Genomic DNA, 72089 nt, shown 5'->3' with positions numbered 1-72089 from the left:
GTGGCGGAGCCGGCGTAGGCTGGTATCCATGGTACACATCGGGTAACTATAGAAACTGTTTTCCTTAGTTACCCGATGTGTAACATGGTTACTAGCTTACCCCGGCTCCCGGCACACGTCAGCACTGTCGCTTACCTTTTCTCCACTTTGTCGGATCCGTCTCGCTCCCGTGCACTGTGTACACTACAGTTGCCGCGCGACAAGCTCCGATCACGTGTTGTCATGTGACCAGGAAGTTTTGATGCAGCCACTGTCCTGTACACAGTGTACGGCTGCCTTCAGACGACCATGTCACACATAGCACGCATGCATGTATATACACACACACACACATAGCAGACACACATGGATATACCGAGCGCATACACACATAGCGCACATGCATGTATACACACACACATACTCTGCTGTACACTCACCCAGCAATGCGGTCCCCGGAATTGAAGTCCCCAGCCCTGTCCCTGCTTCCAGCTCCTCAGGGCACTGCACTGAATATTCAGTGAGTATAATGAGTGGCGATAAGGAGCGGGAGGCAGCAGAGCCGGAGGCAGCATCTCTGGAGAGAAGTAAATATAGAAAATATTTTTATTAAAAAGACCCATATTTTCTCTGGTATGTTTTACACTGATGTCGCACGGATCACATCAGTGTGCGATCCATGTGACATCCGTGCTGCCGAAGATGCCTGCGTGTGTGCGTGTGGGGTCATGAAGTCACACGGTCCGTGTGCAAACACGGACGTGTGAGGCACATCATAGAATAACATGGGTACGTGTGACATCCGTGTTACAAAATGCATGTCACACGTACCTAAAACACGGACGTCTGAAACCAGCCTACGGCAGCGCGCCAGATCCGACAAAGTGGAGAAAAGCTGGATGTGTGAAACCACTAGCTTACCCAGGCTCCCGGCACACGTGTGCTGGAGCCGGCGTAGGCTGGTAACCATGGTACACATTGGGTAACTATAGAAACCGCTTTGCATAGTTACCTGATGTGTACCATAGTTACTAGCTTACCCCAGATCCCTGCCCATTCAGATCGTTGGTCTCCCACTGTCAAATACGCCTATGCGTGCTGCACAGCAGGAGACCAACGAGCAAAAAATAAACCAGCACTGTCGCTTTGCATAGTTACCCAATGTGTACCATGGTTATCAGCTTACCGACGTACGCTGGTAACAAATGGTACACAATCCTGTAACTATGGAAAGCGATTTCATTAGTTACCCAATGTGTACCATGGTTACCACCCTACCCCCGGCTCCCGGCACACGTGTGCTTGAGCCGGCGTACGCTGGTAACCATGGTACACATCGGGTAACTAAGCAAAGCGCTTTGAATAGTTACCCGATTGTGTAACATGGTTACCAGTGTACGCCGGCTCCATGCCCATTCAGATCGATGGTCTCCCACTGTCAAACACGCCGATGCATGCTGCACAGCGGGAGACCAACGAGCAACAAATGAACCATTATTCAAGACTTGCTGATTATATTATTATTCAATCTGCTAACCTACATACACATTCTAGACTACCCGATACGTTAGAATCGGGCCACCTTCTAGTCTAATATATAAAGCTAAGTGTATGTATGTGTGTATGTATGTGTGTATGTCCGCTAAAGGAATTTGCACCGTCGCATTTACAATCATGAAATTTTGCACAGACACCCCATGTGACCCAGGGAACATCATAGACTTTGTTTTGATGGGAAAATTTAACCTTGCGCTTTACAGTTACTCTCAAAAATCTTGCCTCCATTAAAAAGAATAGAGGTGGGAGCTATAGGTTATTAAAGGGAACCTGTCAGCAGAAATTTCGACTTAAACCTAACAGATTCCCCCTCTGCAGCTCCTGGGCTGCATTCTAGCAAGGTCCCTGTTAGTATTGTGGCCCCTTTCTGACCCAAAAAAAGAGTTTATATCGAGGTACCTTTTTGGCTTCTGATTCTCTAAATGTGTCACGGGGGCGGGCTGCCTGATGGCCGTTATTCTGCCCCCTGTTCCTGTATGCCGCCCCCATCGCCGATTTCTATACTTCTGGACGCCGCCCACTGCTCCAGCCATCCCCGCGCATGCCCAGTGCTCATCTCTCGTGGATGAGCACTGTGCCCAGTGTCACCGGTGGTGACGTGCGCGCAGGGTTTAGATTATGGGCGGTGCTGTGATGTTAATTACCAAGCAACCGCCCATAATCGCGGGACCGCGCATTCCCCCTCGGCCTGCTTCTTTCTGCGCAAGCGCGCTGCAGCTGAACTCCTCCTGATCGGTGTAGTCACTGCTCCGCGCTCCTCCCATCTATTTCCTGCCTCAGGGCAAGATGGGAAGGAGGTGACGTGAGTTCAGCTGCAGCGCGCTTGCGCAGAAAGCAGGCCGAGGGGGAATGCGCGGTCCCGCGATTATGGGCGGTTGCTTGGTAATTAACATCACAGCACCGCCCATAATCTAAACCCTGCGCGCACGTCACCACCGGTGACACTGGGCACAGTGCTCATCCACGAGAGATGAGCACTGGGCATGCGCGGGGATGGATGGAGCAGTGGGCGGCGTCCAGAAGTATAGAAATCGGCGATGGGGGCGGCATACAGGAAAAGGGGGCAGAATAACGGCCATCAGGCAGCCCGCCCCCGTGACACATTTAGAGAATCAGAAGCCAAAAAGGTACCTCGATATAAACTCTTTTTTTGGGTCAGAAAGGGGCCACAATACTAACAGGGACCTTGCTAGAATGCAGCCCAGGAGCTGCAGAGGGGGAATCTGTTAGGTTTAAGTCGAAATTTCTGCTGACAGGTTCCCTTTAATAGGAGCTGTCAGTGGTTGCTATAGGAACAAAATAAACTGTTAGTAAAAGAAGCTTATGTGTGAGGTAATAAGATGTCGGTGGGGAGACGGATAGAGAGAGACAGACAGAGACACAGACAGAGACAGACGGGCAAAGAGACAGACGGGCAAAGAGACAAACGGGGAAATAGACAGCCGGGGAAAGAGACAGACGTGGAAAGAGACAGACCTGGAAAGAGACAGACCTGGAAAGAGACAGACAAAGACAGACGGGGAAAGAGACAGACGTGGAAATAGAGAGACAGACAGACACACACATAGAGACAGACACAGAGATAGAGAGAGACAGACAGACACAGAGATGGTGACAGACTAATACAAATACAGACAGAGAGATAGAAACAGACAGAAAGAGACATAGACACAGACAGACAAAGAAAGGCACAACAGATAGACAGACAGACAGCGACACACAGAGACTGGAAGAGAGACAGAGACAGTTAATATCCCGGGCATTGCCCGGGTACTACAGCTAGTCTAATATATAAAGCTGAGTGTATGTATGTGTGTATGTGTATGTCCGCTAAAGGAATCCGCACTGTCGCATTTACAATCATGAAATTTTGCACAGATGCCTCATGTGACTCACTGAACGTCATAGACTATGTTTTGACAAGAAAATTTAACACCGCGCTTTACAATTACTCTCCAAAATACATGCCTCCATTAAAGTGAATGGAGCTGCGAGCTACAGGCTATTAATTGGAGCTGTGATTGGTTGCTATAGGAACAAATGACAGTCATAGTGTAAGAAGCTTATGTGTGAGGTAATATGATGTCAGTGGAAAGACGGATAGAGACAGACACAGACTGAGATACAGACAGACAGACAGACAGACAGGCACAGACAGAAAGAGGCACACAGGAAAAGAGACAGAGACAAACAGAGACAGATAGGGAAAAGAAAGGCAGACAGACAGATAGAAAGAGACAGACATAAAGACACATGGGGAAAGAGACAGACAGAGATAGACAGAAAAAGAGACAGAGAAAGACAGACAAGGGAAGAGACAGACAAAGACAGACGAGGAAAGAGACAGATGGGGAGAGAGACAGATGGTGAAAGAGACAGACATGGAAAGAGACAGCTATAGAAAGAGACAGATGTGGAAAAAGTCTGACGTGGAAAGAGTCAGACGTGGATAGAGTCAGATGTGGAAAGAGTCATACGTGGAAAGAGACAGACACAGAGACAGAGAGAGGCAGACACAGGGATAGAGACAGACAGACACAGAGATAGAGAGATACAGACAGGCACAGAGATAGAGAGAGATAAACAGAGACACAGAGATAGAGAGACAGGGAGACTGGTACAGAGCAGATAGAGAAATAGACACAGACAGATACACAGAGACAGACAGGGAAAGAGACAGACAGACAGAGACTGGGAGAAAGACAGAGAGACAGTTACTACACCCAGGTAAAACGCCCGGGTACTACAGCTAATATATATATATATATATATATATATATAGTACAGACCAAAGGTTTGGACAAACCTTCTCATCTCTAGAACAACGGTTAAGAGGAGACTTTGTGCAGCAGGCCTTCATGGTAAAATATCTGCTAGGAAACCCCTGCTAAGGACAGACAACAAGCAGAAGAGACTTGTTTGGGCTAAAGAACACTAGGGATGGACATTAGACCAGTGGAAATCTGTGCTTCATTCTGATGAGTCCAAATTTGAGATCTTTGGATCCAACCACCGTGTCTTTGTAGAAAAGATGAACGGATGGACTCTACATGGCTCGTTCCCACTGTGAAGCATGGAGGAGGAGGTGTAATGGTCTGGGGGTGCTTTGTTGGTGACACTGTTGGAGATTTATTTAAAATTGAAGGCATACAGAACCAGCATGCCTACCACAGCATCTTGCAGCGGCGTGCTATTCCATCCGGTTTGCGTTTAGTTGGACCATCATTTATTTTTCAACAGGACAATGACCCCAAACACACCTCCAGGCTGTGTAAGGGCTATTTGACTAAGAAGGAGAGTGATGGGGTGCTACGCCAGATGACCTGGTCTCCACTGTCACCAGACTTCAACTCAATCAAGATGGTTTGGGGTGAGCTGGACCGCAAAGTGAAGGCAAAAGGGCCAACAAGTGCTAAGCATCTCTGGGAACTCCTTCAAGACTGTTGGTAAACCATTTCCGGTGACTACCTCTTGAAGCTCATCAAGAGAATGCCAAGAGTGTGCAAAGCAGTAATAAAAGCAAAAGGTGGCTACTTTGAAGAACCTAGAATATAAGACATATTTTCAGTTGTTTCACACTTTTTTAAGTATTTCATTCCACATGTTTGAATTCATAGTTTTGATGCATTCAATGTGAATCTACAGTTTTCAGAGTCCTGAAAATAAAGAAAACTCTTTGAATGAGAAGGTGTGTCCAAACTTTTGGTCTGCATTGTATATCTATATATATATATATATATATATATATATATATATATATTTATATATAATGTATACGTTGTTGGACAATCAGTTTTAATTTATGTCATATTGATATTTTGATTCTCAAAAGATGTAGGTCGGCAATAAAAGGGAATGGAATGTAATCTGACACACACATAAATAAAGTGCTTCAGTGCATAAAGGGTCAGAAAAAATCCCCATATAGTAAACTTAACCTACACATTTGATTAAATTGCTAAGTATATGTGGAAGGAGGAAAAGTTTCCAAATATAAATTGATCTACATGCACTATTTATAATAAATGATGCCTGGTAGTCAATGGGATAAAGAGATCCCCTATGCCATTATAAGGTAGATGATATCATATATATACCTTTAAAAAGACAAATGCCAATAATGAATGGGTCCTCAGAGCGAAAAAAGTTTCCCCCAGCCCACCAACATGTGTTTCGCCTAGGGAGCAGTGCGTCCCACCCACGGCTTCATCAGAGAGGGAAGTATCCCTTTCTTCATTCATGTCTGTTTTAAATAGACCGCCTCGGTCTATTTCTGCTTACGTCATCCCCCTCAAGGACGCATACACAGTCCAGGACCAACACGCCACGGGTGAATCAGCCGTCAGGCAGAACGCAACGCAGGCGCAGGAGCAGGGACGCGTCATCCGGCACCGGCGCCTACGTCGCTGCCATGGAGACGGCCAAGCCACCGGCGGCGAGGCAGAAACCGAACCGCGCATGCGTGCAGGGGATAATTCAAAAAAGACATAGGTAAATATGAACATATAGAAATGTGCCATGATCGACATATGTGAAAGAAAAAGACAAGGAAACACAAAGCTTATATTGAAAGGATTTGGAGAGTGTATTCCAAAATATGGATATAGGAATAAAGTAACGTTTTCTCAATCAATATATTCCAAATTCCAATGATGAATCATAGGAGCTTGAACAGTTCTAGAGGGAAACACTTTCATATCAGAGGAATTTATTATAGAACTAAAATCTAAATATAACAAGATAAAAAATGCCAATAATCAATAATCAAGACAGAAAACGTAGGTATACAAATGGTTACAATGTAATGGAGAAAGAGATACATAAAAAAGGGGGAGAAATAGCACTCTTACGCAGATCAACTAGGTTCCCCCCCCCTTGTTCCTCTGCCCGGCAATAGATATTTTCACCAGACTGGCCATTAATGACTTCTGGAAAATTTCAACAAGAAGGAAGCAGGACAATCTTACCTATAAACAACAACAAGCTCTGGTGGAATTGCAATCATACAAGGAAATTGTCATCAAGGCGGCGGACAAGAGGGGGGGCAACATAGTGATCTGGGCTACCGAGAAATATGAGAGGGAAGCCTTGAGTCAGTTAAGAGATAGAGAAACCTATAGTAAGCTATCATTTAGTCCTTTACCCACTTTCCTGAAGGAACTCACAAAGACACTGGAGATGGTGCTTGAGGAGGGCATTATTAATAAAAAAATCTCTGTGGAACCTCTTCCATGTTTTGATTGTTATAGCTGATGTTGAAAGCCTGTACACCAGCATTGGACACGAGGATGTTCTGGCAGCGGTCTGCTTTTTTCTTGAGATGGACAGTTGGTGTGGCAGAATGGGGGAATTAATCCTTGAGTTGCTCCACTTTACCCTTAGTCACAATTTTTTCTTTTTAAAGATCAGTATTATCTTCAGAGGCAGGGCACTGCGATGGGCACGGCCTGTGCACCCTTGTATGCCAACCTCTTCCTGGGCTACTGGGAGAGTTTGGTCTTTAGTGACGGGGGCGCTGGGGCTATATATGGATGATGTTTTGCTTTTTTGGAAGGGCACTGTGGAACAGCACAGGATTTTTATGGGCCAATTGAATTGTAATGAATTTAACATAAAACTTACATACAAGCATAGCAGCAGTAGCGTTGATTTTTTGGATATTATGTCATGCTGGGTGTGGGGAGAGACACCCAGTAAGTGGACTCCTGGGAATAAGGGAGGCTGAAACACAAAGAGGGGGGGAAACCAGGGGCTCCTGCGCTGACCCTGACACTGGGCAGACCTGCGCTTGCCCTGAAACCACAGGTACCTATAAGGGTTAGGAGGTGTGGCCCGCCAACGTGCCCCTATCTCCTAGCCAGACCCTAGGACTAAGTCCCATCACCCACCAATCCACGGAGGGAGCAGCAAACACAAAAATAAACAGCAAAAGGGGAAAAAGGAAAAACAACAACAACTTATCTTGAGAGGGAATCTTCAGAATATACAGCAACAGTACTCTGAAGCCACATGCACTCCTGAGCAAGCAACTTCTCCAAATGAAGAGTATAATCCACACTGGAGGAGTGAGAGGCCCCACGTTATAAAGGCCCTTAATTACCAGCTTGAGGAAAGGCTCCTCCAACCTGGCAAGGAAACAGAAAAAACTAATTCAAGCTCTTAAAGGGACAGCGTCCATTAACGTCTGGACGATCGCCGGGCCCTTCTGCCTCTGGTCCCAGCAGCACCTGAAGGTCCAGACACATCCGTGACATAGTAAGATCGAGGTAGGCCATGACCACCTCATAGAGATGGATGTATACCGTAAAAACACCTCTGTCAACGCTCTGCTGCAATCTTCATCTGCCCATACTCCCTCAACCCTTCATGCCATACCGACTGGACAATTCTTTAGAATGAGGCAGATTTGCTCGTCGGACCATGTCTTTGATGCCCAGGCCTCTGACCTTAGGCGTCGTTTTCAGGATCATGGGTATAGCAATAAGGTCATCAAAAAGGGCTAAGTGAGAGCTAAGAGGACACCTAGATCTCGCCTTCTCTCCTATGCTCCTAAGAAGGAATCTTCTGAGCCCAAAATCAGATTTATCGGGACGTACAATCATGAGTGGGGCACCATGAGGGACATTTTGGCCAATCATTGGCCCATTCTTCGATCTGATCCCGTATTGTCGGGCCTCTTGACTGATGCACCACTCATGACAGCATGACGTTCCCGAAATCTGAAAGACATTCTGGTGAATAGCCATTACATTCCTCCCGTCCAGAACCCTTTTGGTACTAAAGGCCCACTTTCGGGCTGTTACAAATGTAGCCACTGTCTGGCTTGTAAAAATCTGATTCATGCTAAGACATTTACCTCCTCGGATTGCCTGAGATCCTTTGATATCAGGCGGTACATCACATGTGGTACGACACATGTGGTGTACTATGCCACATGCCCATGCTCTCTGGTCTATGTGGGGCTCACCTCCTGTGAGCTTCGCGTTAGGATCAGGGAGCATATGCGTGATATTGAGGCAGCCAAGACATTGGAGGACGTTACACTTTTGAAAACTATACCCCGACATTTTAAGGCCCATCACGCCTGTGATTCATCTCTATTGGCAGCTCGGGGGATTGATGTAATTAATGGAGGGTCTAGAGTGGGCAATTTGAAGAAGACACTGGGTCAATGGGAGGCGAGATGGATCGGTGTTTTGGATACTCTGGTCCCTAAGGGACTGAATGAGACCATCAGCTTCACACCTTTTCTATAAATTAATTTGCCTTGCTTGTCATCAGCTCTGATTCATATTTTTAATTTGTTTTAAATTGTATTGCCTATTTCTCCACCTTTTTTATGTATCTCTTTCTTCATTACATTGTAATAATTTGTATACCTACGTTTTCTGTCTTGACTATTGATTATTGGCAGTTTTTACCTTGTTATATTTAGTTTTGAGTTCTACAATAAATTCCTCTGATATGAAAGTGTTTCCCTCTGGACCTGTTCAAGCTCCTATGATTCATCATTGGAATATGGAATATATCGATTGAGAAAACGTTACTTTATTCCTATATCCATATTTTGGAATACAACTCTCCAAATCCTTTCAATATAAGCTTTGTGTGTCCTTGTATTTTTCTTTCACATATGTCGATTATGGCACATTTCTGTATGTTCATATTTACCTATGTCTTTTTTGAGTTATCCCCTGCACGCATGCGCGGTTCGGTTTCTGCCTCGCTGCCGGTGGCTTGGCCGTTTCCATGGCAGCAGCGTGGCCGTGGGAGCCGGATGACGCGTCCCTGCTCCTGCGCCTGCGCCGCGTTCTGCCTGATGGCTGATTCACCCGCGGCGTGTTGGTCCTGGACTGCGTATGCGTCTTTGAAGGGGATGACGTAAGCGGAAATAGATTGAGGTGGTCTATTTAAAACAGACATGAATGGAGAGAGGGATACTTCCCTCCCTGATGAAGCTGTGAGTGGGACGCACCGCTCCCCAGGCGAAACATGTGTTGGTGGGCTGGGGGGAAACTTTTTTTCGATTTGAGGACCCGGTGTTCCGATACTCATTATTGGCATTTGTCTTTGAAAGGTATATACTGTATATATGACATCATCTACCTTATAATGGCATAGGGGATCTCTTTATCCCATTGACTACCAGGCATGATTTATTATAAATAGTGCATGTAGATCAATTGATATTTGGAAACTTTTCCTCCTTCCACATATACGTAACACTGTAATCAAATGTGTATGTTGATTTTACTATATGGGGATTTTTTCTGACCCTTTATGCACTGAAGCGCTTTATATATGTGTGGGTCAGTTTACATTCTATTCCCTTTTATTGCCCCCTACATCTTTTGAGAATCAAAATATCAATATGACATAATTTAAAACTGATTGTCCAACAGTGTATAGGTATATCTATATATATAATTGCCTTATTCTGTCTATCTGTCTGTCTGTCATGCTCCGAAATTGTGTCCTTACGGTGACACAAAGCTGATTGGCCGCTGGGCTCACCATGGCCCCGCCCCCCCACACGGATTGGCCTCTCGCCCCGGCTCTCTGCAGGCCCCGCCCCCCTCACGCAATGTACGCTCGCTCTGGCCCAACTGACACGGAGCCCCGATTCCCAGGTGAGTACACACACACACATCAGATCACACTCACTCTCACACTCACTCTCACACACACCTCACACATCACAACATGCTGGGATATCTCTTGCTTCTACACCGGCTCCGTCAGGATCCCAGCAGTGCCAGACATAACCTTGCGATGCTGGGATCTTCACGGAGGCCGTGAAAGCTGGTAACCATTATACACATCGGGTAACTAAGGTCCCTTAGTTACCCGATGTGTATCATAGTTAACAGTGTACACCGGCTCACACTCACTCTCATACACACCTCACACACACATCACATCGCATCCACACATCAAGGTCCTGCAGCGCCGGAAAATACAGACACATAACAGCACACACACATAACAGCACACACATACACACACACAAATCAGATCACACTCACTCACACACACACATCACATCGCATCCACATACTCACAACATCCTGGGATATCGCTTGCTTCTCGGCCTCGATACTGTGCTGTTGTGATCTTCCAGGACCTGCCGGAGGATCACATGGCCAGAAGCATGTGATATCCCCGGATGTTGTGAGTATAAGCGCGTATGTGCGATATCGTCAGTGTCTGTGTGTGTGAGTGGATGCGATCGGGTGTGTGTGAGTGGATGCGATCGGGTGTGTGTGAGTGGATGCGATCGGGTGTGTGTGAGTGGATGCGATCGGGTGTGTGTGAGTGGATGCGATCGGGTGTGTGAGTGTCGGCAGAGGAGCACGGCGTGCTGGAGGAGGCTGGGAGCAGAGAGGCTGATCATGGGGAAGGCTGGGAGGAGAGAGGCTGATGGTGGGGGAGGCTGGGAGGGGGAGGCTGGGACGAGGGAGGCTGATGCTGGTGGAGGCTGATGCTTGGGGAGGCTGGGAGCGGAAGGCTGATGCTGAGGGAGGCTGGGAGAGGGAGGCTGGGAGGAAGGAGGCTGGGAGGAGAGAGGCTGATCCTGGGGAAGGCTGGGAAGGGGAGGCTGATGCTGGGGGAGGCTGGAAGGAGAGAGGCTGGAAGGAGAGAGGCTGATGCTGGTGGAGGCTGATGCATGGGGAGGCTGATGCTGGGGGAGGCTGGAAGGAGAGAGGCTAATGCTGGTGGAGGCTGATGCTTGGGGAGGTTGATGCTGGGGGAGACTGGGAGGGGAAGGCTGATGCTGAGGGAGGCTGGGAGGAAGGAGGCTGGGAGGAGAGAGGCTGATCCTGGGGAAGGCTGGGAACGGGAGGCTGATGCTGAGGGAGGCTGGAAGGAGAGAGGCTGATGCTGGGGGAGGCTGGAAGGAGAGAGGCTGATGCTGGTGGAGGCTGATGCTTGGGGAGGCTGATGCTGGGGGAGACTGGGAGCGGAAGGCTGATGCTGAGGGAGGCTGGGAGAGGGAGGCTGGGAGGAAGGAGGCTGGGAGGAGAGAGGCTGATCCTGGGGAAGGCTGGGAAGTGGAGGCTGATGCTGGGGGAGGCTGGAAGGAGAGAGGCTGGAAGGAGAGAGGCTGATGCTGGTGGAGGCTGATGCATGGGGAGGCTGATGCTGGGGGAGACTGGGAGCAGAAGGCTGATGCTGAGGGAGGCTGGGAGGAAGGAGGCTGGGAGGAAGGAGGCTGGGAGGAGAGAGGCTGATCCTGGGGAAGGCTGGGAAGGGGAGGCTGATGCTGAGGGAAGCTGGAAGGAGAGAGGCTGATGCTGGGGGAGGCTGGAAGGAGAGAGGCTGAGGCTGGGAGGAGAGAGGCTGATGCTGGGGAAGGCTGATGCTGAGGGAGGCTGGGAGGGGAAAGCTGATGCTGGGGAAGGCTGGGAGGACGGAGGCTGGGAGGAGAGAGGCTGATCCCGGGGAAGGCTGGGAGAGGGAGGCTGATGCTGGAGGAGGCTGGAAGGAGAGAGGCTGATGCTGGCGGAGGCTGATGCTGGGGAGGCTGGGAGAGGGAGGCTGATGCTGAGGGAGGCTGGGAGGAGGGAGGCTGGGAGAGGTAGGCTGAGAGAAGAGAGGCTGATGCACACACACACACACACACACACACACACACACACACACACGCGCGCGTGCACTGCACAACACACCACACACACACACACACTGGGAACCACAAACAACTGCCCTACACAGACACCCACACACACAGACAACGCTGCACACACACAACACCCAACACACAAACACCGCGGCACACACAAATATACGCACATACCGCACAACACACACATTGCTCAAAACATACCTCCCCCCAAAACACACCACACACACACAAACCGCGCAACACACACACAACGCTACAGACACACAGCGCTCCACAAACAACGCAACACACGCAACACACATACAACACCGCTCTCACCCCCCGTCACACCCAGACAACACCCAGAACATGTACAGCGCCTACACAAACACTTGGTAACTACAGACAACAACATCTCTCTCTATATATATATATATAACAAAAATCATACATGAACTACACAATACGTAAATTCTAGAATACCCGATGCGTAGAATCGGGCCACCTTCTAGTATATATATGTGTGTGTGTGTGTGTGTGTGTGTGTCTGTGTGTGTGTGCATCAGCCTCTCTTCTCTCAGCCTACCTCTCCCAGCCTCCCTCCTCCCAGCCTCCCTCAGCATCAGCCTCCCTCTCCCAGCCTCCCCAGCATCAGCCACCGCCAGCATCAGCCTCTCTCCTTCCAGCCTCCTCCAGCATCAGCCTCCCTCTCCCAGCCTTCCCCAGGATCAGCCTCTCTCCTCCCAGCCTCCGTCCTCCCAGCCTTCCCCAGCATCAGCTTTCCCCTCCCAGCCTCCCTCAGCATCAGCCTTCCCCAGCATCAGCCTCTCTCCTCCCAGCCTCAGCCTCTCTCCTTCCAGCCTCCCCCAGCATCAGCCTCTCTCCTTCCAGCTTCCCTCAGCATCAGCCTCCCCTTCCCAGCCTTCCCCAGGATCAGCCTCTCTCCTCCCAGCCTCCTTCCTCCCAGCCTCCTTCCTCCCAGCCTCCCTCAGCATCAGCCTTCTGCTCCCAGTCTCCCCCAGCATCAGCCTCCCCATGCATCAGCCTCCACCAGCATCAGCCTCTCTCCTTCCAGCCTCTCTCCTTCCAGCCTCCCCCAGCATCAGCCTCCCCTTCCCAGCCTTCCCCAGGATCAGCCTCTCTCCTCCCAGCCTCCTTCCTCCCAGCCTCCCTCTCCCAGCCTCCCTCAGCATCAGCCTTCCGCTACCAGTCTCCCCCAGCATCAGCCTCCCCAAGCATCAGCCTCCACCAGCATCAGCCTCTCTCCTTCCAGCCTCCCCCAGCATCAGCCTCTCTGCTTCCAGCCTCCCTCAGCATCAGCCTCCCGTTCCCAGCCTTCCCCAGGATCAGCCTCTCTCCTCCCAGCCTCCTTCCTCCCAGCCTCCCTCAGCATCAGCCTTCCCCTCCCAGTCTCCCCCAGCATCAACCTCCCCAAGCATCAGCCTCCACCAGCATTAGCCTCTCTCCTTCCAGCCTCCCCCAGCATCAGCCTCCCCATGTATCAGCCTCCACCAGCATCAGCCTCTCTCCTTCCAGCCTCCCCCAGCATCAGCCTCCCCTTCCCAGCCTTCCCCAGGATCAGCCTCTCTCCTCCCAGCCTCCTTCCTCCCAGCCTCCCTCTCCCAGCCTCCCTCAGCATCAGCCTTCCGCTCCCAGCCTCCCCAAGCATCAGCCTCCACCAGCATCAGCCTCCCTCGTCCCAGCCTCCCCCTCCCAGCCTCCCCCACCATCAGCCTCTCTCCTCCCAGCCTTCCCCATGATCAGCCTCTCTGCTCCCAGCCTCCTCCAGCACGCCGTGCTCCTCTGCCGACACTCACACACCCGATCGCATCCACTCACACACACCCGATCGCATCCACTCACACACACCCGATCGCATCCACTCACACACACCCGATCGCATCCACTCACACACACCCGATCGCATCCACTCACACACACCCGATCGCATCCACTCACACACACAGACACTGACGATATCGCACATACGCGCTTATACTCACAACATCCGGGGATATCACATGCTTCTGGCCATGTGATCCTCCGGCAGGTCCTGGAAGATCACAACAGCACAGTATCGAGGCCGAGAAGCAAGCGATATCCCAGGATGTTGTGAGTATGTGGATGCGATGTGATGTGTGTGTGTGTGAGTGAGTGTGATCTGATTTGTGTGTGTGTATGTGTGTGCTGTTATGTGTGTGTGCTGTTATGTGTCTGTATTTTCCGGCGCTGCAGGACCTTGATGTGTGGATGCGATGTGATGTGTGTGTGAGGTGTGTATGAGAGTGAGTGTGAGCCGGTGTACACTGTTAACTATGATACACATCGGGTAACTAAGGGACCTTAGTTACCCGATGTGTATAATGGTTACCAGCTTTCACGGCCTCCGTGAAGATCCCAGCATCGCAAGGTTATGTCTGGCGCTGCTGGGATCCTGACGGAGCCGGTGTAGAAGCAAGAGATATCCCAGCATGTTGTGATGTGTGAGGTGTGTGTGAGAGTGAGTGTGAGAGTGAGTGTGATCTGATGTGTGTGTGTACTCACCTGGGAATCGGGGCTCCGTGTCAGTTGGGCCAGAGCGAGCGTGCATTGCGTGAGGGGGGCGGGGCCTGCAGAGAGCCGGGGCGAGAGGCCAATCCGTGTGGGGGGGCGGGGCCATGGCGAGCCCAGCGGCCAATCAGCTTTGTGTCACCGTAAGGACACAATTTCGGAGCATGACAGACAGACAGACAGACAGACAGAATAAGGCAATTATATATATAGATATATATATCTATATATATTCCTGTGTGACTACCTTGTACTATGGGATGTACTGTAATTATATTTTGTACATTTGAATGCCATTATTGTTATTCACCTTGACCGCCGCTCTCCTCATTGTATGTTTGCTTTTTATTTTGGTTTTATGTGTGATTTCAACAACCCCTCCCCCTTTCTTTGTTCAAATAAAATTTAATGTGCACCTTGATGCTCCTGTTTCTATGTTTATCATGGAGTATGTGCAAGCGTTTGAGTGGCCTTAATCAGGCACCCATTCGCCAATATGTGTCATACGGTGTCATGGAGATTTTGTTTATTTCTAAATGAGATGGTTGCAGAGGTGGATGTTGGAGTGACTGCAGGTGTAGAAGGTGCTGGATTGACTGCTGGAGTAATGAATGCTGGAGTGGTAGCTAGGAGTGATGTGGGTGGAGTGGTTGCTAGGATTGATTGGGTAGAGTAGTTGCTAGGAGTCATGGGGTGGAGTGGTTGATAGAAGTGGTAGTGGAAGTAAGGTTGCTAGTGGAGGGGTAGCAAATATGATGGTTCTGCTGCCCTCTCAACCGTGGTGGCCAGAGCAGGCGAACACAGTTATGCGGAAGCCGCTGCTGCTGGGGTGAGTCGTGCGACTGGGATTTTGTCTGGTGGATACAGTAAAGGTGACTTGCAACAGTGCCTTCTAGACGCCCTGAAGAGGCGTGAGGAATTCATCGATGTAGTGGAAGGAGTGGTTAATTTGTCCTTTTGGACAACTAGACACAGTCTGGTGGCCTTCCAAGGTAGAAGGGATGAGACAGTGTGGTCTCTGCCAACATCGAGGTAAAGTGGTCAGAACATGGTCCATTTCCGCTGGCTGCTCGATGGGCCTTGCCTCCTGAATTGTAGTAAGAGGTTGGTGAGGATTCTCAGAAATATAGGCTAGGGGGCATGATATATATATGCCCTTATACAGCCTTTTGGCACCACCTACTTTGATGTCAGTTTTATTTGGCCGGAGGATATGGAACATTTTTGTTCGCAATATGAGCTTACTCAGAGATTCCGATGTCAAGTCAATCTCCCGCCAGAACATGGTAAAGAATGTGTCTGTTTTGACTGGCAAGGAGTCGCTTTCTTGTGCAGACAGCATGACCTTGATCAGTCTCTATGGACAGGTGATCCATGTAGGCGAAAGATTGTTTGATGATTTTGGGTTTTGGTGAGAGGCTTGAAACTTTATTGGTAAGTTAAAGGTTTCAGGGAATACTATTGCCCACATTCCCTCCTCAACTTTCTTAGGTAGCGATCGGCTCATGATCTTCTACTAGGGGCAGCCTATCTTCTGCCAAAAGTGTGGTAGCCCCACACACTTTAGTGCGGCGTGTAACGTGGTTAAATATGCTTTGAGTGGGGCTCATGGCCATCTTGCTACAACGTGCAAGGACAATGGGTATAACATGTGTGGGGATTTCAGCTGCTGTCCTTGTTGCTTTGCCAATATGGTCCGGAATCCGACAAGGGCAGGCCAAGATGCAGGAGGGGGCTCCAACCCTGCTGGTGAAGGGACAAACAGAGGTAGAGGAAACGGGGGACCAGTGAAGGGTAAGCAGTTACCGAACCTTGCAAGGATAAGGAAAACAGAATGTCGTCAGGAGGAGGAAGGGGGCAATGTCTTTGCCTCCAAAACCCGATCTGGAGAGGATTGCAGCTGGGGTTTTGGACAGTGAGCTGGAAGAGGAGGTCAGGAGGTTGGACAGGGAAGAGGAAGCTGCAGCCTTGCAATCTTTGTCCAGTGAGGGTCTGAACAGGGATGTAAGGGAATGGCAACAGAAAAAGAATAAGGGTAAGGGTAAAAAAATTGGCAAGAGAAAGAAGAGGAAGAAGCCAGGGGAGTCCAGGGGTCTGTCCTTGTAGTGGTTATATCTTATATATATTATATATAGTATGTATTTTTGGCTTGCACTCATATATATATATTAGTGCTCACTTCAGTTATCCTATTCAGTTATATGTAGTTTTTTTTCTGAATGTGAACACAGCTCCGCCCCTTTCGGCCATGTTTTTTCCATCTCCTATATAAGAAAGTCCTTAGTTACCCCTCTCCACCCATAGCAGTTTTTAAGGCAATGAGATGACACACAGTTAGGGTCACAGAGCTAGGGACCCCAATATAGAGATATACCTTGACGAGGTTTTGGGGCTCAGTTACATTGATCAATGCGATTGCTAAATATCTCCTTTTTCCTAATATTCATAGCAGGTATGCAATTCATTATTCACATGTTCAAATTAGCAAGTAGCATTTTTCATTGTATATTCCAATATTTTTCCATATGCTTGAGGCATTATACCATTATCTAAGTTTGATGTGCAGCCTTATTCTTATATATGTCCTTGTAGTGGGACCCCTTGGTGAACCCGGAGGAAAGCTCGGTTACTCCGCCTCTCGTGGGCCTCACCAACCGATACCATGCCCTTTCGACATCTCTCCCTCTCAATCTGGCAGGGAGGGGATGTGGTGCCAAAGGTTGCAGACAAGAGGGTCAGGGTTTCGGAGGGCACTGGGTCTTCTTCACTAGGGGTGGTAGATGGGCACAAGACTACACCGAATCCGCCAGAAAAAAATGAGAGAGTATAGAAGGCTGATGGAAGGATGGATATGAATGTATGCTTAAAGAGGGGGAAGAACACATTCTCCTCTCTGGAAGGGCATGTGTCTGGGGGTGGGGAAAAGCTTTCTGTCCAATTTGATCACCCATGATGGTTGATGCTAGCAACCATTAATGTTGACAGCATGAAGTCAGGTATGATGAGATTTACAGCCTTTTATTTTCTCGGCCATCTTGATGCTGACATTTTGTTTGTGCGGGAGACCAGATTGTCTGACTCAACACTGTTGAGGAAGGCAAGAAAGGAATGGTTGCATAGGCTCTCCTATTGGTCTCTTGCTGCCGAGCCATACAGTGGAGTAACGTTTTTTTTTTAAACCGCATATGTAACATGCTGATGGATTATTGAGTTGGAAATAGAGAGGTGCCTGATTTTAGAATTGCTTATGAAGTGACTGGAGCTCCGGCTCCTCAATATATACGGTCCATAGTCTAAGTGGTAAATAAGGAATAACGTTTGGAACACCATTCTAAGTCTGAACTGGGTGCAAAAACCTAAAAAAACATCACTATATGGAGATAAGGTATGCACACCAGTGACTATGTAAGGGGAATACATGAAATAGCAGAAACTGCTGTGTGAATACTGACATGAAAAATCCAATAGCTATATGTAAGAATGAAAATGTGAAAAATGGAACCTGCATTACTGCTATGAACATATGAATAAAGAGAAATTTAGCTGCTGAATTGATCAATGCAATAGAGCCCCAACACTACGCACCCAGTTCAGACTTAGAATGGTGTTCCAAACGTTATTCCTAAGGCTAGTTTCACACTTGCGCTATTTCGACGCAAACGGAATCCGTCACTAATGTAGTACAGTTCATTTATTTACAGTGGAAGCGCGTTACTATGGCGCGTGTGTGTGTCATGCAGTACCCGCTTGTGTCCACACGATGTCGCGCTTCCACTGTAAATAAATGAACTGTACTACATTAGTGACGGATTCCGTTTGTGTCAAAATAGCGCAAGTGTGAGTGAGCGCTTATTTGTTAGTAGTTTTTCGTTTGTGAACCCACCCCACTCACACCTATTGCCAATCCACATAATACGTATATATAGCCTGGGTCTCAGCTTCCCAACACGGTAAGTTTTTTAACTGCATGAGAGGACACACACAAGCTAGGGACCCCAGCGTAGAGAAATACTTTGGCGTAGTGTTGGGGCTCTATTGCATTGATCAATTCAGTAGCTAAATTTCTCTTTATTCATATATTCATGGCAGTAATGCAGGTTCCATTTTTCACATTTTCATTCTTACATATAGCTATTGGATTTTTCATGTCAGTATTAACACAGCAGTTTCTGCTATTTCATGTATTCCCCTTGCATAGTCACTGGTGTGCATACCTTATCTCCATATAGTGATTTTTTTTAGGTTTTTGCACCCAGTTCAGACTTAGAATGGTGTTCCAAACATTATTCCTTATTTGTTAGTAGTTTTTCGTTTGTGAACCCACCCCACTCACACCTATTGCCAATCCACATAATACGTATATATAGCCTGGGTCTCAGCTTCCCAACACGGTAAGTTTTTTAACTGCGTGAGAGGACACACACAAGTTAGGGACCCCAACGTAGAGAAATACTTTGGCGTAGTGTTGGGGCTCTATTGCATTGATAAATTCAGTAGCTAAATTTCTCTTTATTCGTCACTGGTGTGCATACCTTATCTCCACATAGTCTAAGTGGGACTGTAAAAATCTCTTTATGAAGATTAAACCTTTTCGGCTTTGTAGCCGGCAGGTGGGCTTTGGAGGGGACGTCAACAATGTCTCAAGCTCCAGGATAGGGGAGGTTCCAGATACCAGCTGGCATATGATAGCATCACACTTAATAGTATAATTAGGGAGACTCAACTGTTGGATGTACTGTATATATGAGAAATAACCCAGGTCACGTGGGATTCACATACTTCACAGTTAGTCAGATAGGGGCAAGGATAGACAGGTTTGATTTGAAAGAGGAGGCCGTCTCTTTACCGATATTGGTGGTAGATCTGGAATTCTCTGATCACTGTTTAATTATGTTTTCCTTGAATTTTGCAGAAACCTCCCCAGATGGGAAGAGGTGTGTGGAAGCTAAATTCGTCACTCCTGATGAAAACAGCTGCGAGACAGTCTTTTGAGGATTTTCTTCAGGGACAGGTGCCATTGGATGACCTTTTTAACAGTGAGTCTGAGTGGTTGAAGATGTTTGAGCACTGGATGGTGAAGTTCCTTCCAACAGCTCTCCAACCTTAGAAGCCTGAACAGGGAACGGCTGTATCAGAGCGTGAGGAGAAAACTCGAGAATCTTGTTTTGGCTGGAGGTGACAGCAAGGAAATCTCCAGAGTAAAATTCTTGATATGGAGGTGTCAGTACTATAGGCACACATCTTTGTTTTTTTAGGGATTTTAGGAAGTACCGCTCACTTGACCCTTACAGAAACTGCAAGATGTCAGTGAGTAGTAAGATAGTGTTAGGTCAGAAGGATGGTATCACTAATAAGGTCTAAATCAGGGATCCTGGAAATCATCAGATCCTACTAGTCTCACCTCTTGGGGAGGAAGGAACTAGATTGAGAGATGATATTGGCTTTTCTTGCTGAGCCCGCCGTTATGCCAGGAGTAGACCCCTCTCTTGATGTCTTGATGTGAAGGAGATTAATGAATTGGAAGTGAGACTGGCAATTGATGGGCTTCGGGCCAAAGAGTCGCCAGGTCCAGTTTGCTTATCATCCGAGTTCTATAAGATCTTTAAGTTCTCTTTAGTACCTTTGATGACTCCAGTGTTTAATGAGTGTCTTTCATCGGGCATTCTGCCGAAGTCAATGAAGAGATTAACGTTGATTCTTCTGTCAAAGGGTAAGGATCCGTCACACATTGAGAATTGGAAGTCCGTAACACTTCTCAATGTGGACAGAAAGGTTCTGGCTAAGGTGCTTTTCAACAGGCTGGTAAAATTTGTGCCAAGGCTCCTTTTGGAGGCCCAGTACTGCACTGTTCCTGGTCCTAGTGCTTTTAGCGCTGTTCTTGATGTGCAGGAGGCTGTGGGGCAGGGTAGGACAGGCCTGTGCAATGGGTATATGCTGTCTCTGGATCAGGCAAAAGCCTTTGACCAGGTTGATCACGATTGCCTCTGGTTCACTTTGACATACAGTATTGTGTCCTGAGGATAGTAGCCTATGCTGACAACGTCACGGTTTTTGTTTCCTCGGGAGGGGAGGCGAGGGCAGTGATGCCAGAGGTACAGTGGTACTCAGAGGCATCGGGGTCCAAGGTCAACCAGGACAAGTTTGAAAGTCTCTGGTTGGATGGCGAAGTTCCTGATTTCAGTCCTCTGGACACTTTCCCAGAACCCCAGGAATCTGCCAAAGTCCTAGACATAGAATTTGGCCAGGGTGATTACCACACTAAAAACTGGCAGAATTAAGTGTGTCCAGAGAGTGGACCACTGGAAGGGTTGGACTTTGACCCTGAGGGAAAGGGTGAGTTTGTGCAAAGCTTTCCTGCTCCTTTTGTTAATCTATCTAGGCACTGTGTGCTTCTTGACAAAGCCTCTTTGGACGTGGGTTTACAGTCTGATTTTTCAGCTGTTGTGCGGAAGCACACTGAACCTAGTCAAGAGGGACGTTACTTACCATACGAGGGGACTGGGGTGTTGAACCCCATGGTGTTTCTTATGGACACGTTTTTGAAGGCAAACATCTCAAACCTCTGGAAAAGATGGCTTCTCAGTGGGTATTCTCCTGCAGGGGGTGGCTTCAGCCCTTCTTCCAGGATTCTGTCAAGCAGGTTACTTGACAAGAGGATCTTATCAATTCATTTTAGAAAACCACTGGTCCTCAGGGATTGCCCAAGTTGGGATCTGGAGGTGGGGTTAAGGTTATTGAACTCGAAGAGAATCCCTATGAAGTTTTGGAACTTGACTTGGCACTGTGCCATCATCAGAGATTAAGTAAGACTGCCATATTACATTGCAGCGCAATGTTAGAATGAGCTGGCAGCTCTACTGAAATGAGCATGTCAGTATGTATTTTTATGCAGCTGTCACGCTCAGGTGGAGAAAGCCATGGGCGAGTCCGAGCATTGTTATGATGTGATGCTCAGGCAGTAATACAACAGTCTGACTGGATCACTGATGCCAGTACTGAGGGGTTGAAGGAAATTTTGTGCGGCAGAAGGGGGTGAATATTCATTTGCCATTAACACATGTTCCAATCACTGATACCGGCACAGAGGCGTGGGCAGGACTATGGGTGTAGGAACAGGGTGAATATTCATTTTTCTTTAACTAGCATGTGACTATAGACTTCCAGGACTTACAGCAACACATCAATAAAAGTTTCCCCAATGTACACCAATAAAAGTTACATATCATGAAAGGCTGCCCAAGCCATATTTTAGGATTACTATTATAGTATGGTATGCAACTAGAGATAATTCTTGTAGTAGGGCTTATATTATAAGCATACTCTGAAGAGGCAGAAAAAAACATCTAGGGCTTAATTTCGGGGTAGATCTTTTTTTTGGGGAAATAAGGTGTTTCTATACAAGGCACAAAAGGGGCATTATTACTGTTTTACGACAATGGTTATAGTACGATATCATTTGTTTTAAAGTGGTGGATTGTGAAAAGGGTACTGGAAAATCAGTAAGCCAAAGATGCATCTGTGTTAAATTTTGCAGGAACAAATTATAGATGGAAGAAGTGGTCATGGTGGTCTGCGCCAAATGGAAAATAAATAGGAAAATGAATGACTATGATCACCGAAGATGTCACAGGTTATTTACAGTATAGACATGTATGGTCTACAGAGCACTGGTGTAAAACTGATATTACCATTATCTGGTCACTTTATGGCAGTAATATGAGCCTAAATACTTTGGTTTGGGTTAATATTCCATCATTGAATGGTGTTATAATACTGCAATATAATAGACATACAGTATAACTGAGGTATTATTTAATCTTATATAGCATCATCATTATTAATAATATAGATCTTGTAGTAAATCTTGATTTCCTCCAGGCAGGGTAATATTTCTAATAGAGACCTCTATCTGGGGAAGATGGAGGGTGGGACAGCACGGGCCTGTGTCCTTTTAAATGCCAGTGCTGAATTTCAGTCCCAGTCCGGCCCTGGCTGCAGATTTTCTGTTCAAAAATTCAAAGAGGAAATCTACATTTCCACCATATGTGAATTTAGCCTTATATACTTCCAGATATTGCATTATTCGGGAACCTGTGTAAAACGTGCAAACATCAAACAAAAGGATTCTTGATGCATGAATGAATAAACAGATTTTTATTAAAATTGTTATATGTACATCAGCTCTGGAAAGATATACAAAGCCAGTTATATTGCGAAAAGCAGGCAATGAACATTTCAGAGGGATTCAGCCTGTCTTGTACTTTTAAATGTTGATGAGAAATAGATCAAACACTTGTCCCCCTCATAATAAAATGTTGGCAATTTTTGGAACGTATTGCAAAACTGATATGCCATAGAGCAGACACACGCTTCACTTAGTCTTTGTTTGCACCACGCTGGCAGTGTAATCTTGTCTTATAGGCCAAGTAAGTTTTCTTTTATATAGCCTTCATGTATACAGTTGCATACATCATCAAAAGACTCCTATTACAAAATATTGCCCAATGGCTCCAGTTCATCAATGTAATTCGCTTTTTGAATTACTTTGAAAAGTCCCCAAATTTTTGCTAACACAGTGTTGTGACAAATTTAGTGACTTTTGGCACTTTCACAGCAGTTTTGGTGAAATGGGCAGAGCTGGAACAGGACATGGTGTTGAAGATGCATGATGCCACAGGTTGACTAACTCATGATGAGCTGTAGTGTGCCTTATGGCAGAAATCTTACTCCAGTGGCTGGCATAAGGCGCACGCCACGTGCCAGAAGCAACTGACTCATTAACAGGTGAGTACCTCTTAATGAATCAGGAGCTTCTGACTCCAGCACTCCTCCTCATCAAGAACATTGTGAACATTTATGGTCTTGATGACTCATGTCCAATTTGTTCTATGTTGGGCTTATTTTTCATCCAAAATGTAGTTGACCATAAACAAAGAATGTGCATGGTGTTTCCGTTATTTAGGGAAAAAGGAGGGTTGAACCACTGGCAATATGCCGTAAAGTTCTACAAGTAAAATATATCACTATTGTTGGGTTATATTAAGGGGTTGTCCAGTCTTTGGTTGAAAGTCTGTAGTTGCTCTATTTGATTAGAGACTTCTAAATCCTTACATCGTACACACTGTATGCTGTCCAGATTCTCCATCCTGCAAAAAATGGCCAGTCACATGATGTTAGCATGTGATATGCATACTTCCGGCCAAATTCCATCTAGACTTGCTTGGCCTTCGCTCACTTTACCTGTATTGACCGAGGTTGTGCACGTCTAGTTGGCACGTGACCGTATTTATGCAATTTGCATAATTGTGGTCACATGTCTGCCTGTTCTTGGCAGTAATACCAGAGACTCCTGACAGGGTGACGTGTGCAAGCTTTAAGGGTTCCGAAGTCTTCAGTCCCATAGAGTTACTTCAAATTTTCAACAAAAGACCAGACAACCCCTTTAAGACATTGTAACGAAAATATTTTTATGCTACTAGATTTTTAATCTGCTCAGTGAGCCATGATTTTACCTTTGCTAGTTTTCTTGTTCATAGCAACTTCAAAATAGTTTTATTCTAAAAATTGCTCTGTTATCTTAATAATAATTCACATTAGTCTTGCAAGAAGTTGTGTGTCCTTCAAAGTAGAACTTCTGAAGTCAAGAGCTTGCTTTGCATTCATATGCCGTCTGTCGCTATCCAGCTATTTGTGAGCAGAGAAGAAAAAGTGAATAGAGAATATATAGCGCATGTTCTCTTTGCTTGTTACATATTGATAATGTCAGCATTTCGCAGGCATAAAGGGGTGTCCGGTGGAATGTTATTACTTTCAATCTCATTACCATCCAAGCGTAAAATTTCCAGCCGAGAGAAGGACGTGATGTCCACATGTGTGCAAAAACTTTTGACTGTAAATTCTAGAGATGAGAGAAAAGGAAAATTGTTATTATACTTAATATCATTCAAATAATTTAATGCATATAAGATTAGATTTTGCAACATTTAATGCAAGTTTTCATCCAATTAGGAGTCTTACAACAACACATGGAAATGTTTTCCAAAGAATGTATGCACAGTAAGAATTGCTTAAATGTCTGGGCTGACCATACACATAAATATAATTATATACTGTACTTATATTTTTTCTGAAAATTTGTATTTTTCAGTTGGTCATAACTAGTATTTAGCGAGTATTGGGGTGCTTGGAATTCTCGGTACTCGATCAAGTATTCCCGTCAGTTAAAAAATGTAAGGTGTCCTTTATTTTTTTTTAAAGTGAACCTGTCAGGTTCTGTATGCACCCAGAACCATGAGAAGTTCTGTGTGCATATTGCTAATCTCTGCCTAAGGGCTCTTGTCCACTTGCGATTTCCATGTGCGAGTGCGATCCGATAAAAAATGGGATCGCACTCGCACCAGTATTAAGCTATGAGGCCGTGTCCTCTTGCTAAATTTTTAACGGCACACCTCGTGCACTCGGTGAAATCGCAGCATGCTGCGATTTGCACCGAGTCTCAGCTCTCGCACCCCCATGCAAGCCTATGGGAGTGAGAAAAAAATCGGAATACGGGTGGCATATGTATGTCATACAGATGGCATACGCATGTCACATGAATCCTTGACACTTGCATACCGCGTCGGGCTGGCTCCCGGAGGAATCGCCAGTAATACCAGTCCTAGCCGTGGTTACATGCACTGAACTCCGGAGCTGTCACCTGAGCTCCGGAGTGCAGCCTGGACTGAACAGCGAGCGCCGAGTGATTGATTCCCCGGCAATTGCTGTTCAGTTCATGACAGCTGCAAACAGACTGGGCTGATCTCCGGAGTTCAGGTGACACCTCCGGAGTTCAGTGCAGGTGTAACGCCTGCCTGGATCAACAGACTCAGGTGGGATGTAATGGACAGACTAGAGGGAAGCCACTCACCAAGCAGGACCCCCAGAACCCTGAAACCTTTTAACCCCTATACAGGAATTTGGAATTACACAGGGCCCTGGAGATCACTACCTGTGGAAGGCTGCAGTCCGAGAGAGTAGTCGTCAGGCAGAGTCAAACCAGAAATAGCAGAACAGGGACAGAATCGGCAGACAAGGACGTAATCAGAAAACGTAGCAGAGGTCAAATCCGGATCGGGCAGTGAGGTACAAAAACAGCAGGCAAAAGGTAGTCAGAAAACACGCAGAAGTCGGCACACAGGAATCACAAAACAGAATAGGGCAAACCAGGAGCCAGGAAATCAGAACTATCTGTGGCAGAGGTGAGCAGACAGGAGGGGAGCTAAGAAGGGTGTGGTGTCTTCCCATTGGCTGTAGCTGAATGCTGGCAACTTCAGCTGGAAGACACACGCCACCCACAGTCAGCCAGTGGTACTGCAGATCCCAAAATAACCCAGCCCAGTGGATGATCGGAGCCTGTGCCCACCGGTGCCGCTGGCATTGACTCCTCTCCCATTACCAGCACCATCCACGGCAGGAACATGGCGTCGCCTGGCGATTGGAGCAGAAGTCGCTGGAGTGGACTCCGGTGGTGACGTAACAGCAGGTAACCGCGGCCAGGACTGGTACTACTAGAGATTCCTCCGGTAGCCAGTCTGACGCTGCTTGCATAACACTCACATAGCACCCGCATGACCCTCGCATGTCATACGGATGCTATGTGAGAAAAAAAACAAAACACTGTATGCAGACCTTACGCAGGACGCTCGACTTACATTTGTAGCCAAGTATCGCTGTGATTTTTTTAATGCAAGTGGACAAGAGCCCTAACCGTCCCTGTTTACACTAGCATAGTTAAAGAGATCTTTAGAAAAAGTAATTCTAAAGATCTTTCATCATATGCTAATGAGCGCAGGGTCTAGTTGCAAGGGCGTTAGTTCCCTTGGCTAGTTAGCCCCCTTACCATGTAAGCACTTCCCTGTGGGCATGCTAACGTGCTAATGAATGTGCAGCATCAGAGGCATGGTCCTTTTCAGCTCTATTCTGCCACCACGCCCGATACTGGATTTCGGCTCAGTGCACATGACCTCTGGACTTCCAGTCATGCACACTACACCAGTTTAAAGATGGGACTCGCACATCCAACTTCATAGTGTGCATGACCAGAAGTCTGGGGATTTCTGATCATGTGCACTGAGCTGAAATCCAACGTCGGGCGTGGTGACAGCAGGGAGGGAAGAGTGACCGCGCCTCTGACGTTGTGCATTCAATAGCATGTTAGCATGCCTACAGGGGCGTACTAACAAGCTAAGGGAGCCAACTAGCCAAGGAAACTAATGCCCTTGTGACTAGTCGCTGACCTCATTAGCATATCATAAAGGATCTTTACAAACACTTTTTCTAAAGATCCATTTATCAATGCTAGTGTATACAGGGATGGTTAGGCAGGGATTAGCAATATGCACCCAGAACTGCTCGTGGTTCTGGGTGCATACAGGACCTGACAAGTTCCCTTTAAAGCTTTAGAAATATATACTGTACAAATTATTTTGACTGTCATTTTCATCATTGTCACGCACAGTTTGTAAGCACTACCCTACTCACTACGGTCACCGTTCTGACGTTCTGAAAGTTGCTTCCTGTATTGTCTCTCCCATTTTCTGACCCAGCTTGCCTACTCAATTATCCTGTCCTTTCTGCTCCTGACCTCGGTACCTCTACTGAATCTATGCTGCCTGCCCTGATATGAGATTGCCTGACTGCCTTTTGCCTTTATCTGCCTGTACCTCAAACCCATCTCTCTGACCCTTCAGTCAGCTGCTGCCATCCCGGAGACTGGAGTGGTACCTGGTGACTACCGGCGGCAAAGCCTATCCTTCCCATCAGAGGCTCAAGCGAACACCCAGTAGTTACGTTGTCACACCCCTCCATGGTAAGCTAGGTCACATACAGCAGCATTACAATCATTTACAGTTCACAGTGAATGGAGCTCATGTGTTCTTATTAGAATTACAGGTTGCAGTCTGCTTCTCCTGCATCACCCCCACCTTAATACAAAATAACAGGGGTTTTCTGTCTGCTGTCTCTAACACCAGGTCCTTCCTCTATCTAAAACTGAATCTCTACACAACTGAAGTTCTTGTGTTTCCTTCCAATACTAACCGTCCTATACCTGATATTTCAATTACCTTTGGTGGAACAACCATAACTCCAAAGATGCACACTCGCTGTCTTTGGGTCATATTTGACACAGAATGTTCCTTTATTCCCTATAACCAATTACTAACTCACATCACCTGCATCACCTAGAATCCGACCTTTTCTTACCTTGGAAAGTGCAAAATCACTTAGTGTCGCTCTTATTCAAATTGTCTCTTCATAGAGGAAGGAGACGAACTGTAGTGTCGCTCTTACTCATTCTCTTCTGGCATACTGTAACTCTTTACTGATTGGTCAACCTCTAATCAAACTTTTTCCCCTTTAATCCATCCTGATTCCTGAACGCAGCAGCCAGGGTCATATTCCTCTCCAGCCACTTCACTGATGCTTTGACCTTGGCTGCCTATCCGCTACAGAATACATTACAAACTTATCTCTCTTACACACAAATCTCTTCGCAGTTCTGCACTGCCCTTCATCTCATCTCTCATCTCTGTCTATTACTCTACCCATGCCATCTAATCTGTAACTGATCTAAAACTAACATCCTCCATAATCCGAACCTCCCATCCCCATATCCAAGACTTCTCTTGTGCTGCAACAGTGTTCTGGAATGCACTACCTCAATCGAGCTGACTAATATCCAGCCCCCATGTTTTTGAGCGTCTATCAGTTTGCCAGATACAGAAGATTGATTTGTCACTCAACAGAGCAGATTTCCAAGGCACCAGACTGCAGTGGCGATTGCTTTTCAACACTCCATCAGATGTCTGTTATTTTGTTTGGTGATATAAAGCTTGAAAACTGCTGTTCAGCCATGGAAACCCATGGTATTAGTTCCTAGTGCATAGTTTTTGTAAGTGATGTTAATGATTGTTGAATTTCTGTATATCTCCTAAAGTCCTCAGAGTGTTGGCTACTTTTATACGTTCTGCACTATACATCATCTACCACTTCATAGATTCATAGTTTCATTCCCAACTTTCAATGTGGTGCCACTCACATGTGGTAATGTAATAGTAAGGAGGCAATAAATATCATGAACTTGTTTCTGAGGTGACATACTATGACAGTATCACCTTCAAATTCGTGAGCTTTTTAGAGTGAATTATTCTTTCACAAATGTTGTTAATGGCAGATTGGATATTTACGGTTTCAATTTTATATACTTGAGGCAATAGGACAATATTAAAGACTTAAAAACTAAGATTAAGAGGTGTATCCCAGTACTTTAGATCATATGCATGTATTTTAAGGGATTATCCAGGCTTGGGCTAATAGTCTGCAGTCACTATACGTGACTGCAGACTGCCAAACTGTGACGTCGCCTGGTGTTTATGTCACAATTCCCTGGTGTGCCCCATGCTAGTCAGTGGTCACAAGACTGCCTGTATGCGATTTGCATACTTACCGTCACATGCCAACTAGCCTCATTTGTCTTCTCTTGCAATATCAACAAGAGAGTGGATTTTTCCTTTTAAATTAGTAGGAAGAGTATACAAAGAGCATTTGTAGCTGTTTAGGGGAAGGATTTTGGAGTGGCTCGCTTCAAAATCTTCCTATAAAAAGTGAATTTAGCCTCAGAAATATCACATCTAAAACTCATTGTTATGTCAGTATTTGGTCAGTATTTTGCATCCGTGTTTATAAGCTATGGGTGGAAAATAAACAGTGAAAGTGGCAATGGAAAAATGTGTAATCCTTCCCATTTTTGAGAAAACTGCAATGGAAAAATGTGTAATCTTTCATTTTGATTACTCATTTTTGTGTGTGTTTGCATAAAAATAGTGATGAGATTGATCCCTAATGATGTTTTTGCACCGCAAGGTTTCACTTATGAACAAAATATGGACTATCTCCCACCTGGAAAGGACAGGATGAAGGAGGTGACTTTTGGCAATTGTTTGGTGACTTTACTACCTAAGGTTAGCGGAACACTATAAGTATGGGAAAGCGAGTGAATGCAGCTGTGCTAGTCTTGGGATTCGGAAAAATCTAAGGACTGTGCCAAGCTTCCTGTATCATAGGGAGAAAGAATACAAAGGACAGTAACAACAACACCATAATGACTAGCTATAAAATTCACTTGAGAGGCACGGCTGCTGTCTTCACATGCAACTGCCTGTATAATATGCCTTTACGGGGAGGCAGCCCATCCCAGGTTGGGGACTGTATTATAAAACGCATCCGCTTAATGGCAGAAATCTTGTCCCAGGACAAAAACTAAAATCTATATATACAGTGCTTATCATAAATGAGTACATCCCAACAGATTTGTCAGAAAACCTTTAATTTTCTTTCAGAATCAATATATTCAATGGCCCATTGATTGCACATAAAATTTGTTATTTTGCACACCCAGAAGAGTTATTTTTCTAACAAATTCATTCAAGGCCATGTTGCAAAAAATGAGTACACCCCAATGAAAGTCTTAGGAGAAAAGTTAAAGTTTAGACTACAAAATTCTAATTAACAAGAATTCAACCATAGGTAAGCCTAATTATTCTTTACACAAGGTGTTCAGCAGGCAATAGAAAGTAGAAGGAAAATTAGAGCAACTGTCCAATTATAAAAAGTCTTCCTTTATTCTTGCATATTAAACATTTTTTCAAATATGTTGATAAAACAGCAGAAATGGATCCATGCCTGCAGTCAAAGGCTGACGCGTTTCGTGCAGTTGCCCTTAGTCATAGCCTCCAGCAGGCAGTTGACGACTAAAGGCCATTACTTAATGAAAACCTATTTCCATTTCATCATTTCAGCCACAGCACCATATGGAAGAAAAATTTAAGACCTGAGAAAGAAAGGTGAGAAAGCGACAATATCAGCAAAGCTTTACTTATCAATGAGAATACTGAAACAAAAGTGATACTGTGGCACCCCTGACCTGGTCAGGCGCCACTGAGTACTGCACCCATGCTGGATGAGTGCAAACAGGTAATCCAAAAGGCTGGAATAGGGTGTACGGACAGACACATAGTGACCAGGTCTCCCACACACTAGAGGGGACCCTTGGGCAGACCCAAGAGGGGGCGTACCTCCACATCTCAGCTAGAGGTGCTGGGGAGGGGTTGGAAGCTAAGGTGACAGTGGCAGTTAGAAAAGGAGTAGGAGAGAAGCAAGTCAGTCTGAAGAAGAGAGCGCAGGGAGAAGGAGTGAGCAGGCACGTGGACACGCTAGTCAGACTCTGCCCGTGAAATAGCCATTAGCGGGGGGAACGGTCACCAGCAGTTGGACAGAAAGACGCTGAGGAAGTTAGCTGGTCGTGTACGGAGACTTCTGGTAGCTAGGCACGCACGGGGAACAGGTCACTAGAGTCAGACATCCATTTAGTGGTCTGCTAAACCTGCCGATGGGGTGGACCACAAGTCCCATATTAACCAAAACAGAGTCCGAGCATCAGCAGCAACGAGGGGGCCCATAAGGAGGATCGAGCCTGGAGCCATCTTCCTTGGTCCACGCTGCCAGCTAACGGGCCAGAAAGGGGAGAAATGGCAGTTGCGACTTCCCTGGATGAATCCCACGGTACTTTAAGTCAGGGGTTGTCCGAAACAAGAAGTGCTAGGAAGGCGAGATAGCGATTACCCTTAGACTACGATTACCCTTAGACTAGGTGGACCAGGTATCCGTCAGGCTAGTCTATCTCAGCATCGCCCGGGTTACCTCAGAAAAACACCTGAAAGTGAGCAAACAATTTGAAAGACTTTCTGGACTGTGACTGAGTTATTCTGCGACCTGTTGTTCTACACACATACACCCTAGCCCCTAACTCTCGGGAGGCCCCACCATCCGACTGCAGATTCCATCAGCCCCAGACGCTCGTTAAAACTGCAGTGGCGGTCACCCATAACCCTGACCGCAAACCGAGAGTGGCATCACGATTCAGCTGAAAATAACCTGACATACCTGCTGCCAGCGATAATCAAGTGGAGCCCCTGTGCCGCCCCAGAATGTGGAGTGACGTCCCTGAGGTGACCGCTAGAGGTGGGCGACACATTTCTGGCATCACGAACAGGATAAGGACTAGACCTGTTTAGACAGATGACAGTGCGCCTTAGTGGTCTAATCAGAAAATTTGGACCGCCGCCATATTGACACTGCTAAAAGCGTGCGAATTTGAAGACTGCAGCCCGCGCAGAAGGAAAGTACTGCCCACGAAGAGGTGTGGCTGTCCTAGAACCCCTGGAGCATTCTGGCCCCGCGAGAGAAGAAGATGGGGGCGGATCTGTCCCTGGACTGCGGGAATGTCCGAGTCCTGTGGGAGAAAAAGAACAAGAAACGAAACTGAGCAAGGAGTGTGGGCAGAACCTGTTGAGCAGTGAGAGAGGCAAGATGACGTCAGCGGAAAGCGACCGCGAGGAGCTGGGATGGACCAGGCCCATGACTGCTGCTGAGATGGAGGCAGAAGTAGGAAGAATCGCCGACAGAAGGGAGGAACGGAGCAGGCGTGAGATAGCCACTTGGAAAAAGGAGATATTGGCAATAAGAAACCTGCAGATGTCAGTGCAGCGAGGCCCACATGGAGGTGCCACCCACGCCCATCTGGAATCATCACCGGCGATAGCAGCCCTGCTGCGGGATATCTCCAGCCCAACTCCGGGTGAGTCCCACACTGCCCCTGTCCGACCGGGTATGCTGACCCCACCGGCGTTGTCACCAGATGCCAGCGCGATGCCTGATGCAGTGTCCGGTGCGATGCCCGATGCGACGCCCGGTGAGATGCCCAGTGCAACGCCTCTTGTCCCGGCCAGACCAGACCAGGCCGCAACGCCTCTTGTCCAGGCCAGACCAGACCAGGTTGCAACGCCGTCTGTCCCAGTTGCCCGACCAGAGGTGGTCATAGCACCCCAGTCACTGACTGGGGGTCCTGTCCCTGTGCTCTGGCATGAAGCGGACAAGGACATGGCTCGGGTAAAGAGAGGACTGGAGGCTCGGTTCCCCGCACACCTAGTAGACATGTACCTGGTTCCTAAGCTGCCATCCCGACCTGAAGCGGTCCCAACACCCTCTCCGCTGGAGAGGGATCCATCACCCTGCCCGGCTGCTGGAGGCTCGTCCCCAGAGCTGCTACCAAATCGATCGGAGGAGGACACAGCACCCTTAAAGAGAAAGGGAGGCCTGGAGGTCGCGCAGCTGTTCTCCCGATGACCGGAAGAGGTCACAGCACCCTTCGCCAGGGAGGGAGACGAGATTCAGCCACCACCGCTGCTATTCCCCAACCAACCAGAGGAGGTTGCAGCACCCTTAGAAAGAGAGGGAGGCCCGAAGGCCGCGCTGATGTTCCAACAATGACCGGAGGAGATTGCAGCCCCCCGTGCCGAGGAGGAAGACCTCATTGCATATAGCCCTGGCATGTATGTGACCTGGGAGCCGGCTGATGAATAGGTGATGGTGATGCAAAGACCAGCCCGCAGAGGACAGCGGCATGTGAGATCCAGACACCCCCTTGAGAAGCCCACCTCAGAGAAAGAGCAAGTGGAGGCCAGAGAACTGCAGGAGAAGAAGTCCCTGCAGCAGACCGGGTACCAGGCCTGAGGTCCCCTTCACCGTGGGGTAGTGGAGGAATTCAACTGCGGCACATGGTATGGCTTCATAGTAGAGTCTGGAGTAAAGGAGGGCATCTTTGTCTTCAGAAGGGATGTGCAGTCCCACCTACAGCGAGGACACCCAGGTCGAGACCTCTATGTGGGAGATGTTGTTGAATTCACCAGGCATATGGGTGAAAGAGGCTGGTTTGCCTTGGACGTGATACAGTGCGCTAAGGAAACCGTGGCAAGTCCAAGCTCCAACCCCACTGTTCCTACCAGGTCCTCAGAATTGTCACCATTAGAGGATACTCATGCTGCTATTTCCCAGAGTCAGAGCACTGCAAGCAAGAGCCCTGATCTTGAGAGAAGCAAGTCTGTGTAGTTTGAAAAGCAAAGTTCAAGATGTTTTAAAGTTAAGCAACGTTTAAATGTTTAAGAAAATGTGCCCACAAAAACTTTTGTGTGAACTGTTGAAGTATTTCCTTCCTTTTAGCACCAGGTTACGTGCACTTTAAAAATGGACCACAGGCTATGAACTGGCTATAGCCACAAACTCTCGCATTGTAAAAAGTTACCCCAGTGGTACCAACCTCAGAGCACGCCTGTTTATGGGGCCTGGCACTGCACCACCAGGAAGCACGCCTGTTGATGGGGCCTGCTGTCCAAAATTCCAAAGCACGCCTGTTTATGGGGCCTGGCTCTGCACCACCAGGGAGCACGACTGTTGATGGAGCCTGGCTCTCCAACACACAGAAGTAGGTACGCCTGTTTATGGCGCCTACCTTAAACCACCATCCTCAGGAGAGGAAGATTGGAGGAAAGGTCTGGGATAGAGCTGGCCCAGACCTGGTCACCAAAGGGACCAGTGACCTGCCTTCTGGAGGTTCCTGGGTGGGTTCAGGACTTGTGGGTGGTGGGTGGTGAAGAATGGTACCTGGTATGATGTTTTATGTGAATGCCTCCCCTGTGTGGGAAAAGTTGTATTAAAATGTTTTATTGTCTTTGCAGTCCGAGGACGTGCTGTTGATAACCAAGGGGGAATGTGGTGCCCCTGACCTGGTCAGGCGCCACTGAGTACTGCACCCATACTGGGTGAGTGCAAACAGGTAATCCAAAAGGCTGGAATAGGGTGTGTACGGACAGACACATAGTGACCAGGTCTCCCACACACTAGAGGGGACCCTTGGCAGACCCAATAGGGGGCGTACCTCCATTTCTCAGCTAGGGGTGCTGGTGAGGGGCTGGAAGATAAGGTGGCAGTGGCAGTCAGAAAAGGAGTAGGAGAGGAGCAAGCCAGTCTGAAGCGGAGCGCGCAGGGAGAAAGAGTGAGCAGGCACGCGGACACGCTAGTTAGACCCTGCCCGTGAAGTAGTTATTAGCGGAGTAGAACGGTCACCAGCAGGTGGACAGAAAGACGCTGAGGAAGTCAGCTGGTCGTGTACGGAGACTCCTGGTGGCTAGGCACGCACGGGGAACAGGTTCCTAGAGCCAGACATCCATTTAGTGGTCTGCTAAACCTGCTGGTGGGGTGGACCACAAGTCTCACACCAACCAAAACAGAGTCGGAGCATCAGCAGCAACGAGGGGGCCCATAAGGAGGATCGAGCCTAGAGCCATCTTCCTTGGTCCACGCTGCCAGAAAACGGGCTAGAAAGGGGAGAAAAGGCTGTTGCAACTTTCCTGGATGAATGTACTTTAAGTCAGGTTTTTGTCCGAAACAAGAAGTGCTAGGAAGGCGAGTTAGCGGTTACCCTTAGACCAGCCTGACGGATACCTGGTTCCACCTGCTTTATCTCAGCATCGCCCGGGTTACCTCAGAAAAACACCTGAAAGTGAGTAAACAAGTTGAAAGACTTTCTGGACTGCGACTGAGTTATTCTGCGACCTGTTGTTCAACACACATACACCCGAGCCCTTGGGGCCAGCCTCACTCTCGGTAGGCCCCACCATCCAACTGCAGATTCCATCAACCCCAGACGCTCGTTAAAACTGCAGTGGTTGTCACCCATAACCCTGACCGCAAACCGAGAGTGGCGTCACGATTCAGCTGTAAATAAACTGACATACCTGCTGCCAGCGGTAATCAAGTGGAGCCCCTGTGGCGTCCCAGAAGGTGGAGTGATAGTGATGTCCCTGAGGCAACCGTTACAGGTGGGCAACACAATACAAAATTTAACAAAGATGGTACAGCATCATCTGACAAAGAGGTCGAGGCCAACCACAGACGTTAACACCTAAACAGGATTGTCTTGTGATGAGAAGGGTTGAAAGAATTCCCCATTCAAGTTCACTAAAGTTAGCTAAAGAAATAGAAAGTGTTTCCTGTGACACAATACCACATAGTCTGCAGAGGAAAGCTATGCATGGGTGTTATCCACGAATTAAGCCACTCCTAAAGGTAACAAACAAAAATATCAGATCTACAATTAGCTAAAGCCTATGCTGAAAAATATGATGACTAAATATTCTGGAATAATGAGACCAAGATGACTGTTTTTGGATCTCATGGCTTCAAAACTGTATGGTGTCACAAAGGTGAGTAGTACAAAGCAAAATGCATGGTGACTACAGTGAAACATAGTGGTGGCCAGGGGTAGATATATCATTGGTGCAATCTGTGCAGTCGCAAAAGGGCCTAAAAGGAAAGGGGGCCCATTTCAACTCCAAAGCAGGTGGAATTAAGCATTATGATGAGCTATTGGACTTCAAAGAGCCCATATTCTGTTCAGTCACAAGGGTTCTTTTCTGTCTGTGTCAGCCAGTGATGGTGGCAGTGAGCTTATAAAGGGTTACAGGAGTGCTTACTTCTGAAGAACAGGTTGGAAGTGATTCAGTGGCCAAGTATAAAAGTAAAGGATCTATAGGAAAATCATACTGTGTATAGGGGGCTGTAGGGATGCAGTACTCTATGCTTTGCAATACAGCAATATTTACTAGAAAGAGACTGCAATGTAGCAGCTTCACAGAGTAGGTTTTGATCATGTGAGCTCTGTTGTGTTGTGTAGCCACTGCCTAAATATAAGGATGCGGACCACATCCTTCGGGTAACTTTCAAAGTTGCCTTTAACCCAATTTTAATTTGAGACCTCTACCTTTTGGTATGTATACAGTATATTAGTATATATATATATATATATATAGTATGCACCCACCCCAAGTGCTACCAGCACTGGCAGTGTCAGTTGGAGAAGCTTCAGAAGTTGTTACCTCCCCAAAAATTGAATATGATATTGTAGTCCGCTTATTGACATGAGAATCAGAATTGATTTGCAGTCAGGCCTTTGGAGATTTGCTGTCATAATGACACTTTTTAAACGGCAATACTATTGAGCTCAAATATATAGACTCAGTTTTGACTGAATCACTATGTACACAAAATGCAATTTGTTTGGACCTGTTAACTTGTTAGGTGAAAAAAATGGAACAAAAAAAGTATTCATGCACAATGCTTTCAATACTTTACTTATGAGTTTTGCTATCACAACTATTGTTAATATAAGCACCCTGAGTGCCACCAAGAAGGCTTGTGACATCCTTTCTGATGCCATAAGTGCCAACAGAATTAAAAACTATGACTTTCTGGACTAATAGCTGGTTGCAATTTTCTCCAATAGTTTGGAGAAGATTTCTCTCATCCAGTTCCTCTCTTCATTTCACATGCCAAGACACATTTTTTTCACTTGTGTTCTTTGTCATAAATGGAAAATAAAACACCTGGAATACTGCAGAAAAAGGAGACATATTGTGGAATGTAAAAAGTAATATTAAAGAAGAATTCCCAGAAACAAATGAAATGCTTTATTCCTTAATATATTGGTAATACACCCCTCAACATTGAAGTTGCAACACTAAGAAGGAAAAGTTATGGAATATACAATGCCCGTATCAGTAGTTCCACAATCAAATCAATGGAACTACAAGTTTTTAGTATACCTGGAAGGAAGAAAAGACTGCTCTGGCTATTTATTTTTAGTTATTTTGCATACTTATATAGCACTATCATATACCACAGTGTTTTACACACATTATCACTTTTCCCTTTTGGGCTCGCAATCTAAATTCCTTATCAATATGTCCTTGTACTGTTTGTGGAAAACCGGAGTACCCAGAATAAACCCAGGCAAACATGGGAACCTCTTCATAGCGTTGCCCACATGGCCCTCAGATGGAAACCAGAGGCTGGAATGGTTCAATGGAAGCTGGAAAGGAGGTCTATCCTCTTCAGCACTTCAGTCCTAATGTTGCCTTGGGCACAATGATAGTTGGAGATTGGTCTGGAGACCACCGTGGATGCCACCATGAAGAAGCCTTTATAAGGGCATGTCACATTAACCCTACTTGCTGGATTATGCAGACTGCATAATATACAGTTGCTGGACCCCCCTATTCTTCATTCCAGGAACACTAACAGCTTTGTGTTACATTAATTTGTGTACAGAACCAGTGGTACGGCCATTTATTCAAAGTGTCCCAGAAGCCATTTTTCAATATGACGATGCCAGGCGACATGTTACTCTTGCTACTGTGAGCAATCTACTTATCCTACATGTGCTATGATGGCCTGCAGCATCATCAGGGACATCATTGGTCAGCAGTTGCAAAGGAAGCTGCGAGCAGTGGATCTTGATGATTTGTGTGCCCATGTGCATTTAGTGGGGCAGAACATTTCTAAGACAACTTCTAATAACCTCACTGATAGCATGCCAAATAAATATATTTTTGTGAGTGGCGCTAATACTTGATACTGATTAAATTGCATTACAATTTTGTTTCCATTCTTTCATCATGTGCATATTATAAACTTTTCCAGCGATCTTGTATTTTCAATAATTCTATGACTTTTCATTCTTGGTGTTGCAAATTCAATATTGAGGAGTGCAAATGTAATCTAGTGAGCATGTGTTCAAATACTTACCTATTGCCGACTTCAGTTTCCCAGCACCATTCCTATCCATTTCTGAACCACATAATATCAATTCACATACCTGCTTGTGTAGACAATAAGTTGCTATCTCTGTATAAGTGTCACGCTCGTGACTAGCAGGGTTTACCTAGTACCTGGTAAACCCCCAGAAGATGTAACACACAGGGAACACAGGAGTCACAATGCAATAGAGGACCCTGCCGCTAGGGAGCGGGGTAAGAGGACACCTCCTGAACTCACCTCAAGCTGTTACCTCAGCTCCCTAGCGTCCCATCACTGAGCCAGATACCTTAGGTCCTCAGCTATCACTACACACCCTGCCTAGTGAGCAGGCCAACGAGATCACTAGTCTCACCACTACAATATAGAAACAGAAGGGTAAGAATACAGACAGGGGCAATAGACATGAAAAGGAAAAACGCTACAGGCAGCTTCAGTGCAGCAAAAATAACACTGCGGTACACATGATAAACTTCTTCATGAGCTCACTCCTTCCAAAGTGCACCACATAGAAATGAGGAATTTAATTTCTATCACAGGCATCAGCTGATCAGATCACATGACTTAAATAGTGAATGGGAGTGATCCCAAAGAGCAGCACCTGAGATTGGAAGCTACAGCCAGCAGACAGGCAGGAAAGGGTGCTTAATCCTTACAGCACCACTAGCAAGATGTTATCAAGTAGCAGTAGTGAACCTGCCAGTGGCAAGGTGCTGTGACCTTCTGACACCAGATTCACCACAGTCTTCCCCGAGTGAGACACACGTATGACAATAAGTCTATAAGAGTCTCGATGTGGTTCAGAAAAAGACAGCAATTATATTGGGAATAGAAGAAGATGGTGATTGCTCTAAGTACTTAAACACGTGCACAATATATACATATTGCTTACGGACTAAGGAATAAAAAACTTTCAGGAAGTTCTTTAAATTAAAATTGTTTAATTGACTGAGCAGCACTTTTTCCTCAAGTAGGAAAAATTAAGCATTGCAAAGTGACTTTATATTGCCTAATAAATAAGTTTTATACTACATTGTGAATTTGCAAATGTTCCATGCATTCCTTGATCTGCTAAACGCTCTCTTCTGAATAAGATGCCATGAAAAGCCTGGAATTTTACAGGGATAATTATAAGGTGTGAAAAGTTGTTACATGTCCAGATATCTGAAAATGCAACAATAATGCATCAATAAGGCTAATACACCATTAAGTTAAAGGGAACCTGTCCCCTATAAGCTGCAGCCACCACCACTGAGTTCTTACATACAGCATTCAAGAATACTGTATATAAGAGCCCAAGCTGCTGTGTAGAATGTAAAAAACCCTCTTATAATACTCACCTAAGGGACTACATTCAGGTGTCCGCCTGCAGAAAAAATAAATGTGCAAAAATGGTGCAATACAGAGCACATGCTAACGGAGCCTGCTCCATTATAGTCCATGGCCCTGTCGGTGCATGCGTCCGAAACACGTTTTGGGGGGTGGGGGAGGGGCAGTTCGGATGGATGCCCCGACGAGACCACTGAACGTAAGTAAAAGCGCAATATGAAAGCAGCCTAAGATTATCTAAATTATTATTAGTTTATTTGTCAGTGCTCTGAGCCCTTGTGGAAACAATGCAGTGAACAATCAACAATAAGAACAAGAAAGGGAGCTAAGAATTTGCTGATTGCTTGTACTTGTTGCCTCTCCTTAGTATTATTCAAAGAACCTATCACCAACATAAAAAATGTAGATCAGAAAAATGCACAAAAGTAAACAATATCTAGTGTCGATTGGAGCTCATATTGAAAATTTGAGTTCAATTTGGGTGCCTTTACACACTAAAATGGTGGCACTTATGTGGCACTATAGGAAAAATCCTTCATAGTTGTCTTTCAACTGACATGTGGCTTTATAAAGAAGGAACCTGCAATTACATCTTCCATTTTACGGTTATGGCTAAAAGTGTTGGCAGTGCACCCTTGAAATTGTTCCAGAAAATGAAGTATTTCTCCCAGAAAATATCATCTTTCCACGTTTTTTTATACATAGGTTTATTTCCTTTTTGTGTATTAGAACAACACAAAAAAACAGAGATAAAAGGCCAACTGGCCGTAATTTCACGCACAACTCCAAAATAAGCTGAAAAAAATTGTTGGCATCTTGAACATAATATTTGGTTGCACACTATTTGGAATAAATAACCACAATCAATCACTTCCTATAACCATCCACAAGATTCTTGCATCTCTAAGCTGGAATTTTGCACCACTCTCCTTTTGCAAACGGCTCTAGGTCTCTCATATTTGAAGGCGCCTTCTCCCAACAGCAAGTTTAAGATCTCAATTTTTAAGTGCTTTTTTCCATCCATTTCTGGGTGCTTCTTGAAGACCAATGAATAGGATACAAACCCAACTTTGTGACACTGGGCACTACATTTCGATCAAAAATCCTTTGGTAATCTTTAGATTTCATGATACCTTGCTCACAGTCAAGGCACCCAGTACCAGAAGCAGCAAATCCAACCCCAAAACATCTTTGAACCTCAACTATATTTGACTGTAGGTACTTTTTTCTCTTCTTTGTAGGCCTCATTCCATTTTCAGTAAACAGTAGAATGATGTGCTTTACCAAAAAGCTCTATCTTGGTTTCATCTGTCCACAAAATGCTTTCCCAGAAGGATTTTGGCTTACTTATATACATTTTAGGAAACTGCAATCTAGTTTTTTATGTCTCTGTGTCAGCAGTAGGGTGATCCTGGGTACCTTAACGTTTCATTTAATTCTAATATTGACACATAGTTTGCACTGACACTGATGCACCCTGAGCCTGCAGGATAGCTTGAATTTCTTTGGAACTTGATTGGGGCTGCTGATCCACCATATGGACTATCCTGCATTGCAACCATTCATCAATTTTTCTCTGCCGTCCACATCCACGAAGATTAACTTCAGTGCCATGGGTTGTAAACTTCTTGATTATATTGTGCACCGTGGACAAAAGAACATCAAGATCTCTGGAGATGGACTTGTAACTATAGTTGAGCGGATTGCTAACAATCCGGGTCTGGCGGATCCGTTGCGGGTTGCCCCAGAAGTCCGGATCCGATCTGGAATCCGGCCAATGTAAGTCAGAGAGAGAGAGAGAAAGAGAGAGAGACCCTGACCCCTGAAACCGTGCGGATCCGGACTTTTACAGTTCGAATCCGCTCAACACTACTTGTAACCTTGATATTATTGATATTTGAAATCATAGCTCTTCGTTTCTTGCTGTTCTCCATGTTTAGTATGACACACACAGACATACAATGCAAAAATTGGGTCAACTTCTTTTTATCTGGCTTCATGTGTGATTTTCATATTGCCCACACCTGTTACTTGTCACAAGTGAGTTTTATTGAGCATCACATGCTTGAAACAAAGCTATTTACCCTCAATATTGCAAAGGTGCCAACAATTTTGTCCGGCCCATGTTTGAGGGTTTGTGTTAAATTATGTCCATTTTGCCTTTTTTTCCCCTTATCCTTTGTGTTTTTTCAATACACACAAAGGAAATAAACATGTGTATTACAAAATTTGTGTCATTTCAATAATTTTCTGGGAGAAATACTTCATTTTCTGGAACAAATTTAAGGGTGTCAACATTTTTGACCATGACTGTATATATAAATAGCAAAGCAGTATGTACCATTGTTTCTAACCACTCTTTGTAGAAGTACTTCAAAAAAATGTCAGCACTTTAGATCAGCAATATCCTTATAAACCATGCAGTTTAAGATTACCTTTAGTAGAAGATACATCATCCTAAATAAATAAAATACTGTATTTGATCTCTTTTTAAAGGGACTTAAAATATCCAATAATACCTAAACCCTAATACTTTAAGTCAGTAGATATTTAAACAAGATGTCATTTTGTCTGTTTAGTGCCCAGTAAGGAAAGTTATCCAGCCTTTTCTTTCACTTGCCAAGGACATTAGATTATTCATAGCCAACAATTCCAGCCCTACTGTAAATTCAATCAGGTACATTCCATTAGACTTTATTCAATATATAGCCATTCCTGAATTAGTAAATATTTTACAAAAGGGCACTGTAGATTATTCAGATCAGTTCTTGTACATATACGGAAATGTACAGGTCTAGGAGTTGTTTCACTGTTCATCCAAATGGCTTTCAGAATGCAACTGATTTTCTCCAATATTTATGCCGTAGTTTATAATTGTCCAGAGGTGACTCAAAACTTTTATAAAATACATGCAAATTGGGTAATTGGGTTAATTTTGTTCAAAGTTTAATATTTTTAAAATATAAATCATATAATGTACATAAAATAGAGAATTATTTTGTGAATATATTGCATTAAATGCATTATAAGGGAGTAGGCATTTAGTGAACAAGATTCTCCAGCACAACATAAAAGGGTATGTTTGAGTACTTGGTACTTTGCTTCAAGATAGATAGGATATAAGGCCTATTGGTGTGACATGGTTCCCTACTCAAGGAACATGTGAAAGGACCAAGGCAACACAAAGTCATTTTAACCCATTCACCAGCGGGTGATTTTCCATTTTTCGTTTTTGTTATTTGATCCCCTTCTTCCAAGAGCCGTAACTTTTCTATGAGATGTAATGGGATGAGTTGTACTTTTAAATGAGTCCTTGAGTTTTACCATATAGTATACTGGAAAACAGCAAAAAATTCCAAGTGCGGAAAAATTGCAAAATAATACGATTGCATGATTGTTTTGGGATATTTTATTCACTGTGTTCAATATATGGTAAAACTGAGGTGTAAATGTGATGTTGCTTGTCGGTACGAGTTCGTAGATACCAAATATGTATAGGTCCACTTTTATCGAAGGGGTTAAAAAAATTCCGAAGTTTGTCCCAAAAAAGTTGGGTACTTTTTGAGCCATATTTCACAACCCATAGTGTTCTCATTTTTCTAGATATGGGGCTCAGTAGTTGCGTAATTTTTGCATCTCGAGCTGACGTTTTTAATGGTACCATTTTTGCACAGATGCTACGTTTTAATCACCTATTATTGCATGTTGTGCAAAATTTGCGACAACGAAAAAACATAATTTTGGCATTTGGAATTTGTTTGCCGCTATGCCATTTACTGATCAGACAAATTGATTTTATATTTTGATAGATTGGGCATTTCTGAACGTGGCGATACCAAATGTGTGTATATTTCTTATTTTTTCAACCGTTTAATTTTCAATGGAGCAAATGAGAGGGGGTTTGAACTTTTAGGTTTTTTAAATTTTTTTACATTTATTAAAACTTTTCTTTTACATTTTTTATTTATTTTACTAGCCCCCTATGGGACTATAAGGATCAGCAGCCTGATCGCTGATTAATTTCTGTTGATCAGAGCTGCTATGCTGGCTGTAATAGGAACTATGTCATTATAGCGACAAAGGTCATCATATGACCTGCCACTACCACGACAACCATCGGCTTCCGATAGCGGCGGGGAAAGGCGCGTTCCCCACTGCAGTTAACAGGCGCTGATCCACCTGCGCCTGTGAGGAACACATGTCTGCTGTTCAAATCAGCACACATGTGCAGGGATCACTGTCGGCTCACTTCAGCAGCCGGTGGTGATCACCCCTCCATGATTTAGGACGTATCGGTATATCCTTGGTCGTGAAGGGGTTAATAGTTATGAGTGCCCACTAAAACACTCAAGTGCTCATTAGTCAAATTGAGCAGGTCAGAGGCTTGGACGGACTTGATTCAAACAACAAGAATAATAGAAGTCTATGGAGAACTTGAGCATTTTTCCAGAAGACCGCCCAAGGGAGGCCAGGGGGCTGATAAACTGCTGAAATGGATGGGAACAATATGGGGAAGATGCCTGGATGCTTCTCAGAACTGTATAAATAAATCATTTTAAAAAATGACATGGGGGTTCCCTCCCAATTTTGATAACCAGCCCGGAAAAAGCAGACAACTGGGGATGATATTATCAGGCTGGAAAAGTTCATGGAAATTGGTCCCTTCCAGTCTACACCATGTTCCAAATTATTATGCAAATTATATTTTTCTATGATTTTCCTAAATGGTCGATGCAAATGACAGTCAGTCTAATAAAAGTCATCACCCGTTAGAGTATACATCAAATTTTATTGAAGAAACCTTCCAATGATAACAGTATAATCTTCAAAATTAAAAAAACCTCAAAATTTCAAATTTTTAGGGTCAGTAGAGTTTCTAAACATTTTATATGTTTTAAAGAACTGAAAATGCTCATTTGTGGAATTTGCAGCATTAGGAGGTCACATTCACTGAAATAAAAAGCTATTTAAATCAAAAACATCCTAACTGGCCAATTTACATGTTACATAGGAACCCTTCTCTGATATCACCTTCACAATTCTTGCATCCATAGAACTTGTGAGTCTTTGGAGAGTTTCTGCTTGAATTTCTTTGCATGATGTCAGAATAGCCTCCCAGAGCTGCTGTTTTGATGTGAACAGCCTCCCAGAGCTGCTGTTTTGATGTGAACTGCCTCCCACGCTCATAGATCTTTTGCTTGATGATACTCCAAAGTTTCTCTATAGGGTTGAGGTCAGGGGAAGATGATGACCACACCATGAATTTATCTCCTTCTATGCCCATAGCAGCCAATGACACAGAAGTATTCTTTGCAGCATGAGATGGTGCATTGTCATGCCTGAAGATGATTTTTCTCCTGAAGGCACGTTTCTGCTTTTTGTACCATGGAAGAAAGTTGTCAGTCAGAAACTCTATATACTTTGCAGAGGTCATTTTCACACCTTCAGGAACCCTAAAGGAAGCTACCAGATGTCTCCCCATGATTCCAGCCCAAAACATGACTCCTCCACCTCCTTGCTGACGTCGCAGCCTTGTTGGGACATGGTGGCCATCCACCAACCATCCACTACTCCATCCATCTGGACCATCCAGGATTGCTCAACAGTCATCAGTAAACAAGACTGTTTGAAAATTAGTCTTCATGTATGTCTGGGCCCACCGCAACCGTTTCTGCTTGTGAGCACTGGTTAGGGGTTGCCGAATAGTAGGTTTATGCACCACAGCAAGCCTTTGAAGGATCCAAACCTTGAGGTTCGAGGGACTCCAGAGGCACCAGCAGCTTCTGTTTGCTGGTTTGTAATGGCTTTTTAGCAGCTTAATCCTATGGACTTGCCTAGCAGAAACCTTCCTCATTCTGCCTTTATCAGCACAAACACGTATGTGCTCTGAATCAGCCACAAATCTCTTCACAGTACGATGATCACGCTTAAGTTTTCATGAAATATCTAATATTTTCATCTCTTGTCCAAGGCATTGCACTGTTTGATGCTTTTCGGCAGCAGAGAGATCCTTTGTCTTTCCCATGTTACTTGAAAACTGTGGCTGCTTAATATTGTGGAACTTCCAGTTTTCCTTTTATTGGGCTCACCTGGCAAACTAATTATCACAGGTATCTGAAATTGATTTCAGTGATGCAAAGAACCCTGAGACACAATACCATCAATGAATTTCATTGAAAAAAAAAATAAATAATCGCTATGACACTTAAATCCAATTTGCATAATAATTTGGAACATGGTGTAAAAATATCAGCCCACATTTACCCCATAATTGGTGCATCTATTTTCCTAGCTATTCTAGATTGCCCTGGTGTGGTGGCAATTGAGGTAATATTTTATGGGGTTGATGTCAATTGTCTAATGTCGACTGGCATTCAGGCAAGGGGTCAGAAATGGAGAGGTGTCTATCAGACACCCCCATTATTAATCCAGTAATCCTCAAAAAAAACACAGACAAAGGAAAAAATAGTTTGTTTGCACGACTATGCAGATCGCAGCCTGATCGGGAGTGACCTATGAGCAGTGTTCTCAAAACTAAGCTCCATGGGTTGTGATACAGAATCGATGAACATCGTGAGAATGCCAAACACTACGTCAGAGCTGTGGGGATTTTTTAATAAAAATAAATTGGTGAAAGAGGGTCTGTCTCTCATTTTTATTTCTCTAACGCTCATTTTATGTTGTTCAGATTACCATTTATGGACTACATCGGATTCGGTGGACTTCTTCGGATCTTCATGGCATTTTTTCTTTTTTAATAAATTGGTGAACGAGGGAAAGTGTGAGGGAGTCTTTACTCAAATAAATTATTTTTTTCCTGTGTGTCTGTTGTTTTTTCACTTACTGGGTTGGTAATGGGGATGTCTGAAAGATACCTCTCCATTACTAACCCCTTGGCTTGATGTCAGTTGACATTACACGGCTAACAGCAACTCCAAAAAATATTACTCTGGTTGCCAATGCATCTAATAGTTACATAGTTACATAGGTTGAAAAAAGACCAAAGTCCATCTAGTTCAACCTTTCTCCACCAATTATACATTTTGTCCCTAAGTCACTTATAACCAACAATGTTGTGTGCACTGAGTAAATCATCCAGCCCTTTTTTAAAAGCTGTTATAGTGTCTGCCATCACTACCTCTTGTGGTAGGGCATTCTAGGGCCGGTGTGGGCTGATATTTTTAAGATGGGAAGAGCCAAATAACCATGGGCCTTCACAGCCTGATAATTCCAACCTGCAGCTGTCTGCTTCAGCCTAGCTGGTTATCAAAAATAGGGAGGACCCCACTCTGTTTTTTTTTAAATTATTTATTTATTTGGTTACACAAGGCTAAAAACACCCTTTAGTGCCACATGAAAGACACTAAAGTGCATTAGTGTACAAACCCTGCTCTAATCTAAGCTCTCCCTCCTACATCAACTCTCACTGAACTGCTTCTAGAGGACAGTGTGACGAGTATCGTGCCCCTTGGTCTCCTATAAGACCAGATGATGCGATACAGCTAGCCAATCAGAGTAATGCCAGTAGCCAACATGGCTACGACATTACTGCATATGGCAGGCAATCCCTGCATGTTTTTTGGCTGGCTTACAGCTGCGAAAAATTTGGGGGGCGGAAAACCAATCGAGTAACGAGCATGCCCGACCACACCGATGCTCGATCAAATATTGAGCAGGGCCGAGCATGCTCAGTCATCACTTCATCTTAACAGTTATTTTACAAGGATGCACATTACTTAAATGTTATAAAAGTACTGTCTAGAAATGGGCAAATAGTAACTATTCGTGTTTGGGTAATGCTTACCGAATACTAAATACTAGAGTTGAGCGCGGTTCGTGGTTCGTGGTTCTCCAGTTCGCGGTTCGAGTGATTTTGGGGGGTATTCTAGATAGAACTAGAACTCGAGCTTTTTTGCTAAAGCTCGATAGTTCTAGATACATTCGAGAACGGTTCTAGCAGCAAAAAGCAGGGCTTTTTACAGCTACAGTGTGCAGGAGCCATCGCTGGCAGCCTGCCAGAAGCTGGTAACCAAGATAAACATCGGGTATCCAAGCAAAGCGCTTTGGTTAGTAACCCGATGTTTATCCTAGTTACGTGCAGGAAGCCCACACTTCCCCGCTCAGCTCGCTCCACCCCCTCCTGCACGCAGCATGTACACACACACACACACACACACACACACGTCCGTCATCCTGGCACTCTGCACACATGGTCCCGCTCGGCTTACCTGCGGTGATGAAGTCCCGACCTCAGCGCTGTCACTGTTGTCCATCGCCGCCGCTTGTCACATCACCTTCTCTCGCTTCCGACCCGAGACTGACTAGCGGTGACGTCACGGGCCTCTCACGATACTTGACTGTGAAGGCGGCGGTCATTGAACTCAGTGACAGGGGCTGTCAGCAGTGCAGGAGATCAGCGCAGGTAATGCACCTCGCTGACAGCAGCACTTGTCATGCCCTGCAGTGACCTGGGCTGACCCATTGATGTTAGCTCAGGTCACTGCACTGCTCTCCCAGCTAATGGGGAACATCCTGCTCTTCATTGACTGGGACAGTGTGGATCGTCATGGCAACCCCTTGGATTACACCAGACCTGGATTTGTTTTTCTTTCTAATAAATTGGTTAAAGAGGGAATGTATTGGGGAGTATTTTTTCAAATAAAAATGTGTTTGTCGTCTATTTTTTTTTATTACTGACTGGGTTGGTGATGTCGGGTATCTGATAGACGCCTGACCTCACCAACCCCAGGGATTGATGCCAGGTGACATTACACATCTGGTATTAACCCCATATATTACCCCGTTTGCCACCGCACCAGGGCGCGGGATGAGCTGGGGCGAAGCACCAGGATTGGCACATCTAATGGATGCGCCACTTCTGGGGCGGCTGCGGCCTGCTATTTTTAGGCTGGGGAGAGTCCAATAACCATGGACCTCCCTAGTCTGAGAATATCAGACCCCAGCTGTCTGCTTTACCTTGGCTGGTGATCCAATTTTGGGGGGACCCCTACGTGTTTTTTTTTTTTAATTATTTATTTAATTTAAAATAACAGCGTGGGGTGCCCTCAGTTTTGGATTAACAGCCAAGGTGAGGTTGCCAGCTGTGGTCTGCAGGTTGCAGCCGTCTGCTTTACCCTAGCTGGCTTCAAAAATAAGGGGAACCCTACGTCATTTTTTTTTTTCATTTTTTGGCTAAATACAAAGCTAAGCACCCCTTAGTGCCACATGAAAGGCACCAAAGGGTGCAAAATTACAAAATGCAGGAGAGTGGGACATTATGTGTCTTTCTGCCATTATAATGACAGAAAAGACTGATATGAAGTGCACAAGCACAAGAAAATCACCAGAGCGCTCTACGCTGTGAAAAGCAGTAGAAAATGGCACTGGAGTGAACATGTGACCGCCTCATGTAGGATGAAGCTATAGATCCTGGGTAAATTTATGCATTTACCCTCCTTCAGTTTTTTTGCAGTACACAAAAAAAGCGGAAGGCACACGGATGAGAAACAGATGACATACGGACCGTCTACGGAACGGAAACGGATGCCACACGGATGCACCCGTGAAAAAAAACGGACTGTTTTTTGCAGACCGCAAAAATGGATCGGTCGTGTTAATGTTGCCTTATTCTGATCTGCCGTTTATAAACAGCAGGCAGAAATAAGTGAATAACGCCCCCCGGCGTCAGAAAATCTCCGGGGTTTCAGGGTTAGCTGAGACCCTGGAGATCATGATTCAGGACGGTTTTTCCGGTCCCCGCTCACGTGATCACAGGTATACACCGTACACCGATGATCACGTTACAGTAAATGACAGCGCCGGTAAAAAATTATTTATCTCCCATCTGGCATGAACAAACATGATAAATCTCCTCCCCGGTCCCCTCCGGTCCCCCGGTGTCGCCAAAGTGCCCCCCCTGATGCCCTCCCAGAAATCCAAGATGGCCGCGCGCACAGCAGCGCGCCGGCCGCATTCACCCTACTAGTCTGATTTCTGTTGCATGTGCCATGACACATGTGACAGAAAACCCTCGCCAGGCCCTGCCAGGTCACCCCCTATAACCCCACCGGTGTCCCACGGTGTCCCACGGTACCTGTGCAGCGTTGATCCCCCCACGGCCCTCTCCTTCACAATAGACGCTGCCGCATGCACAGAGCGGCTGTCAGCTCAGCTTCCTGTGTTCAGACACAGTGAGTGGTGGTTATGCATCTATAAGCTAAATGGGCGGCACGGTGGCTCAGTGGTTAGCAGTGCAGTCTTGCAGCGCTGAGGTCCTGGGTTCAATTCTCCCCAAGGACACCATCTGCAAGGAGTTTGTATGTTCTCCCCGTGTTTGCGTGGGTTTCCTCCCACACTCCAAAGACATACAGCGCTATGGAATTAATAACGCTATATAAATGAATAAATTATTATTATTACTGTATTGCCCTGCTCATGAGGTAAGAAACATAATTGATCAGGAGAGCTATATACTACATTTCCAAATGGAGGGATTTGCTTTTATAGTTTCCCTGCTGAACGACTACCAAACATAAGAGTCCGTTATACGCCACAAGAAAACACATCTAAATAGCGAGCTCTGTTGTTAAGTATTCATTCAGCTGGATAACTGGACTTAAAGGGGTATTCCATCTCCAAGATCCTATCCCCAATATATAGTAGGTGGAATAGCAATAATATCAGCAAATACCAATATTTGGAAATGTAGAATAGTTCTCCTGATTAGGCATGCCCTTACCTCATGAGCAGGGCATTGCAGCTTTGGTAGCAACCATTACGACATGGACTCTGCTGCTGTGGACCCGGGGAGAGTGAGTGCAGATTCAATGCACCCGCACTCCTCACATGAAGGGTCCGCACTCCTAGAAAATGGGGGATACGTTCCCTGAGTGTCTCCCCCCATATTCTAGACGGTCCAGAGTCGTCGTGGGACCCCTTTATTTTTTTTCTTACAATAAATTGGTGAAAGAGGAAATGTTTTGGGGACTGTTTTTTCAAATAAATTTCTTTTGTCGATTTTTTTTTTGTTAGTACTGACAGTTTTTGATGTTGGGTATCTAATAGACGCCATGACATCACAAACTGCTGGGCTTGATCTCAGGTGACTTTACAGCTAGTATCAACCCGATTTATTACCCCGTTTGCCACTGCACCAGGGCACGGGATGAGCTGGGGTGAAGCGCCAGGATTGGCGCATCTAGTGGATGCGCCACGTCTGGGGTGCCTGCGGCCTGCTATTTTTAGGCTGTGAAGGCCCAATAACTATGGACCTTCCCACCCTGAGAATACCAGACCACAGCTGTCTGCTTTACCTTGGCTGGTGATCCAATTTGGGGGGGACCCTACTTTTATTGTGTAATTATTAATATTTATAAAATAATTATAAAAAAAGAGCCTGGGGGGACCTCCACATTGGATCCCCAACCACGGTAAAGCTGCCAGCTGTGGTTTTCAGGCTACAGCCGTCTGCTTTACCCTAGCTGGCTATCAAAAATGGGGGGACCCAACGTCTTTTTTTTTTTAACTATTTCTTAAATAGAAAAAATTAATAGGCTTCCCTGTATTTTGATTGCCAACCAAGCTAATGGCAGTCAGATGGGGGTGGCAACACATAGCTGTCTGCTTTATCTGCGCTGAGAATCAAAAATACCGCGGAGCGCTACGTCATTTTTTTTAAAGACTTATTTTTACAGCACTGTGATGTCCAGCAATCAAAATACAGGGAAGCCCATTTTGTTTTTAGTTATTTAAATAAATAATTAAAAAAAATATATATGGGCTCCCGCTGCATTTTTTGTATTGCTAGCTAAGGGTAATCCAAGCAGCTACTGGCTGCTAACCCCCACTGCTTGGTGTTACCTTCACTGGCAATGGAAAATCCAGGGAAGCATTTTTTATTTATTTTGCCAAAAAACTACAAAAAAAGGACGTGAGCTTCGCCATATTTTTGTATGCTAGCCAGGTATAGCAGGCAGGTGCTGGAAGAGTTGGATACAGCGCCAGAATATGGCGCTTCTATGAAAGTGCCATTTTCTGAGGCTGCTGCAGACTGCAATTCGCAGCAGTGGGGCCCAGAAAGCTCAGGCCAACCTGTGCTGCGGATTCCAATCCCCAGCAGCCTAGTTGTACCTGGCTGGACACAAAAATGGGGCGAAGCCTACGTCATTTGTTTTCTAATTATTTCATGAAATTCATGAAATAATAAAAAAAGGGCTTCCCTTTATTTTTGGTTCCCAGCCGGGTACAAATAGGTAACTGGGGGTTGGGGGCAGCCGTAACTGCCTACTGTACCTGGCTAGCATACAAAAATATGGCGAAGCCCACATAATTTTTTCAGGGGGCAAAAAACTTCTGCATACAGTCCTGGATGGAGTATGCTGAGCCTTGTAGTTCTGCAGCTGCTGTCTGTCTGGAGAAGAGCAGACAGCAGCTGCAGAACTACAAGGCTCAGCATACTCCATCCAGGACTGTATGCAGAAGTTTTTTGCCCACCAAAAAAATGACGTGGGCTTCACCATATTTTTGTATGCTAGCCAGGTACAGCAGGCAGCCATGGGCTGCCTCCAACCCCCAGTTGCCTATTTGTACCCGACTGGGAACCAAAAATATAGGGAAGCCCTTTTTTTTAATTATTTCACTTATTTCATGAAATAATTAAAAAACAAATGACGTGGGCTTCGCCCCATTTTTGTGTCCAGCCGGGTACAACTAGGCAGCTGGGGATTGGAATCCGCAGCACAGGTTAGCCCGAGGTTTCTGGGCGCCTCTGCTGCGAATTGCAGTCCGCAGCCGCCCCAGAAAATGGCGCTTTCATAGAAGCGCCATCATCTGGCACTGTATCCAACTCTTCCAACAGCCCTGAAGCCGGGTGGCTTGTTGGGTAATAATGAGTTAATACTAGCTTTGTTTTACTAGCTAGTATTAAGCCAGAGATTCTTAATGTCAGGCACGTTTGACCCGGCCATTAAGAATCTCCAATAAAGGGTTAAAAAAAGACACCACACAGAGAAAAAATACTTTAATAGAAATAAATACACAGACACATTAGAGACTCCATCTTTATTACCCCCTGTCAGCCCTCCACGATCCATGGTCTTCTGTCTTTCTTGTTCAACAAATGCAGCTCTGCTCCATCACTGCTGCATGGGGGAAGACGTGGCTTCCCGTGCAGCAGCGTGCAGCCTTCACTCCCTGAGTGATCAGTGCTGCTGGCTGTCAGTGGTAACAGCGGTAACGCTGACAGACGCGTTACCATAGCAACGGTGCTCCCGGAGCCGCGGTTAGCGGTGACGTCACCGCTAACTGCGTTGCTATGGCAACGGTGATCTCCGTTAATGACCGGCTGTGTCAGCCGGTCCCTAATGGAACGGGGAGTTGACCGTGTGCTAGAGCATGTCGCCGGTACACGGCGATACACAAATGTGCACCGTGTACCGGAGAGATGCACTCGCAGGTCCTACATGACGCGTCATAGTCATGTGACCAGTCTGTAGCGAATGAGATAATAGCCACGTGACTGGTCACATGGCTATTTTGACGTCACGATAGGTCCTGCATCTCTGCTGGCAGTGCCGGTCACCGGGAGGATTCAGCGATCATCGGATGGAATAGCGGCAGGAGACAGAGTGCAGGAGGGATCGCGGGGACCGGTAAGTGTTATGGCAATGTTTATTAACTGTTTGTGTACATTTATCATGCATTTTTATGCGTTTGTGATTGCCTCCCATTATATCCTATAGGTTCGAGTTTGGTTCGTCGAACGTTCGACAAACCGAACTCGAACGAGACCTCCGTTCGGCGAACCGAACTCGAGCCGAACCACGGCCAGTTCGCTCATCTCTACTAAATACTATTCCAGTTTTCGTCACGACAAGAAAAATGCTTGGGTTCCCCTTTGACTTGCATTAGGTTCGTAATTCATGATGAATACTGGAATAGTACTTTACTATTTGTTAGAAATAAACTGAACACGAATAGTTAGTATTTGCCCATCACTAGTACTGGCTGCTCTCTTATCAGAGACCGAAGGGAAGAATTTACAGCCTTTGGACAGTGGATTACTTCACAGGGGTGTGCTTTCTCACGCTTTCATGTAGTCTCCCGATGCTTCAGGCATCTTCTACGGTTGTGGGCAGTTATTTTTCTGAGGGGCCACATGAGATACCGTGACTTATGTGTAGGGCTGAACCAATAGGCTGCAATTAATTCTGCTCAACATTAACCCCTTCAGCCCCGGGGCACTTTCCGTTTTTGCGTTTTTGTTTTTTGCTCCCCTTCTTCCGAGAGCCGTAACTTTTTTATTTTTCTGTCAATCTTGCCATATGAGGGCTTGTTTTTTGCGGGACAAGTTGTACTTTTAAATGAAACCATAAGTTTTACCATATGGTGTACTGGAAAGCAGCAAAAAAATTCCAAGTGTGGAAAAATTGCAAAAAAAGTGTGATGGCACAATAGTTTTTGGGATGTTTTATTCACGGTGTTCACTATATGGTAAAACTGATGTGTGAGTATGATGCCTGAGGTCGGTGCGAGTTTGTAGACACCAAACATGTATAGATTTACTTGTATCTAAGGGGTTAAAAAAAATTCACAAGTTTGTCCAATAAAAGTGGCGCACGTTTTGCGCCATTTTCCGAAACACGTAGCGTTCTTTTTTTTTGGGATCTGTGGCTCAGTGATGGCTTATTTTTTGCGTCTCGATCTGATGTTTCTAATGGTAGCATTTTTGCGCAGATGCTACGTTTTGATCGCCTGTTATTGCATTTTACGTAAAACTTGCGGCGACCAAAAAACGTAATTTTGGCGGTTGGAATTTTTTTGCCACTACGCTGTTTACCACTCAGATTAATTTATTTTATATTTTGATAGATCGGGCATTTCTGAACGCGGCGATACCAAATATGTGTATATTTATTTATTTTTTAACCCTTTAATTTTCAATGGGGGGAAAGGGGGGTGATTTGAACTTTTAGGTTTTTTGTTTTTTTTTTAATTTTTTAAAACTTTTTTTTTACTTTTTTTATTTTATTTTACTAGTCCCTCTAGGGGGCTATAGCGATCAGCAATCCGATTGCTGATCGCTATCTGCTGATCACAGCTATCCCGCTGTAAACAGCAGAAATAGTCACTTTCTTTCTTCCTCTGCTCCGTGCCGAGGAAGAATGAAAGTTAAACTTCATAGCATCAGGCGTCATCACATGACCCTGTGCTACGATGGCAACCACCGAACGTCACGTGATCACTCACGTGACGTCCGAAGGCGGCGGCGGTAAGTAAAAAACATGGCCGCGCGCATATAGATCTCGCTGCCAGACTTTGGCAGTGAGATCTAAGGGGTTAATGTTCTGGGTGGAATGCGATTCCACTCGGAACATTTAGGCACACATGTCAGCTGTTGAAAACAGCTGATATGTGCCGATCCACGCCGCCTGCCCGCGGCAGGGGGCGGGGCTTACCGGGACACGATCCATGACGGAAAGATCCGTCCATGGTCGTGAAGGGGTTAATATTAACATAATAAATATAATTGTCAATTTATTTTAATATTACTTGTATCACTTAATATTGAGCAGAATTTAGTATACTCACATTTCCCTATATACAGCATGAGCTCTAAAATAGCTCCCCTATATACAGTATGAGCCCCCAAACAGCCCCCTACACACAGTATGAGCCCATATATAGCCCCTATATACAGTAGGAGCCCCTTCACATAACCTCTCTATATAGACATTGAGCCTCCACATAGCCTCCCTATATACAGTATGAGCCCTCCACAAACCCCTACATACAGTATGAGCCCCCCACACAGCCCTCTACATACAGTATGAGCCCACACAGCCTCCTACATACAGAATGATCTCTCACACAGTCCCCCACATACATTATGAGTCACACACAACCTCCTACATACAGTATGAGTCCACACATAGGCCCATCTATATACAGGACTCAGACTAAGAGCGAGGAGCTCGAAACGCGTACCATCTGTATGAGGGGTCCAAGAGGACTTTTATATTTGTTGGGGATGTGATGTTCATCACCCTATGTTTTTAATGGATTCTGAATAAAGATACAACTTTTATATTTTACCTGGACGTAGATGCTGGATATTTTTGCTTTTTGTGGAATTTCCTGGCGTGGCCGGCCTCTATCCTTGCACCTGTCTCTCATTGGAGTCTCCATAGACCTGGGTGAGCTGATTTTTCTTTTTTCTCCTCCCTATATACAGTATGAGCCCTCCACAAACCCCTACATACAGTATGAGCCCCCCACACAGCCCTTTACATACAGTATGAACCCACACAGTCCCCCACATACATTATGAGTCACACACAACCTCCTACATACAGTATGAGTCCACACATAGGCCCATCTATATACAGCATGAGCCCTCACATAGCTCCTCACATACAGCATGAGCCCTCACACAACCCCCCATATACAGGATTAGCTCCTACATACAGTTTGAGTCCACATATAGGCCCATCTATATACAGTATGAGTCCCGACATAGCTCCCCTATATACAGTATGATCCCCCACACAGCCCCCTACATATAGTATGAGCCCCCATAGCCAATATATACAGTATGAGACACACACACCCCTACATACAGTGTGGGCCCCCACATAGTATTTCTATATACAGTATGAGCCCCGATATAGCTCCCTTATATACAGTATGATACACCACACAGCCCCCTACATAGAGTATGAGACCCCATAGCAAATATTTACAGTATGAGACACACACACCACTACATACAGTGTGAGCCCCCACATAGCCTTTCTATATACAGTATGAGCCCCCACATAGCCACCTATATACAGTATGTGCCCCACATAACTCCTCTATATACAATCTGAGTCCCCATATAGCCTTTCAATTTACAATGTGAGCCCTCACATAGTCCTTCTATATATAGTGTGAGCCTCCACAAAACCTCAAATATATAGTATGAGCCCCCTCAGTCTCCTAAACACAGTATGAGCCTGCACATGGCCACTAGCACATAGCTTCCTAAATATAACATGAGCCCCCACAAAGCCTTCAAAATACAGCATGAGCCCTAACATATCTTCTAAAATACATTATGAGCCCCACATAGCCTCCTAAATACATTATGAGCCCCACATAGCCTCATGTATACAGTATGAGCCACTACATATCCCTCTTATAAACAGTATGAGCCCCCACAGTCTACTAAATACATAATGAGCCCCACATAGCCTCCTATATACAAGTATGAACCTCCACAAAGCCTTCTATATATTATGATCCCTCACATGGGCTCATAATGCATTTAGGAGGCTAACATTGCCTAATATTGTACATACAGTATGAGCCTACAATATACAATACGAGCCCCACACAGGCTCCTCTCTGTATCATGAGCACTGCATAGCCTCCTAAATATAGCATGAGCACTCACATACTGTATATACTTTTCTGAGCCCGACGTAGCCTCCTTTATACATTTTAAGCCCCACATAGCGATCTATTTATATTTCTGAGGCTACACATAGCCTTCTATATAAATTTCTGAGCCCCCACATAGCCTCTATATATGAATTTCTGACCCCCACATAGCCCCCTGTACACATTATGAGCTCCCATCACAGCCTTCTACATACATGCAAACATACACATGAAAAACCACAACAAAAACACCACTTACACACCTCATTCCACATAGGCAAGCTGCTTAGTGCATATGTATTGATTTAGGTCCACATGTTGCTTCCATGTGTGTTCCTAGTGCTAACCACTGAACAAACAGAACCCTATTACAAACACCCTTTTGGTGCATGTGTATGCTGTCCACACTTTTAGCTCTGCTTCTACAAGGTTCCTGACTGCTAACTAAACTCTGTTGTTCTTGGGTGCCGTCTGAACATTTAGCTCTGCAACTCTAAGGTTACTTAATGCAGACATAGATCAGCTCTTCCTCACTGGTGTCTGTACACTGAGCTCTGCTGCTCCAAGGTGTTTTACTGCCAATTTAGACAACTGCAGGCTGCAACCCCCAGTGGTCTGCTTTAATGTGGCTGGTTATCAAAAATAGAGGGAATCCCATGCCATTTTTTAAATTACTTAGATAAATAATTCAAAAAAAAACACCAAAACGCCTCAAGGTCCCACTCATTTTTCATACAGTAACCCGCCAAGGTAAAGCAGACAATTGGAGGCTGATATTATCAGGGTGGGAAGTTGTATGGTTATTGGCCTCTCCCATCCTGAAAATAGCAGCCCAGAGCTGCCAGAATTGGTGCATCACATTAGATGCACCATTTCTGGTGATTTACTCTGCTCTTTCCAGTTGCCCTGGTGAACTGTCAATAGTGGAACTATATGGGGTTGATGATAGTGTGATCAATGCTGCCACCAAGCTCTAGGTTAGTAATGGGGAGGCGTCTATGAGACACATCCATTAATAACCATGTAAGTCAAAAGGAATAAACACACAGAAAAATCATTTATTTGAAATAAAAAACACACACACCCTCTTTCACCCCTTTATTAACCTCCAAAACAACCTTGCAGGTCCAACGTAATCCACACAACATCCTACCAACGATCCCGTCTATGCTACAGCTAGAAGTCTGCAGTGATAGAAAACGTGACCGATCACTACAGCCTCCAGGACATATTGAGGGCAGCGGGGGAGCCCTGCTATGAGAAGCGGTAATGGCACTCAATTCACCAGAGGTCAAAGTCAGGCTCTCATGGTACTAAGTGTGACCATGAGTGAACTCACTGCTGGATTGCTGGACTTCCGGATTGCAGGACATAGCCTCACAGCAGTCCGGCAATCTGGCAGCGGTTTCAATTGAGTTCACACTCAGGGGTTCCCTGCTGCCCTCAGTGAACTCAGTTGAATCCACTGCCAGATTACCAGACTGTTGTGCCACCTTGTCCCGCAAACTGATGGTCCGGAATTCCGTCAATGAGTTCAATTGAGTTCACTAAGGACAGCGGGGAGCCCAGAGTGTGAACTCCGGTGACCTGACTGCCGGATTGCTGGACTACCGTGCCGCTGTGTCCTAAAATCCGGCAGCGAGTTCACTGGTGGTCTCAGTTTGTACCATTGGAGCCCATGGGAGCTCGGCTGTGACCTCTGGTGAACTCAATGACATCACCACTTTTCACAGCAGGGGGTCCTCCACTGCCCTCAGTGTGCCACAGAGGCTGCAGTGAGCTGTCATTTTTTCTATCAGTGCAGACTCCAGATGTGGCAAAGACAAGATCATTATGGGATGTTGTGTCAAACTGCGGAGCTGATTTTGGAGTTAATAAAGAGGTGAAAGCGTGTGTGTATGTTTTTCTTTATTTCAAATAAAGGATTTTTCTCTGTTTGTTTATTTCTTTTGACTTACAGGGTTAGTAATGGGTGTGTCTCATAGACACCTTACCATTACTAACCTAAGGGTTGATGGCAGCTGTGATTTTTGACTAACCGATCCCAGCTGTCATCAACCCCATATATTACCCCAATTGCCACAGCTCCAGGGCAATCGGGATGAGACAGGAAAAACGCCAAAATTTCTGAGTGGCTGTTGGCTGCTATTTTCAGCCTGGGAGTGGCCAATAATCATGGCGCTTCCCACACTGATAATACTAATCCCAAGCTGCCAGCTTTACCTTGGATGGTTATCAAAAATGGGGGGAACCTAGAGCCTTTTTTTCTTTTTTCTTTATTTAAATAATTAAAAAAAACAAACAAACTAAATGGGATCCCCAATTTTTGATAATCAGCCATTATAAAGCAGTCCGCTGGGGGTTGCAGCTTGTAGCTGCTACAAAACCTGCGCAGAAGAGGACAGGTAAAAATCTGTGTTTGGGTCCAAGACCTGAACACTCAATGTTCGGAATGAAACCCAAACTTTACAGTTTGGGTTTGCTCATCCCTAATCCTTGTCCCTTTCAGCATTTCCAGCTGTTCTGGTCCCTGCTGTCTTGTGTGTTTTCCAGTTAATTTAACTTGTTCAACCTACAATATTGCAAATTTACCTCAGCAGGTGACCCCATAATAGGCCATTGATTCCAAAGCTGCAGTGGGAACAACAATAGACTTATGTGCACTAGTTATGTAACTTGCTAAGTGTCAACAGAAGGTCGTCCAGGCTATGTGTCTCCTCTCATCCAGTATGGACTCACTTCAATTTCCTTTTGTTTAACGATCAGCTCCTCAACATCTGCCATGCCCTCTCTCTCTTCTAGAGCATTGTTATTGCAGATCACCTTCACATTTCTTTACTCCAGCTCATTGTGACAGAGATCCAATGTAATCAGAGGGTTTTGTAATTTTATACACCACTCATTTTGTTATTTGTACCTTACACTTTGTTTCTAATCGGTCAAAAGGCATCTAACATTTTTTCTTCGCTTTTTGGAGAAGCCTCAGCATAGACCACCTAGAAATGAGGTGATCCGATGATGCAGTCCCTACCAGCGATATTGTCTGACTTCAATAGAGTGAGGAACCAGCTTAAGTTAATTCTGCTGCTGAATTAATACAATGACTAAAACTAGGAACTCCGCTATAAAGTTCTGAACTGTGGTCTGTTATTGTTGGACTATGGACTGTGTACAAGCTGACATTTGTTAGCTATTGATGTTGTTTGACTTTCATCATCATCTTTATTTTGGTGTTTTTCCATTCAATTTCTATATGTGTAGGTTAGGAAGATATTATAGAGTGTGAATTAAATATGAATGAATGAATTAAAATATGAAAATAAATGTGTTTAATTGTTTGAAATACAAAAAAATGCTACATTTCCTGGCAAATATGCTGCTCAGGTTTTAATACTCGATGAGCATTGCGTTCATCAGCATTGTGCCCAAACATATTTGTCATTGTATGTGTGGCTATGGTTCTACACTATGATCTAACATGCACTAGCAGATCATCTCTCAAACTGTCAAAATGGACACTAGCTCAGGGCCGCCCTGAGGAAGCTGACTCTGTGCGATGCGAAACGCGCGTTGGAGGGGTTTTTGTCTCATGTGGACACGGGGGTGAGGCGTACTAACTATGGGTAAGCTGCTGATCAATTTATGATAACAAATAGCAAGTACCGGAACCTATCTCTTTTAATGGCTTCACTCTACCGGCTAGACAACTTGCATTATTTAACATTACTTGACCTCCCTAGTATTCTGTTTATATAACTCCTAGCTCCTGTCTCTCACACGCTTGTGGGTGTTCCCTTTCAAGTAGCACTTCTTACCACTTTTTCTATGAAAGTTTATATAGTGGGGTTTTACTGTGTGTTTAAATTAAATAAAAAACTTTATAATTGGACTTTATAGCTCCTGTTTTCCTGGTTCTAATATCAGCAAATGAATACAGGGTGTCAGCTAAATAGCCAGGTAATCACTCTGATCCGGAGGCACATGGAGGAAACTCAGCATGCCCCAGCTTCTAATTCGACAGCTGAGCTGTCTATCACCATACTAACAGCTCAACATTCCCCAGCCTCCAACTGGATGGCTAAACTGTCCATCATCATACTGACATGCTCAGCACGCCCCAGCCTCTGATTGGATGGCTGAACTGTCCTTTACCATATTGACAGCTCAGCATGCCCCAGCCTTTGATTGGATGGCTGAACTTTCCATCACCAGACTGACAGCTTAGCATGCTCCTGCCTGAAATTGAATGGCTGATCTGTCCATCACCATACTGATAGCTCAGTATGCCACTGCCCAAGATTAGGCAGCAGAACTGTGACTCAATGTGTCTATTAATCTTGACACAAGCACATTTGTATATGACACTCACTAAGTGAATGCTCTAACTTCTGTAGCGCCCCTCACTACATCAGGGTGCTACAGGGAACTGCATCCTGTCCCCCAGGGTGCAGGGCCTACCCCACATGGTTCCAGGTTCCCATCAACAGTGTCACTAACACCCGCACTACAAATCCCAACCACACCTCACACCAGACCTGTACAGACACATCAGTGGGTTGGTCAGGTTGGAGCAGGGCCGCCCACCTAGGAGTCAGGCAGACTGGTGGGAGGGTAGACAATGAGTTGAGAGTTAGCCCTCAAAGAGTGAGGAGCAAGGGAGTTGCAGCTCCCAGGGAGGCGACAGGTTGGGTCGCAGACGGTGGTCCGGGACCACAGGAGTCGGGGACCAGTAGTAGTGACGTTGGAAAGGGGTGCAACGGACATCGTCGTGTAGGACTGTCGGCACCAGAAAGCCCAAAAGAACTTACCGGTACCAAGCACGGTGGGGTACAGGACCCTAGATCAGGGAAGAGCTTCAAGCGCCTTGATAATTAACCTGTGGCGCATAGTCTCTTTATGAACTTTCCCCAAGAGCTCAGAGATTGAAGGCATCAGCACAACACGGGGGATAGGGTTCTCCAAACTACACAACCCACTAAAATCCAAAGTGCCAGCCATCAAGAGCACAGCTGCCATACACACGGGTAGCGGGGTCCCGAAAGCTTCAAGCTGAGGGGCCACATCGGTCAATCAATTTGTGCACGGAGGCAGGGCTCCGGACTTACCAAGTGACACTGCTGGGAGCGGGACCTGGATGGGCTCTCCCCGTAGAGACAGTGGTGCCCAGAGACTTTGGTTTACCATTTATGTGATTCTCTGCTTATTCCACCTAATCCAGCACCACAACTACCGCAGTGAGTAATATGACCCCTGCACCCTGCTTTTCAAGGTCAAGCCACCCGTTTACCAAATCCCCACTGTCCGGGGACTTCCCTACCTGCGGAGGGACTGACACCAGGCTGCCCCCACACCATCTGCCCCGGTACTCCCTTCGGCAGTGGCGGTACTCCCCTTTACCGCAACCCATAGGTGGCGTCACGAACATTCATCCCCTGTAAATACTCCCTTTACATTTGAGTGGCTGCAAGGCCCCGGGTCCAGAGACCCCTGAGCCACAGCAACCCTCGATCCGAGCAGTTCAACTGCTGCAGGGGCGGCACACTTCCATATATACTTGAATCAGTAAACTAACAAGTGGACATATTAAATATAGCCAAATAGTTTTAAACCATAGCAGCGCATATATGTTTGGGCGCAAGGCTTTAGCTCAGTGAAAGAGTATTATAACCTGGCTTTGTGAACTTAGTAGAAGATCTGGTAAATCATTTTACAATTTTTTGCTATGTCTGTTGCCCTTGGCATCTCACTGATAACCAGAGGACAATAAATCATTAGAAAAAAATTCTGTTCATTGTTAATATAATTGTGTAGGAGACAGCCTTAACCCACATGCACGTTATTAGCATTGACCAAACTAGATGGTATCGACATGTTTGGCTGACAGGCCAATGGGTATGGGGGTCCCTGACAGATGATTGTCGGAGGAGATAAGAATCCGGCTTGTATGATTTCAGACTGACAATCCTTTTCTTCTCTCTGAGATAATATGCCACCCAAGATGTCTGGCAGTGGCTCTCTCATAGAGAACACAAACGCTTGTCAGATGAAGTTCTCCTGTGGATGAAGGAGTTGGGTAAGATAGGGTTGCCAGCTGAACAATCATTAGTCTGACAGCTATCTAATGTGTATATCTGAATATTGTACATCACGTTATTGGTGCCCAGATTAAAAAAGTGACAGATTAATCTCATTAGCAATGTTTTCAGAGTAAAGTAATCTGACAGACTGCAATGTCAGCATCATAGTTCACTTCCTCTTGGACCACCTTTGGATATACTGAAAATAGTTTACATGGGAGTAATCCTTTAAAAAACAAGCAAGTCTGACCAATCTGAATTTTAATAATTTTTAGGAGAGTCAGGAGAGACAGGCTTCAGCTACCAGTTGAATTGTTCAGTACTAGCTTAAGTTGAATTCATCTGAAATATATTTCACAGAACCAGAAATATCAAGCAGGATGTAATCTTCATTAAATTGATTTCAATGGCTTGCTTTCAATCCAGCCATGGGATGTCTAATACTCAATATGACTCAACACATGCACATCCATCGATGAGCTACTCCAGAACTGGCAGGATGTAAGCATGTGGCAATCTACCTACCGTAACACCACAGTTCTATTGTTTAGTGTAAAGTACTGCACTACACCTCCTATTCATTGCTTACATCCAGCTTATATCAACTGATCATTGGGGCATGATGGGTATCAAACCAACACCAATCTCATATGGATATTTTAGAGGTAAGTCATCAACTAGGAAGTACCAGAATTTCCCATTAAATGGATTAATACGTACTGATTTTGTGTTGTTTAATGGTTTGATGCTGGAGATGAAATTATATTGACCATATGAATACTGAGGCAGCCTGCAAAAATGTTTAAAATTGAGACAAACTCATGACTGACATTAAACCTTACATTTCATTTGCTTAGCTAAAAGAAATTCTGAACATGTCAAGTAGTATGGGATTATACTGTATGTTTCTTATTTAGAAAATGCCAGCAAGAAAGATTGTAGGGCGTCAATCTCCTCCACATCATTCATCCCAACCCCAGCAGTATGTTAAACCTATATATTCACATATACTGTAATAGATTTCAAAGAAAACAACCGGATCAGGTACTTTGTATGTAGGCAAAATAATTTTGATTATGTTTGGAAGAAGCCCAGAACCAGAACTTGTGTATAGCGCAAGCTTTAAATCTAGACTGTCATGGTCTATAAAGCCTTTCCCATTAGCCAATTCTCTTAATTTTGTATGTACCCAATCATTCCCAAACACGTGAAGCAATATCCAACCTTTAAGTTTTGTTAAAGTAATTATGAGTATCTATATCTCTCTCTCTCTTACCTGCGATCTGGTTCCCTTGCAAGTACAGATGCTGTAAGTTGGTGTTAACCGGTGGTATACGATGAAGTTGATTATAAGACAGGTCTAGTTCCACGAGGCTACTAGTATTGAATGTGGTTCCGGGCAACCCATCACTGGTAAGACGATTATGTGCGATCCTAACATATTGTAGGTTTGGATAAGCTTTGAAATAATCATTTGGCACAGAGTTCATTTGATTGTATTCTAAATACATCTGCACCAGAGATTCTGGAAGGGAATCTGGTAGTTTACGGAGCTGATTGTTGCTAAGGTCTAAGTGCACCAAAGACTTCAGACCTTTCAATGAATTTCCCACTTCTTGAATCTGGTTTTCATGAAGATAAAGAGCAGTTAGATTTTCCAACCCTTCCAAGGCATTAGCGGGAACTCGGTTTATCTGATTTGAGGACAGGTGTAGTTCGCGGAGTGAGCGAGGCAGGCCATTAGGAATTCTGGTCAAATTATTGTTTTGCATATAAAGTCTTTCCAACCCTCGAAGTTTAGAGAAAATCTTTCTGCCAACTTTATCACTTACAATCTGGTTTCCATGCAGAGCCAACCACACTAGTCCAGTGGCATTGTCAAAAGCACCATCTGGAATAGCAGTAATCTGATTGTTCTGAAAATAGGCATATTTAATACGAGATGGAACATAGGGCAAATATTTCAGATCGCGTCCATCACAATACAAAGCAGTGGGAAAACTTAGGGGGCACTCACACTCCTGAGGACAGTCGCTGACAGATGGCCTTGGGGGATCTGGATCATAATCATAAGAAGGACCGTAGCTGTACTGCTGACTGTGCAAATATGAAATCCACCAATGGGAATCATATTCGTAATATTGGGACCATGAGACCTCACAGAGGGAGACCAAGAGAATGATGGCAAGGAACTTCATTATGGTAACCTTAGGGAGAAAAAGTAAAAATCTTCACTTGACGTAAAAAAAAAAATCATTTTTACAAAATATAACAAGACTTGACATATTCTGAAAGTAAATATAGTTTGAGTTATGAGATGTGGGCTCAAAGTACATATGAATATTATAAAAGAAGATATAGTATTACACTTTGGGCAGATAAAAGCAACTATTTCCTACAATATACAATTTAGTGTGATGTGCAGTATATATAAAACAATGAGCACTTTGTATGGTCTATTACAATTAGGAAGTAAATTGTGATTTTATGAAATGAAGAAAAAACACATTTCAATCCTGAGTTCTTGAACAATGAATGGTATACAGTCTAAAACAATATACAATAAAAATGAAATATAGGACAATGTATTTACCTTATAGGTTCTCTCTGTAACTTCAGTCCAGAATCCTTGAAGGTTGTGTAGGACGTTGTCTTCAGGTCTTCAGGTATAACATCTGAACACTGCTATACTGTATGTTATTAATAGAGTACAGTAGTGCATGTGAGTCCAACAAAATGTGTCACAAAAAAATCTCTTCTTCTCTCTACCTCCTTCACTTCACTTCACACTATTTTCATTTAGCTTTTTTCTTTTCCTCTGTCACTCTCTTTCCTTTCTGATGAGCTCCTTCCCTATGAGGTGTTTATGGAAGTTGAGACCTGGGATGAAAATGGAAATTTTCCTCCGTCTCCTGCCAATTACAACCTTCACATGTAGCTTCTGTGTGACTCCTCCTTGTCTTCTGCCCTTAAGTGTAAAGCCAGAGTTATTCTCATGCAATAAGGCCCTATTAAAATGTCTCCATGCTATAATGAGATTATTCCTCTCATTTGGTAACAAGGACTAAATTGTAAATGCCACAATTTACTTACTGATTAGTTTTTTATTATAAGTCACAGTATTTTTACACAACGTGACATATAGTAGTGGGAAGTTTAGGATGGTGTGGAAAAAACTGCCCAGAAGTAATACTTAAAAAATAAACTATTAAACCTTCTATTTTTTATCACTTAACATAGTAGAAAGTAAATGAACAAAATTTTAATCCCATCAATATTCGGTGTGACCACTCTTTGGGACCCGGCTACAACCATCTACTCTTTGGAGAAATCTGACAGAAGTGGTTTTCATATAAATATTGCCATCAGATACCAATCCTTCAAGATGGAAACAAGACCAAGTGACTCAACTGTGAATTAAAACATAGGAAATGAGCAGCAGAAAAATGGCAGTGAGTGCTGTGGACTGATGAGTAGAGATGAGCGAACCGTTCGGTGCTCAGGTCCTCTTAAAGGGAATGTCACCCTTTTGTGGTTTTTTAGTTATTAATAGAGTTGAGCGCGGTTCGTGGTTCGTGGTTCTCCAGTTCGCGGCTCGAGTGATTTTGGGGCCTGTTCTAGATCGAACTAGAACTCGAGCTTTTTGCAAAAGCTCGATAGTTCTAGAAACGTTCGAGAACGGTTCTAGCAGCAAAAAAACAGCAAAATCCTAGCTTGGTTTCTGCTGTAATAGTGTAAGTCACTCTGTGAATCACACTATTATGACATTTCAGTTTATAGTGTGCGGGAACAGCGCCTTCAGATCACTGCTGTTTGTATAATGGCGATCGCCATTTTTTTTTTTTTTTTTTTCTTGTCTTCCTTCCCTAAGCGCGCGCGTGTAGTGGGGCGGGCCAGCATGTCAGCCAATCCCAGACACACACACAGCTAAGTGGACTTTGAGCCAGAGAAGCAACGGCATGTGTGATAGGATCTGCATGTCACATGTCCCTGCATTATAAAACCGGACATTTTCTTCCAGGACGCCATTATCTGCCTTCTGCGTCTTTGATGTTAGACATCACTGTCGCAGCTCCGTCCTCCTGAGTCCTATAGCCGATACAGCTGTATGCGCTGCATACACAGCGTTAGACAGCATAGGGAGAGCACTTTATAGCAGTCCTTTTAAGGGCTCAAACCGGCAGGGTCAGAGTTAAGGTGACAGGTCCTGAAAACAGCGCCAGCGTCTGTGCAGCCAAGGTCAGGGTCAGGGATTTCCTCCCTGCATTTCACCATTAGGAGGGAATAGAAAGGCAGGCTTCCATTCCTCTACCCAGAGCACCACAATCCTGCCACTGTACCCTCTTGTCCTCTGCACACTCCAACTAATTATAACTAAGCCATTATACTAGCAAACACTCAGTGTACCTAGTGGCATCCTATACGTGGCTATTGGACTTTGCTATAGTCCCACTAGTGCCAAGACATTTGCAGAGCGCATCTGCCTGCGTTGCACACTCCAACTCATTATAACTAAGCCATTATACTAGCAAACACTCAGTGTACCTAGTGGCATCCTATACGTGGCTATTGGACTTTGCTATAGTCCCACTAGTGCCAAGACATTTGCAGAGCGCATCTGCCTGCGTTGCACACTCCAACTCATTATAACTAAGCCATTATACTAGCAAACACTCAGTGTACCTAGTGGCATCCTATACGTGGCTATTGGACTTTGCTATAGTCCCACTAGTGCCAAGACATTTGCAGAGCGCATCTGCCTGCGTTGCACACTCCAACTCATTATAACTAAGCCATTATACTAGCAAACACTCAGTGTACCTAGTGGCATCCTATACGTGGCTATTGGACTTTGCTATAGTCCCACTAGTGCCAAGACATTTGCAGAGCGCATCTGCCTGCGTTGCACACTCCAACTCATTATAACTAAGCCATTATACTAGCAAACACTCAGTGTACCTAGTGGCATCCTATACGTGGCTATTGGACTTTGCTATAGTCCCACTAGTGCCAAGACATTTGCAGAGCGCATCTGCCTGCGTTGCACACTCCAACTCATTATAACTAAGCCATTATACTAGCAAACACTCAGTGTACCTAGTGGCATCCTATACGTGGCTATTGGACTTTGCTATAGTCCCACTAGTGCCAAGACATTTGCAGAGCGCATCTGCCTGCGTTGCACACTCCAACTAATTATAACTAAGCCATTATACTAGCAAACACTCAGTGTACCTAGTGGCATCCTATACGTGGCTATTGGACTTTGCTATAGTCCCACTAGTGCCAAGACATTTGCAGAGCGCATCTGCCTGCGTTGCACACTCCAACTCATTATAACTAAGCCATTATACTAGCAAACACTCAGTGTACCTAGTGGCATCCTATACGTGGCTATTGGACTTTGCTATAGTCCCACTAGTGCCAAGACATTTGCAGAGCGCATCTGCCTGCGTTGCACACTCCAACTAATTATAACTAAGCCATTATACTAGCAAACACTCAGTGTACCTAGTGGCATCCTATACGTGGCTATTGGACTTTGCTATAGTCCCACTAGTGCCAAGACATTTGCAGAGCGCATCTACCTGCGTTGCACACTCCAACTAATTATAACTAAGCCATTATACTAGCAAACACTCAGTGTACCTAGTGGCATCCTATACGTGGCTATTGGACTTTGCTATAGTCCCACTAGTGCCAAGACATTTGCAGAGCGCATCTGCCTGCGTTGCACACTCCAACTCATTATAACTAAGCCATTATACTAGCAAACACTCAGTGTACCTAGTGGCATCCTATACGTGGCTATTGGACTTTGCTATAGTCCCACTAGTGCCAAGACATTTGCAGAGCGCATCTGCCTGCGTTGCACACTCCAACTCATTATAACTAAGCCATTATACTAGCAAACACTCAGTGTACCTAGTGGCATCCTATACGTGGCTATTGGACTTTGCTATAGTCCCACTAGTGCCAAGACATTTGCAGAGCGCATCTGCCTGCGTTGCACACTCCAACTAATTATAACTAAGCCATTATACTAGCAAACACTCAGTGTACCTAGTGGCATCCTATACGTGGCTATTGGACTTTGCTATAGTCCCACTAGTGCCAAGACATTTGCAGAGCGCATCTGCCTGCGTTGCACACTCCAACTCATTATAACTAAGCCATTATACTAGCAAACACTCAGTGTACCTAGTGGCATCCTATACGTGGCTATTGGACTTTGCTATAGTCCCACTAGTGCCAAGACATTTGCAGAGCGCATCTGCCTGCGTTGCACACTCCAACTCATTATAACTAAGCCATTATACTAGCAAACACTCAGTGTACCTAGTGGCATTCTATACGTGGCTATTGGACTTTGCTATAGTCCCACTAGTGCCAAGACATTTGCAGAGCGCATCTGCCTGCGTTGCACACTCCAACTCATTATAACTAAGCCATTATACTAGCAAACACTCAGTGTACCTAGTGGCATCCTATACGTGGCTATTGGACTTTGCTATAGTCCCACTAGTGCCAAGACATTTGCAGAGCGCATCTGCCTGCGTTGCACACTCCAACTCATTATAACTAAACCATTATACTAGCAAACACTCAGTGTACCTAGTGGCATCCTATACGTGGCTATTGGACTTTGCTATAGTCCCACTAGTGCCAAGACATTTGCAGAGCGCATCTGCCTGCGTTGCACACTCCAACTCATTATAACTAAGCCATTATACTAGCAAACACTCAGTGTACCTAGTGGCATCCTATACGTGGCTATTGGACTTTGCTATAGTCCCACTAGTGCCAAGACATTTGCAGAGCGCATCTGCCTGCGTTGCACACTCCAACTCATTATAACTAAGCCATTATACTAGCAAACACTCAGTGTACCTAGTGGCATCCTATACGTGGCTATTGGACTTTGCTATAGTCCCACTAGTGCCAAGACATTTGCAGAGCGCATCTGCCTGCGTTGCACACTCCAACTCATTATAACTAAGCCATTATACTAGCAAACACTCAGTGTACCTAGTGGCATCCTATACGTGGCTATTGGACTTTGCTATAGTCCCACTAGTGCCAAGACATTTGCAGAGCGCATCTGCCTGCGTTGCACACTCCAACTCATTATAACTAAGCCATTATACTAGCAAACACTCAGTGTACCTAGTGGCATCCTATACGTGGCTATTGGACTTTGCTATAGTCCCACTAGTGCCAAGACATTTGCAGAGCGCATCTGCCTGCGTTGCACACTCCAACTCATTATAACTAAGCCATTATACTAGCAAACACTCAGTGTACCTAGTGGCATCCTATACGTGGCTATTGGACTTTGCTATAGTCCCACTAGTGCCAAGACATTTGCAGAGCGCATCTGCCTGCGTTGCACACTCCAACTCATTATAACTAAGCCATTATACTAGCAAACACTCAGTGTACCTAGTGGCATCCTATACGTGGCTATTGGACTTTGCTATAGTCCCACTAGTGCCAAGACATTTGCAGAGCGCATCTGCCTGCGTTGCACACTCCAACTCATTATAACTAAGCCATTATACTAGCAAACACTCAGTGTACCTAGTGGCATCCTATACGTGGCTATTGGACTTTGCTATAGTCCCACTAGTGCCAAGACATTTGCAGAGCGCATCTGCCTGCGTTGCACACTCCAACTAATTATAACTAAGCCATTATACTAGCAAACACTCAGTGTACCTAGTGGCATCCTATACGTGGCTATTGGACTTTGCTATAGTCCCACTAGTGCCAAGACATTTGCAGAGCGCATCTGCCTGCGTTGCACACTCCAACTCATTATAACTAAGCCATTATACTAGCAAACACTCAGTGTACCTAGTGGCATCCTATACGTGGCTATTGGACTTTGCTATAGTCCCACTAGTGCCAAGACATTTGCAGAGCGCATCTGCCTGCGTTGCACACTCCAACTCATTATAACTAAGCCATTATACTAGCAAACACTCAGTGTACCTAGTGGCATCCTATACGTGGCTATTGGACTTTGTTATAGTCCCACTAGTGCCAAGACATTTGCAGAGCGCATCTGCCTGCGTTGCACACTCCAACTCATTATAACTAAGTTGCATTGTCAGGGATATTTATTCTTTATTATTCTGCTGTTAATAAAGCTAGACCACCACTGCAATCTTCACCACCTCTCAATTTTTACTACCACATTTTCAGTCCACAATCTTGTCGCAATCAACATGAGTGGCAAAATGACAGATGCTGGTGGAAAGGGGAAGAGGCGTGGTGGAAAAGGCAAAAAAGGTTTTGTCTGTGGGGAAGGTGGCAAAGCTCCATTATCATCTGCTGAAGATAGACCATCTACCAGCAAAAGTAAGATGTCTACTACTTACCGTGGACAATCCGATGTGCTCCCTTTTTTACGGACACGAACAACAGGAAGAAAGGTAGATGATGGGCAAAAAAGGAAAATGCTTGAATGGATCTCAAGTGGTCCAACAAGTGCCCTCTCAGCCACTTCAAGTACCGCATCCAAAAAACACCAGTCCTCTGAGTTTTCATCCCAATCACACTTGATTTCTCCCAGCTCTGAAGTCTCCATCAGCCCTGCACAGTATGGTGGAACTGAGATGGCTGAGTCTGCAGAGCTGTTCAGTCACACAATAGCCTGGGAATCAGAGGTCTGCTCCCAAGCTACAGTGAGTACAGAACAGGAAATGGTCTGCAGTGATGCCCAGAACCTTTGTGACTCTGATTCAGGCCGTGAGGACCAAGTTTCTGAGCATAATGTTGACCCTTTGTCACAAACTGTAACACCTGTGGTTATAGACAATGAGGAACATACTGATGAAGATGAGACGCAGATACCCGATTGGGATGACAACTTAAATATTCGGTCAGGGCAAGAAGAGGCTCGGTCTGAGGGGGAGGGGAGTGCAAACACAACAATTGATGATGAAGTTCTAGATCCCACCTACTGTCAACCCCCAGTTACGCACTCGAGGAGGTCAACAGAGGCGGTGGAGGAGGATGCAACCGACGACGAAGTTACC

General features: G+C 45.1%; 1 protein-coding gene across 1 annotated transcript; it reads right to left on the bottom strand.

Moving 5' to 3' along the window:
- Window positions 1-22816: 22816 nt before the first annotated feature.
- Window positions 22817-65947, bottom strand: FMOD (fibromodulin). Its single transcript, XM_075333748.1, has 3 exons — window positions 65639-65947; window positions 64322-65252; window positions 22817-24590 (listed from the first exon to the last, which is right to left on the bottom strand). The coding sequence occupies exons 2-3, from the start codon at window positions 65241-65243 to the stop codon at window positions 24439-24441; spliced, it is 1074 nt and encodes a 357-aa protein (XP_075189863.1). The 5' UTR covers window positions 65244-65252; window positions 65639-65947; the 3' UTR covers window positions 22817-24438.
- Between the last annotated feature and the right edge of the window lie 6142 nt (window positions 65948-72089).

This window comes from Anomaloglossus baeobatrachus, chromosome 2 (assembly GCF_048569485.1).
Source record: "Anomaloglossus baeobatrachus isolate aAnoBae1 chromosome 2, aAnoBae1.hap1, whole genome shotgun sequence".
Classification (NCBI taxonomy): Eukaryota; Metazoa; Chordata; class Amphibia; order Anura; family Aromobatidae; genus Anomaloglossus; species Anomaloglossus baeobatrachus.
The sequence above is the reverse complement of the archived record's forward strand: the minus strand, read 5'-3'. Positions and strand labels throughout refer to the sequence as shown.

Bases quoted from the DNA above. Each gene is read 5' to 3' on its own strand.
- FMOD (XM_075333748.1), bottom strand. From the start codon at position 65,243: ATGAAGTTCCTTGCCATCATTCTCTTGGTCTCCCTCTGTGAGGTCTCA. The intron at 24,591-64,321 runs GTAAGAGAGAGA...TCTCATCTCTAG, and splicing joins GCAAGGGAACCAGATCGCAG to AATTTACAGTCAAAAGTTTT.